This window comes from Calonectris borealis, chromosome 6 (assembly GCF_964195595.1).
Source record: "Calonectris borealis chromosome 6, bCalBor7.hap1.2, whole genome shotgun sequence".
Taxonomy (NCBI): Eukaryota; Metazoa; Chordata; class Aves; order Procellariiformes; family Procellariidae; genus Calonectris; species Calonectris borealis.
The window spans coordinates 27129373-27201461 of NC_134317.1; the positions used below are offsets into that span (position 1 = coordinate 27129373).

Here is a 72089-nt window from a genome sequence, read left to right on the forward strand (position 1 = left end):
TAACTATTCACCAGTATATTAATCTCTAAACATAAAAATTCTGCCAAGCATTGCAACCAGAGATGTTGGTTTGAAGACAGTCGAAAGACAGTTTATTTTGGTTTTCTTATTTTATGCCCAATAATAGAAAGTTAACTAAATGCCTGAATTCTTCTAATATTTCCAGTATGGAGACCTCTGCCTGCAGAGGACATCTTTGCTGGCATTCTGAAGACAGGGAGGATGCGCTGTCTGCCGAGGCTGCAGAGCGTTGCTTCTGGGCGAGTTTCTTTATTGCTGGGCTGGTTTTGTCCTTTGCCGGTTGACATCAGGACAGCTGGCGGCAGTCCAGGAGGCAGCGGGAAGCACTGTTTGTTTGTTTGTGTGTGGATAAGCAGAGAAGAAAGATGGCATGAAGTGAAGAAGAACAAAGAGAGAGTAAACAAGGAACAGCTTTAGCTACAGCAGAGTCATAACAATACAAATAAAAAGCCTATTAGGCATTTTCCCTAAAATACATGAAATACACATGAAAATAATCATGACTAGCCTCTAAATCTCATAGAGGCAGATTTTTATAATCACCTGAAGCAATATAATTTTTTAGCATTTTTTAAATGTGAAGAGTCACCACTACTTTTTCCGAGTAATACATAACTGTTGATTGACAGCATCATGACTTTTGAAAAACTGAGGAATCATCATCACAGCATCTAGTAAATTCATCATCCTCAAAGGAGGAATTTTTTAAAGCAAAACTTGGAAACGAAAAAATGACCGTTTATCTGTCGATAAGCCTTTACATTCAGAGAGAGCACGAGGGAAAGGAGAAGGATAAGAGAAAAAGAGGGCTTGAAAACAGGAAAGGATTCCACTTGGGAAAAAAATCCCCTCATTAACCTTTGCATTCAGTGTAGAATTGAATTTAATGTACTATTAGCACCATAGAGTACAAGAAGAGTTGTAAGCAAAAAGGAAAGAAAAGGGTGGGATTTGTGGAAAATTAATCAGTGGCTTCAGTCTGCAAACTAGTTTTGTAAGTGTATTTAATTATAATCCAAAGCTGTCTGCAGATTACCTACCGTATACAGACAGGACAATTTGGACCGTGGATCTTCCTGGAAAAGATGATACTCAGTCTAATCTGACTGCTTGATAGTGTATTAATGTAGTTATCTATGGAAAAGTAGCAATTTTTATGGTTAAGTAAAAGGGTGTACAGCAGAGTGATGCTACAAGTTTGTGCATGGGCATTAAAGATTTAGCTCTGATTAGCTCATTGCTGGGAGCAGCAAAGGAAGAGAAAGGGAGAGAAAGGGACTGGGGATGGTGGCTGGCAGGCTGAGGTTGGGTTTGCGAGAGGAACAGCCAGGAGAAGCGGGCATGGCCCTTCATTTCTCCGTAATGGTCGGTCTTTTCCTGAGGTAACAGACCTTACTGGAAAGGAAAGCAAGAAAAAGATTCCTATCAATGAGCTCCACACCAATGAAAACTATTTCAAAATAATTTAAAATGAAAGGTAAGAGCATCCGCCTTACACAGCAGTTACCCTATACAGCAGTGACAAATTAAAATTCATGAAATGGAAAGGAAGAACTCCCTGTCCTGGCAGACAGAGTCTCTCCATCAGTCCCATATACCACAGTCACTGACAGATGAGCTTTGCAGCATGCTGTGGTGTTTAGCAATCCAGGCTATTTCACACCAAAACTGAGGAGCTGGGAGCGTGTAAGTGCAAGGCTATCAAAGTCACACATTCACACACTTCAGCTGATTTTCCACTGCCCAGCTGAGGCACCTTCTGCCTTCAGCAGGGCCCTCGGCCACCCGCTGCGCTGGTGACCCCCCGGCTTTGCTCCCTCGCTCTTACTGCTGGTTCAAGACAGCTGCCTCCTCCACAAACAAAATTTGTTCCCCTCCAATATTTCTTACACCACCCTGGTGCCCTAATGTTGTCTAACCCTGAAAACATCTACCACAAACAGTGTTTTGGGTAGTTCTATGTCTTTCTCTCCATCCCATTGCATGGGTTGGCTGTAAGTTGAAATTTATAAATGAAATTAAAAAACATACATATGCAAATAATTGCTTTAAATAATTTTCAATAACCTGTCGCAGGAACAGCTCAGGACTTCATCTACCAAAGAAGTAGGAAATTTAAAGAGTAGGCATGGTCTCTCAAAATAGCCTGCGAATAGCTCTCTCTAGCAGAGTGATCCAGTTCTCTTAGGTATATCTCAATTTAAACAACAGACGATTTCCAGCCAGGTCCTAGGCCACTGAGAGCTTTAGAGGTCGAAGCCAGCACTTTGAACTCTACCTGGACACTATATAGAGCCTTTCAGACTGATAAATAAGTGTAAAAGGCTTTTGATGTGACAAGATCCGTGCCAGAGCAGTAAAGCAGTAAACTAGATGATGTTGTTCAGATCAAGGGTGCAGCTGGCCAGATGTGGTTATTTCTGAGTTGTACAGATCTGCGTGAATGAAGATAAGTATGAGAAAGTACTATAAAACACACATACAAGAAATAAATCACAGCATTCCTAGATATTCCCAAGTTCCAAAGAATAAAACTATGCTCTCGGTCGTGGGAGCAGCACCAGAATTAGGCTTAACTCTGTGACACGTAGCTTTGTTGTCTGCATAGGAGATGTCTAGATTCTGCAGCTTCCCTCAGCTTCATTACACATTCACCGAATATTTTTACATGGAAATTATAAACTCATTTTGGGTCGCAGAGTATGTCCATTCTTTATCTCACTGAGTTTAAAAACTTAATTATTCCTTGCTGTATTAGAATTATAACTAAATAGATTCCCTAATAATAATAAAAGAAATGCGCTGTAATTTATCTGTCAAATGCATCTATGTAAACAATCTTTTAAAGTTTATACTGGCTTCTCAAATAAATGTAAATAAAGATCTACTCTCTCAATCGCTATTTTATGGATCTTCATAGCTTTGACACCACACATCTAGTTTTTCCAGTCTGTTTGCATCACAGCACGTACCTTAGGGGTGAAAGAATGAACTCTACTCTGAGAAAATTAAACAAGTACTCTTATAATTTTTTGGGTGCCTTGTAATAGTTACAGACACTTTGGGGCTTGTGTTTTGTACTTGGTATAAGCACAGGAAAGTTGTGGTACAGCTAATTAGCATGCCTTTTCACGAGGCGTTCAGTGTGTTATTTGCAACTCAGTGGATTTATTTTGTTCTGATTAATAATCCGACAAATTTCTGAGCTTTAGGAAATATTTCAGTGTCTAACATTCATAGATATAAAAATAACTTGATGAATTTATTTTCTAGCATTCAAAAGTCAGCATTTGCCTTTATCTGGAAGTTTGTTCTTTTTAGCATTGACCCAGACAAATACGAAACTTGAACGGTTGTATTAATGACATTTCGTTTCCCACTACAGCAAATAGTTTTGCTGCTCTTGAAATTTCTTGCCCTTGACAATTGTAGTCAACACTTGCCAACCGGAGGTGGCAATACCCAAGTGTGATCCCACACAGCAAGTCACTTGCTGGTAGAGCAATGATCTGCAGGCGCGTGTGTAGTGTTACTCCTGCTTGAAACAATAGTATTCCAGCTTTGCACTGGGAGAGGAAGTCTGCTTTTTTTTTTTTTTAGGAATATTTGTAACTAATTTCCCCGTCTGTAGAAGTAATTTCTACTTCAAATTAGAAGTAATTTCAATTGCAAAAGCAGGCTCTAATTTTTCCCTTTCTTGATTTGATTTCTATGTGACAGTAAACTCACCAAAGACAAAATGTTGTGGAAGAAAAGGAGATAATGGATGGTTTCATAACTGGGGTGGAGTGAATTTTACAAAATATGGGAGAAAGGCGACCTCTGTTCAGAAGCCTCCCTGCTCATTAGCAGATGGCTGTGGTTTAATGATTCCACTGTGGTGCAAAGAAGGAATCAAATTAGATGTTGTGTGAAGCTGTCATTACTCTGTGTGTTTCTCTGCATAGTTCCAGCTTAAAGCACGTCATTCCTTTCATCGCAGCCCCTCAGATTACTATATCTTATCCTTTCCACATCAAAGTGCTCTCAGCACTTTCACAGTATAAAAAGGATGCAGAGATAATTTTACAATACATTCTCTTCAAACAGCATTGACTTGTACACTTGCAACATTTCTTTTTATTCTGGGATTTGCAAAAGAAGATGCACTAAAATGAGTAGCATCTTAAAACTGAACAAAACCAGGAACAGAAATATCTCTTTAAAATTGGACCAAAGTACCTCTGCAGGGATGGTGGGGATTTTAGAAAGTCAATTCTTCTCAAGTGCTGTCTGAATTATATTTCAGTCAGCAAGTAAGGACCATTGCGAGTGTGGAAAACATGTCCATTCTTTGAAAAGCATGGATCGTCTCCTTTTACTTGCTAGCTGAAAAAATATGGTACCTTAAAAAGTCTTCACTGAAACATATAGTAAGTCAGATCCCACTCCCAACATCAAAGGCATAGCCTCAGCTAGTAACCAGTGCGTAGAGAGCTGGGCTTGCTGTGTTGACGTTACTGCTTTATGACAAAGTAAAAAAAAAAAAAAAAAAAAAAAAAAAAAAATTACAGGAAGGAAAAGAGTGAAAGGCAGCAGAAAGACAGAACTTTGTAGGATTGGCTTTGACTTTTTAGGACTTTCTTTAAATCCACTCTGCCAAGAAATGTGCTTTCTTCTTAGATACTCATTATGCAGCTATGCATATATAATCTGTAAGTGTTTCACATTGTATTTCCTAGCCATGTTTGTCATTTGCCAGCATCTATATGAGAGGTTGTCGCAGAACTGAGTAATGATAGGATGGGGAACAGAAATGTGAAAAGCTGATAGATGAACTTCAGAAGGGAAGGCAGCCTGTGTGTTGGCAAGCAGACAAGCAATGTGATGTGGTTCATCTGCCCATCTCCCGCTTCAGGTGTTCTCACCAGCTGGGACTGGAGTGATACGATGTAGGACCTTGCCTCTCTCCCCTGGTGGCAGGATGAAGGTGTTGGATCTTACTGTGACATTGGTGCTGAACTGTGCTTGCTACAGTCAGTCTTTCCAAAACGAGTAACATGCTCAGGTTTTCCGATATTCTTCCTGCTGTTTTCCACATAGGCAAGTAGTAACGTAACGAGCCCTGGAGCTTCAGGTGGACGTGGTGTACCATTCTCAGGCAGACCTGGGGATCTCTGCCATGCGATGGCAGTTGAAGGTAACGCAACACAGAGGAAGAATTCTGGACAGGACAGACCTACCTACTGCCACAGAAAGGATAAGGCTCGGTCAGCAGGCAGGAACGGCATGTTTCCTTCACAGAGAAATTCTAGAATTTTTTTTTTATCTCAAATTTCAAAGAATTCAGATTTTTTTTTTACAACAGGAAATAGAACTACAAATCAATATATAATTACCAAAGCGTTGCATTTCATTTTCAAGGTTATAACACAATATTCAAAGAATTTTTTTCAAAATAAAAAAGGAAAGCATTACTGTGAAGTAAGGTGAGCATGTTCACATGAAAGCATAAAGTTCAATGAGAGAAAGAGAAAAGTGAATATTTGGGTAACTCATTTTTTTGAACTGGATGCAAAAAGCATTTTGAAATCATGGGAATGAAAGTTTAGATCTATATATAGTATGTTTGTCAGATCCATCTCTATCTAAATACTGTTCACCTTTGTCTCGGAATTATAAAAGATTTGCACCAAAACTATTTCTTCCTTCCTCAGTCGTCTTTTGCTCCCTTGTCTTATTAGCATATGACTGTCAGTAGTGTGTCCTTGGCTCTTCATGAATGCAAAAGGACAAATGCTTAATAATAATGTTTCATCTTACACAGAGGTCACAAACTGATCTCGGTTACGTCAGTGTAAATCTGGAGAAACTCAGCTGAGCTCAATGGACTTACTCAGGCCTGAAATCAATTATTACTCTGGTGTAAGCGAGAGGGAGCCCAGCTCATCGGCCCAGTTCTGGCATTGAGATGCAAATGGGAACCGCGGGGAACGGCAGAGCATTGCCCAGGCATCTCGGAGGCAGCCCCGGCCGCGCAGTGCTCCTTGGCCCTACTCGTGCAGAACAGGCGAGCAACAATGCCGGGGCGTGCCTGGATGCTGCATCCCATGTAGCTACACGGCCAAGGAGCAAACAGGGAGAGATTCAATAGAGGTCGGTAATTGTTATGCAGCCATGCAAGAATAGAAACAAAATGCAGCTTAAACACTCCTCCCCCAGCTCGGCCCCCGTGATTATGCTTCCAATAACCACAGCAGTAGCTGTGGTGCCCATTTTTCCATTTCAGTCTCTGGCATCTGTGGGCACTGGCGCTGAGGCAGACCCCAGTGGGATGCCTGGAAGGCAGCGCTGTGCCAGGTTAGTGATGGGCTACATCAGTTTAGATAAACTGATGCTTCCTGACACCCACCCTGGGAGAGCCACCTTGTAAGAACAGGCTGCAAACACACACCACAAAGTCCCTTTCCATCTCCTTCCTGTGTCTTACCTCCTACCGCCAACCAACAAGAACATGAAGTAATATATTGTACCAGTTTAAAAATTACACTTCCCGGCCCGTGTGTGTCATTACATCACTTTTTACACGGAGAATTTAACCCGAAGTTGCACATATCTTCTATTAGTGGCTGAGTCTGAATTGTTCTCGCAGAGGTACCCCAGTAGCGCAACGGGATACGCCGGGGGGTAGGGATCTGCAGAGGCTCTTGAAACCCCTTCCCCAGGGAGCCTGCTCTCCAGCTTGCATTAGCTTTAATAAAAGGCAGAGGCGCTTAAGAGTTTTATTTCTTTAGCCATATCAGTATTTTCCCATCTAGTGACTATTACTCTATATAAGACAAAATAACACTGAAATAGATTTTTTTATCCTTAGTGATATTTATCCACTAGTGATTTTTACCCTCTGGTAGCTGATGTAAGTAAATGGGAAGAGAAGAAATATTGATTAGGCAGCTAATTCTGAAAGCAGACTGACATCAAATTTAACAAGCAAACTAATCCTCCATTTCTTTTTGTTCAGTTTTTATTACAATTATTTAGTGTTGTTTACCTTTCTCCATTTGTTATGCTATAATTGGCAAATCTGGGAAAAAATAGTAAATAAATACATAAAACCTTGGTAAACCCCTTGATCTATGATGAGCAGAGGATAAAGCCTCATTTGGAAGGGATCAACAACAAATATTAAGGAATTGCTTGATTTTTCTGAAGGTTACTTTTTTTTTTTTAAATTCAAGTGTACAAAATATGAACTCAATTTTGCAGTAAGTTTGAACTAGCTTAGCTTATTCTTTGAAAATGGGGGAATTCCATTGTGGACAATATTTTCTTCACTGGATTTGCCACTTTATTTTGAAAAATCTCTCTAATAGGGAAACGTTATTGTTCCCTATTAGAGAGATTGCAAACTCCACGTGACTTTACAAGCTGTTGTCTTACCTACCATATCAATATGCTGCTACTAAAACTGAGGGTGGTCATTTTCTTCATCCATAGCGCTTCTAGACAACCTGGAACATATATCTATGTTCTGCCCACTACTTACGTAAAAAATATTCATTGTAAATGCAGAAGAGAAAGCTGCCAATGCCTTTATTATCACCTCTTCATTAAGCTCTTGCAGTTAAAAGATTTAATATGGAGTATAAAGATACCAAATTAAAGCCAGTGTTTCAGGCACATCCTGTTTTGGTGAGAATTACGTGAGAATCCTTACTGAATACAGGCCTCGGAGCTGACAAGAATCAGGATAACAGATGATTGCCTCTGCTCCAGCCCAAAGTCCCTGAAACATCCAGAGGGGTCCCTGGCCAAAGGCTGAGGAGGGCAGGGATTTGCCACTCTACTTGGCTAAAGCCCCAGAGGTAAGAAGGGAGATCATTACTAGAGCCTCTAGAACTGAAAGGTGGTTGGGGTTAATAGGTCAAAACACAGGAATTTTCTTCACATCAGTATTACAGAATGAAATTACATGGATTAGTAAAAAAAACATACTGAGGGCACTGAAGATAGATAGAAAGTGTTACGTTTCTAGTTATGGGGTGCAAAAGGCTGCGTCACAGCCATGCCTGCAGTAGATGTTGTCACGCTGTGGGCCATATGCTTTTACGTTTCTCGGGCATTAATAAAGTCAGGACTCTGCTTCCCCCAGCCTCCCCCACAGGTCGGCTGCCCTGGCATGCTCTCTCACAGTGGCGATGCTTTGAAAATCAAGTCTAAATACATCTTCTCACAGGGAACGCATAATAATTCTACTGACAAGTATCAAGACAGACTTTGCACAGCAACTTTGAGATGCAAATATCCTAGCTGTGACTAGTGAGCTAATTGGCCTGCGTAGGAGGCATACAAGCGGAATTCCAGTTTTATATAAGTGCACACACTAAACAATTTTTAGGTATTGTGACCTAGCTAACTTCCTTTCTGCAGAGCTTTAATCCATTAGTCACCTACCAGACCTATAGCATTTATTTTCTCCTTCTAGCCACAAATCTGAGATGGTCCTGATACATGTCAGTCAAACTGCTAGAAATATTGTTCATCGTCTTTGCCACTGAGTGTATTGACCATACACAGAATTAAGTGATAGGCTGATTAGTTATTTATCCGAGGGCTCTTGTAGTGGCCAGAAGTAAGAAATAAGGACCGCCTTTAGGGCCTTATCCTTCCTAAGCTGCCGAGTCACCTCATTTTCTGTAGACTTCCGTGAGGAATGGGGGACAAAAGCCCCTCATGGAATGGTGTCTTTGGGGAGGAGCATTGTCTCATGACAGCCAGCAAAGCTATGCTGGCAGTGGGGACAGCTACTGTGCTCACTATATATTACTAAGTGACATTACTCAAAATGTTACATAGTGCTGGTATGTTGGAGTAGAAGGGCATTGCTGTCACCAAATTCTGCACTTGTACTTACTGAAATAAAAGCCATAATAGAATATATAAATATCTATAAAAATTCCTTTCTTCTGTTACTATGGTGATTAGTCTTAAAAGGTACTATAATAAACACAATGAGTAATAATTATTCCATGTAAAAACAAACAAACCAACCCCTTGCTTTAGTTCCCTTGAAATGTCAAGCAATTCTGACTGGAACGGGAACTATCTGCTAAGAACAGTGGATTGTTATGATGAAGCTGGAGGGTGTCTGCTTTATAGAAATAAAACTAATGAATTAAGAAAAAAGCCAACACTTATATGATAAGCTTGCTTTACTTCAATTAGTTGCTAAGAGAAATGAAAACAGAGGCTTTTACCAGTTTTTTTTTAAACTGGAGTATGTGCATGGTGTTAAAAGGGTGAATGTATAAAAGCAGTGAATTGTAGAATCTTTAACGTTGACCTTCTTTTGATAACTTAGCTTTGGCATAGCCTCTGCTTTTAAATGAGAGCACTCAGTTTGTAGTGCTGGCTTAAATTCACTGTAAGGCTAGTGAGCTTCAGCAGGTTTAGTGCTTCTCTACTTTAAACACTAGCATTTGTATGTTTTTTTCCACCCCAAAGAAGTAAATTATTTATACAGCACCAACCTTTTTTAACCTAGCTTCTGACAGGCTGGGATTTTTCCAATCTCAGTTGAAACTGCCTAAATAATTTATCAAGTATTCTTTCAAAGTACAATGAATTCTGAAACCTAAGAAATGTTAAATGAGATTCTTTGCCCTTCCAGTGTGAGTGGGTTACTGAGGTTAAGCTAGTATTTCTTTGAACTTTTCTCAGTCCCTGTTTTCTCCCATTGTACAGATTCCTCTTTTTCTCTCCTACTGTCTACCTATTCATTTTCATGACATTTTCTATTTATCAGACTTTTCCTTTGTGTTTCTGTATCTCTTGCTAACTCTTCCCTTGCTGATGTCTTCCTATACCTTTTATTCTTAGTTACAGTAAGACAGCTTTCCCTTTAGATTGTCCGCCAGATAGAGGAACCATTGATTTCTGCGTCCCAACCTGTACAGGCAGTATCAGTCCAGTCAACGTCCGCAGTGCCGGATTTTTCAGTCCAGCCTCAAATTTAACTGAACCTTCTCCCATCTCCATAAAGACAACAGTGATGAACAGTCTTAAGATCTTTGGTAAAGGTGAGCACAAAGAAGTTTGCATAGAATTTGGATCTGCAAACAACATGTAAGCTTGCAAGGACATATTTCCAGGTCAGGTATCTGACACCCCTGCCCCCCCCATTTCTGTCTGGTTAAAATTTCCTCGAAGATAGACTTTTCTACAAAACTTGGATAATTATGTCTCAAAGTACCAGTATAAGAAGCTTATAAAAACACAAAAAAAACACCAAAACAAAACCAAAATGACTGGGACTACAGACAGAAGAAAACAAAAACAAACCCTCCCAAGATGACTTGGGCTATTCCAAATTTTCCAGCAGGTATTTTAATCCTTTTAAAATTTTGTCAAATGTTTCAGGTAGCTTCCTTACCTGAATCAATTCATCCAGTTCTACTCACAAAAGAAGTGCCAGTTTTCTTTTCAGAAGGAAAAAAAATAATGAAGTAGCACCCCATACAGATTTTTATTTAGACTCAATTCAGTATTGTATCCTTTATAAATTAATGCTATCAAGAACTGTGCTTCAAGACATCTGACGTAGTATCACAGTTGAAAACAGCATCAGAAACATAGACTAGCAACTGAGTTTCTGTTAACTCTGCTGTATCGTAACTGTTTAAACTGAGCATTGCTCCTTTCAGGAAGCTATTTAATTTTAAGGTTTTAAAGCAAGCCACAAGTTGCTAAAAGGAACAACAACCACAGCTATTGAGAGACAGCAAGATCTAGTAGATAACTATTACTGAGCCACAAAAGCTGATTTTAGAGAAGTTGACCTGCATGAGTCCCCATGTCAGACAGGAAACAGTGCCCAGGCATGGTCTCGTAGGAAACAGTAAGAAAAGGCAATAGGTATTCGGGTAACCCAGTAACTATAAAATGGAATAACCCCTAGTTTCTTTGTCTCCTTCATTTCGCTGTGATGTCATACAGCATTTTTCAGAGGTCTTGCAAGGCAACTTCTTCCCCCCTCTCCCTCTTCATCTTAACTTTTTGTTTCTGCCACAGTCACAATAAATTCCTTACACAAACTGAGCATAAACTGACCAATGCTCGCTACGATCAATCTCCTGCCACCTTCTGCTGTCCTAAGCCCACAAACCGCGGGCTCCGCTCTTTGGCCCCATTTTTCCTTGAACAAGAATGGTAGGATAGGAATCAGAAATGGAAAAAAAAACCACAACAAAAAAAGGGGATGCAGACAGCAAACTAACGTAGCAGGTAAGCTCCTTATAATTATTCTTTGAGAATTACAGGTATATTGCAAAGTTTTTATTTTATGCTTGCTGAATGTTGCCAGTTTCTAACTTACATTGAATTCCTTCTCTGAAGATTTCCTTACACAAAACTACATTCTAGCTCTGAGTCTTAAGAGATTTGTTACATCGTAAACTTGGGTTATTATTTCACCATATATAGTAAAAAGATCAGTCAAGAATAAAGCTTTGATCTCAATTCGGGAAGTAACAGTTTTTCCAATGTATGGCTACCACGATATTACTAAAAATATAAAACTGTATGTGTAAAGATTTGTTATGAGATATGCAAGTTTGCATTATTTAATGATATCTATTTGTGGATAATAATTTTTTTAAAGTCTACAAAATTTTAATTTCACTCCAATACTCTAGTTTCCCCTTTATATTTGATAACAGTGTAAAATTCAATTATGAAGAAAGTTTTGTTTATCACTTAATAGCTATCCCCGCTACAGTATTTTTCTTTTTACAAAATGGTATAGTTTGATCCCAAGAAACAGTAGAGCTATGTTCATTAATTCTGACTTCCCAGTAGATGGTGCTCCAAGTACAAAAAAACACACTTCAACATGTTCATAAATTTATGCGTGAATTGCTTAAACACATTACGTGTTCATTAATTTACAGCTCTTGTGTGTTCATAAAGATTGATAATATGGAGGCACAGTGGTCTATGAAAAATTCGAAAAACAGTGGTTCTTCTATTCAAAAGTTTTGGAACCTGTTTGGTAGATATTTCCCCTAATATGCCTATGGCTATAGCACATCGTTTAACTTCAGTATTAATGGTTTTGTTCACTTGTGGTACAACTGACATGTTAACAGCATTATTTTTTTTTTTTTGCTTGCTTGGAGCTTATGCATAATGTCATTAAATGCCAAAATTTATTGTGCTCCATTCTAGTAAGGTGTAATAATTTGAATAGCTAACTAGATATTAAAATACACCATGTATTATATACAAACATGCACACTCACCCAAATTCACAGCCCGGAATACACAGATACACGCTATTAGATAACTATGCATTCACCTGACGCCTCACTCACAGGTATCTTTACATAAAATATAGTAAAGTACCATAAAGGAATTACTGTCATGACAATGCTTTCCTTGTAAAGTGTCCTTTCTTTATAAAACATTTCTTTATAAAAGATGTAAGACAAAGTTATGAATACAGAACTGCATTGGAGAACTTGATCTGTTTGCAGTGCCAATTGTGTATAATTACTTCAGTGCTGTAATTGTTTATATTTCATATCATCTATTTTAAAAAATTACTATTTTAAAAAATGACATTTCAATCTTTCCTCATTTAAAATGGCTGAAATGCTTATTGCCAAAACACAATATGCAAAAAGAAAAAAATCTGTAGCAAAATTTCAACCAGAAAGGTTAATATTCTAAGCAAACAAAGCTGGGCTTAAAAATGTTTTATGTACTAACATATAGTTGCCTCTGAGTGCCTTGTCAGCATCATAGCATGTTGTTCAATCTGTGTGGAAAAACTTAGAGTGAAGTGGGCACACAACACAGTAACAGCGTTAACTTGTTTGAAGGCACCTTGTCTTTGCATCAGTGGCAAACCTAACAGATACAAATCCTTTCAAATCCATGAAGAGTAAGTTTGAAATGTGTACTAAATTAGAAGACTGATGTTTGCAGCAGAACACTGATGTGCAAGATTATTAATTGCTACTTTTATTTTCATTGGTTGATAATGTTAAAATATTTCATGTATACATTTACCTCAGTCTCTAAGTGTAGGTATTTTAGGTAACATGGCAATGACAGCTTTAATGGGAGCAGACTTGGTCACCCTGCTGTGACAGACTAGTGAATAATGCTATTTTAATCTTTCATGTATTGCCTAACTCTTTAAAATACATTCAGCTACAGACACAAAAGATATTGAAGCTCTGTTTAATAAACAATTTATCAGGATTCTGATCTTCATTAATAAATTAAAGAATATATTTACTTACATGATTGCCTGACCTGAATGTCTAAATTTCTTCTTTGCTTCTATATTTACTTGCTAAAAAATCCATTAATCTTCTGACTTGAGATAACTTTTATTAAGATTGTCGCTAGTGATACATCTTGTGGATTTACACAAAGATTTTTTTTTCCTGTGTTTTTCTGCCAATGACATGCTAACTATTTTCTATACCATCGATTTTTAATTAAAAAAAAATCCTTGTTGCTTGATAAAACAATACTAAGAGTACTTAAGAAATGAGGTACCAATACTCTCTTATTTCCTGAAAAGTACCAGGAAGAAAGAAAAGGGAAGAAAAAAAAAGATGTTTGAGCCTTTAAGCAATCATTATAGGCTGTTTACGCCCTGCTTCTGCCCAAAGAATGGAGACTTCTGTCAACACATGACTACACTGACTGCAATGGTTTCAGGGCACAAGGGAAGGGCTCACACGAATCAAATAGCAATGTTTCCAGTTGCAAGAAAACATAAATCACAACCTGTGCTTTCCCATTACTGCAAATAATGAGATTTTTTTAATTATAATATTTGATTTTTTCATTTGTTTTATAGTTCTAGAGCCTTTTGGCTTCAGATTCGCAAGATTTCTTGAACAATCATGATAGATAATTATTTTTTTAATTTAAAAATAAATCCACACTTCTAGTTCTCTTAGCTATGCTGGCAGACCTCTTCTATGTGCTCAGCTACGTCAGCAGAAAAATGCTGTCTTTGCTTATATGAGTCAGGAATGTGGTGCAGCTATACCAGCCAAAAAATTCCTTCTGTCAGCATGTCTTGAATCTGTACTAGGGCCTCTGCCAGCCAGGCTAGTCTAGCATAGCTGCAGAGGCAATAAAGAGGAGCCTTCAGAGCCATGCGAACTGAGGACCTACCTTGCCAGAGCCCAATTTAACCTTTAAACACCCTAAGTGGTAAACAATGATCAGCAACTCCAACATATGTTTAAACCTGAACTATGCTAAGGATAAAACCTAAGAGTTTTGCCCTGAGGTGTGTTACAGCTTCCCTGCAATAGTAGCTGTGCGCAAGTGACACTGGCATTGCAGAACCTGCCTGGTACCATCCATGCCAAAGTCCAGCCGTTTTCGCAGCGCGAAGGCATGGATTTACAGCTGGCTGTCTTACAACTTTCAATGGCTCTCCGACTTCCCACTCGCAGGAAAGCTTTTTTTCTTAACTTCTATTTCTGTCTTGCCCAACATGGGAACAATGCATTTTGTTAACAACTGCTGGTCTTCTGCCAACCTGTATCTATCAGGTATCATGCCATCTTAAGTGCAGGGGGGAGGAGGTAGGTCTCAGAGTCCGTTCCTGTTTGAACGGTGAGAAAGTGCAGCAAAATTACAGCAGAGAGGATGAAAAATAGAGTGAAAGAAGAAAGAAATTAGGAGGAGTATGGCCCAGGTGGAACTGTGAATGCCAAAATTAACATCTCCCATGCTCATTCAGAATACATTTTGAGAAAAGCCCATTTCAAACTCTGGTTGAGGCAAAACTGGGATTAAGCCTATCCCTCATTCTGTCTCACTTGTTTGAATGTAAAGCATTCTCAAGCTGATGTATGATTTTTTTTTTTCCACATGTGAAAAAAGGAGAGTGAAAAGCATCACCTAAGCTATGACATTGAGTGAAGTCTACAGCGGAGGCATGCTCCTAGGCACTTTGGGTGGGAGAGGGTGCAGAGAAGAGGGTTAGCAAAGAGCACAATGTCTTTTGGTTTGGTCAGTAACCCTGAGATCCGTGTTCTGAAGAGAACAGAGAGCAGAGAAAGGAGAGCAAACAGGGCATTATCCCAGCTGTAAAAAAAGCTTTACTCAGGGCACCTTCTGAATTAAGGTGAGCAGTAATTTTCTACATGTCTGCACAGCTCTTACCCATCCTGTTTATACGGTATTTTAGAATGAAGGATCGGAATAAAATATTTGAAGTTTAATTGAATTGAGCAAACAGACATTATTTTAAACTGAAATACAACTACTATCAAGAATATGGTCTCTGCATAACATTAAAGAAAATACGCAGAACTGAGATTCTAACTAAAAAATTTTTTTAATTCTGTTTGAATGAGTCCCCCCCATCCTTCAGCAGGAAAAGGCAGAGAAAGGGAAAAGTGTTTGAAAGTCAAAATACTACTTTGCACATCTCTAATGTTTTCCATTCTAAGATCTCTAGTGCTTTACAAGCTTAATGTGATTAACTTTATGCTCAGTAAGCAGTTCTACCCATAAAAATAGGTAGGTCTTTACAGGATTAGGGCCTCAATTTGTCCTTAAAGTGGTGAGCACAGTGAATATCACTTACTGCTTTAACAGACAGAGCTGTATAAATAACAGATACTGTGATTTGCCTGAAGATCTGTCAAAATGAAAATTGTGTTAGATTAACCTGAAACAAAACAAAAAAGTGCTCACATTTGCAGCAAGCTGCAAGTAAAGGAAAGTAAAAAAAAAAAAAAAAAACTAACATAATGAAACATTTCCTTTGATTCAAAAATGAAACATTTCTTTCTTAAAGCTCTTGAAACGTCATTCTTTAGAATAAAATGGAAATTATTTAAAATTACCGGTTAGAATTGAAATAATAATTCTTAGTATGTCAAACTGAAATGTCTACTTTTCTTTTTACACAGCATGACAATTTTCACATCATAAAAAATATCCTTTGGTAGCGTTTTCTCATTTCTATGTTATGAAAGGTTAAGCGGCGCTTTTGGCACATGGCTGTTTATGGCAAAGCATCCTCTCTGAAAGGTTTCTGGGGATTTTCTGAGGGCAGCTGAACCCGGCGGTGCTGCGTCCTGTGGCCCTCGGCGTGAAGGCCTGCCTCATGGTCTTTGGGCAAAGAAGGCGACTTTGGGCAAAGGAATACTGCATGCGGCCTTGACGCACGTGCCTCCTATGACCAATATACACACAGTCGTGGCCATGAGAGACATTTGCACCATCGTCATTTCCCCGCATCGCCTCATCAACAGCGCAGAGGGGCTTGGCGCGTTTGCTCTGACGAAGGCCATGACCTGCACTGGGCCCAGCTGTCCGTCCTGGCGAAGCCCCTGGCTGTGTGTGAGCGCAGGGAGAGGAGGGGACGGGGCGCCCCGGCAGAAACCCCGCTGTAACACCTCAGGGGCACTGAGGTGCCGCCTCAGGGGCACACGCTGCAGGGCTGCTCCCAGCCGCCCTCTCCCTCCGCCGGGCGGGCAGCGCGGGCCCCTCCCCACAAGATGGCAGCAGGCGGCGCGGGAAGGCACCGCAGCACCGCGCGGGGGCAGAGCCCCCTCCGCGGGTGTCGCTCCTCCGCTTGGGCCCTCTCCTCCCGCCCTCCTCCCGCCCACCCGGGCCGCGAGGTCCCCGCCCCGGCCCGCTGCAGGGCAGGGGCGGCGCGGCGGCCCAGGCCGGCTCTGACAGGAGCGTGGGTTGGGGCTCGCCTGCCCCGGCCGTGACGTAGCGAGGTGTGGGGCAAACGGGGCAGCGGTACGGCTTCTTCTACCCAAAGAAGTCATTAATTACGGCATAGGTGTCTTGCTCGTGCGCCCTCAGCAGCACTGCCATTGGGCCTCACCGAGGAGGGTGGTTAAGAGTCAGGCCTCACACAACGTTGCCCAAACACTGGAGGACAAGAAAAGGCAAGCCAGCCCAGGGGCGGCCCGCTCAGGGCACGGCCCCTCAGAGGCACGCGTCAGTTTTGCACCACTAAGACCACCTGCCCGCCGGGTCAGCAGCCACAGAGGCCTGAAGCGGCCTGGCTTCTGGGAACCGTAGGCCCGTCTCCCCCTCGTGCCCAGGCCGGCCCCGTCCCTTCTCCCCCAGGCATCGCTTTCCCATTTCTGGTTCTTCTCACATCTCTTGCTACACTTTCTGCACGCAGATCCCACAGAAAATTACTCTTTTTTTCGGCTGTTGTGTCAGCTGGGGAAAGATCCAGGACTCCGAAAAACTTGTTCATCGCTTTCTAATAAGAGGCTGCTTAGAGAATGATAAGCAACAGCAGAACCACCCGCAGGGAAAAGGGCTGAGGAGTCAAACAGCGAGAGCGCTGCTGTCAGGGACTTCGAGAGGGTTTTGGCAACTGTGTACAGAAACCAGGGTTCAGGGCTGAGCAAGTTTGAAAAGTTTCATGAGGTCTGCTGCTAGCTCGACGGAAGAATAGATGACAAAAATAGTTTTTCAAAGAAGTAATACAAAATATATTAAACAGAAAGATTATTTTTCATCTTAAAACTATTTAAAATTTAATGTGAAATTATGTGCAGAGCAAGCGTGTGCTGAGACTTACACTTAGTATAATTTAATTTACTGCTAAACAAAACCATGTTTAATTAGCAAGTACCTTACCCATTCTAATGAGTTAAAGAATGTTACTTCTTAAATTATATACAGAATCACTGAAACATTTTTAGATTTTTACATTATCTCAACCATTTCATTAACAACATATATAATGTGCTACTGACTAAATGTATTTTCTATATCTATCTTTAAAACAGAGCAGATGATAGATTCTGTTTACTTTTGAAGCTGTAAGTATTTTCAGGACTGCAGAAAAGCTTTTGGCCGAATGACTTTGTGCTGCAGTTCAGCAGGAATAGAGAGAAAACGTACTTCTTTTCCAAATAAGTCATTCACAGTAATGAGATCAATTTTGAGTTGAAAAGAACAGCCTATTTTGGTATGTCAAAATTCATGAATAGACACAGCAAGTGAGGACGAACTCAATTAATTTCAGAAATTTGAAGGTCCCCAGCACAGGTTTTTGAGAACATTTGCAAACAGACGTCTCTGGGGATTTTCAAGACTACCTACAGGTCACCTTCTATCCATTGATTTCTTTGGAAGCAGGCACCTGATTGCCAGTGCAGTTTTGAAAATCTCATTACACCTCTACTGCAGATTTGGAGTGCTAAAATCTGGCTTATAGTGACAAGAAACAAGCTTCCAATTCACTAAGTGTAGTTAATACTAGTATAGTGCTAATATATGTTTTAATAAACGATGCTATTAGATACATAATTAAAAAAAGGGTTTACTAATAACATTTTTTAAATCTCAATTTGTACATCTTTTGCACTGTAACTGTACATTCAGCTTGATACAAATTAAAAAAAATTGAAAATGTAGTGAACTATTTTCTAATGCAAGTTAAGGTTTCTACCATAGAATTTGAATAAATATATGTTAAACTTTCTGCTTAAACAAACATGAATATGAACAGTATGTAGTAAGAAATATCCAGCTGGAGTAAAGGCTATGTGCAGTTGCAATTTTGAATGATTATGCACACCAGTAAGAGCAAACATTTTTAGAATAACAATTAAAAGTGCAAATGCAAACCAAGATTAAAAGCGGTTATTCAAATCAAGGTTCCATGATTCAGATCTGTGATTTATATCACTTTGATTTACATGTCAATCCATCGTCCTTACAGTATTTTCCTCCAATGCAATTAAGCTCACGCATTGGAGACCATATAGTTGTATTGAGCTGCAAAGATACCTTTCTAATCTCTCTGATTCCATTTTACTTATCTGTTAAGAGAGAATAAAAACTTTTGTCTTTTATGGGTGAAGGTACCATGCAAATGCAAATGATATTATACAAAATGGTAATTGAAATGGTTAAAGGAGCAAAGGGTTTTAATAAAATGACAATTCAAGACACATGCAAGTGTCCCTGTGTGAATGTTGATTGAAATGAGGAAAGTTAAGAATGAATTTTAAGTGCCCATAGAAAAACACATTGAATGTTAAGAGTAAATTAAGAAGTGCACAGGCTAAGGGACAGAGCTGGCTCAGAAATGGATAAAGAAAGAACTGAAATATTCCTTTGAGGATTTAGGACAAAGGATCTCTCAGTCCTCGATAACAGTGCAAAGCAGGTTGAGGAATAGGCCGTGGGGAACACAGGCGTAGTGACACTTCAAAAGACCCAAGAACTTGAAAAAGTTGAAAATGCAGTTAGCGACAGATTTGGATCTGAAGAGGGAAAAAAGCAATAGTGAGCACAGCTAGATATGAACTTTGATGTTGAATTACACAAGGTTTAAGAAGAATTAGAGCCTTCAGAAGAAACTGTCATTGGAAATTCTGCGGGGTGACTCCGGGGCAGAGCAAGGGCCAAGTTCTCCTCTATGCTCCCCAGCCCAAAGCTGCTGCTGGCAGCTGTCTCTGCTAGGGGCTGGTCCAGGTGAGCTTGACACACGTCACTGCGCAGATGCTCACAGCTTCTGGGATGCACCCATTCTGAGGTGTCTAAATGAAGGGAACAACAAAGATAAAGGAACTGGCGATGGCCTCTCAGGTGCACAACCAGCTTTGAGATACTACTGCTGACCCTTTCGCAAAGTTTGCTTGCCAGGCAGAGGTTTTCAGAGGCTAGTTTAAGGGTAAACGGTATGGGAAGGATGTACGGATACTGATTGATACACAGAATGATAGGTGAGCTGCCAACCCTCTGGGTAGGCTATGAAAACTATCCTTTCCCGTTTTCAGGACCGCTAGAGTTGTGGCAGTAGTCTTTCAAATTTAACTCAAAATTGCAGAAAAGTGGTACGTTGTTAGGCGGAGAAGAAAGAACTATGGCAAGATGACTGAAAAAAAGAATGCTGTAGTCTGGCCCTTCTCATACTGACATGGGCAGTATGTCCATACATCCACACTAGCAACATAAGGTTTATCACTGCACAAAAGGTACTGCTAAAAAATTATGTGCGAATTCTACTTTTTAAGGAAATCTTTTTTTTCAAAACGTGCATGGGAGTACGTGAGTGTGGCAAAAGAACACAATAGGGAGAGTCTGGGACTCGCTAATGGACACTCTCGCAAAAATGGCAGAAAATAAATGATTTCCAGCATTACCTTGCTAACGTGAGAGCTGAGGAGGAAGGCAGGAGAATCTCACCTTCTTTTGGGAGAAGGAATTCTTTGGCTGAGACTATTTACTCCTGCCAGGGTATGGAAAGCTTACTGAATGTGAGAAGAATGGTGTCTCTGTGAGAAGATAGACCTTTGAAATGAGTAGGAATCCATGTCAAGCAGCCACATACTGTTGCTGGCATCTAAATTCTCCCAGTTGGTCTGCTCCAGCATTTGCACCCCGAAGTGGAACAACAACCAGTGCAAGAGAAAGGACCATCCTTGTAACTCCTACCGTCTCTCCAGAGACCGCCTCAGACAGTCAAGTCAACAGTAACCAAGGGTTTCAGTGTCAAAGGATGTTTTCTCTGATAGCCCAATCAATCAAGTCAATTCCCTCCTCTCCTCCATGCCTTTTTTCCCCCCCCTCTTTTGAATTCTCACAATTGCCACTGCTAATGGAGCATCACTGGTGAAGACAACAGCTGAGAAGACACTAGTACTGAAGTTTTTACAGTGCCTAGTTTGAAAAAGGTCAGCTCATTTGAATTGGGAGGGGAAAAAAAAAATCAATCATTTTAAGGGGTTCCAACTGAGGGAACTATAGGACACTGAGATATACTCTGCCTAAGATAAGGCTGTCTTCTCACTTTTCATCATTTTACTGTCTGCTCAACTGGTTGGCAGTTATGACGCTGACAGTTTAATCCTAATTTCTAAATCAGTGTCAACAACTATTTCTTTCTCTGGAAATGATACAGAAAGACCATAAACGACGTAGAGCATGATGCCAAACAAGTCCTTTCTTTTTGGCACACCAGGAAAAGAAAAAATGACAACAAAAAAACCCAAGAAAAGATATCCACAGCCATTCCTTCTTCCTAGGAAGCCACAAACCAAACACAGTGTAAGAAATATTTTCCCAGCTAGCGTGGGCAGCTGTGATTGTCAGAAGGTGTGACCAAATTACATTTGATCCCTTTGCTTGTTTAAGTTACAGATAGCCGTGCTTCTAAAAATTAAACTGACAAACTAAAGAAATCCTACTGGATCAATGATTCTGTGCTTTTCCCGAATCAAAATAGATCATCACTGCAGGAGAGACAAGGGGTACTAACTCTAATCTGAAATCAAATTAAATTTACCTTTACCAGGGAAAGAGGGTTAATACAGAGCACATCACAATTTTTTACATATAAATGGAGTAGGTTCAGTGCACTTTTATTTTAAAAGCAGTTGTTAGTGTTTCTATGATTTTAACAGCTCCTAGGGATGTATGAATTCACTAACTTAAGCAATGATGTCTGGATCAAATGTATACATAGAATGACTTGCTATATGTCCTTTGGGTACGAGGTTTTGGTTGTATAGGGCTATACTGTGACCTTGGCATGAGCCCAGATATGTGAATGAGGTAGCTCACTTTATGCTGCTGCATAAAATGCAGCTTGGGAAGTAAAACTGCACCTTGTCACTTCTTATTGCAGGTACCATACCTTGTACCAACCTGCTCCAGTGGAATGGATCCCTTTCAGCTCCTGTCTTTTTAATCTTGTATTGCTGTCTGATAACATTAAAAAACTTCTTAATTTGAGTATGGATCCTGTGAAGCTTATTAAAAATAGATGCTCATCAACAAAGGCTTGCTTCTGAATGTTTCTGAAAAGAAATGCTGCCCATTATTTACCCAGGAAGTCTTATTGTGAAACCCCCATCAACAACCTGTTCCCAAGTTAGCTTGTGCTACCCTGTCCTGAAGCCTGGTACTAGAAAGTTCACGAGATCTTCAGCTCCCACTGGAATCAGGGCAGTCCTGTTGCCTTCAACGTATAGCATGTTCTCAACATCTCACAGGACGTGGTCTTCAGGCTCCAGTTCACAAACACATGTGCTTAACTTAAGCATGCGAGTAGTCCCATTAATGCTGAAGTACTTAAGGTTAACCATGTATGTAATTGCTTGCAGGGCTGGTTCCTTAATTAGCTACACTAATCCTTTAATCCTCCCTATCTTTTAACCTCTGTACTGTTACATGCCTCAATTTCTTTAATCAGATAATGAACATTAGGGAAGTTGTTATTTACTGCTTCTGCTTCAAGACTTGAACTAAAAAAAGATGGACCATGTGTGGAGGCTTATTATTAAACATGGTAAAAATAAAACACAATGGCATAAAAAGGTGTTTGCCAGTTTTGAAGAACATCTTAATTTTCCTTTTGTTAAATACGTGACTTTTTCACACTTGCTGAAGTCATGCATGCATTTCTTGAGATTTTTCCCTAAGTTTAAAAATTGCACGTTCTTTGTATGATAAACTTCCAAAAACCAACACCAACAAAAAGCCAGCAAAAAAATACGATTAAGTTCTAGAATCACAAAATAGTACAGGGGGAAAAAAAAAAAGCAAAGCTCTGGCAAAAGTAGTTTTGAAGAGGCCATTTTCCAATTAATGTTTTTCATTAAAAGCGTCTGCTAGTTGCACTTGGATATGCCGGTTGCACTGCCTGCTTTCTGCCAATCTCCCCTTATCAAGTGTAAGGCTGCCAGGAGAGCAGAAAAGCACATTTGCAGTCGTCAGGTTTCATTGCCTTTTCTACTCCCTTGACCTATTTTTTTTCCTAATCTTTAAATTTTTTTCTTTTTCTTAGTTCAGCACTTAGCATTCCTCCAAATTTTTAATTATTCTCCTTGGCAATTCCCTGGAGCCCTCTGCTTGAACTTTCTTTCTCCACTTACTTTACTTCTAAGTAATGAGCACCTATACTAGGCTTTACCGGAGTCTAACCCCCTGTAGTTTTCTTTACTTCATCTGTATGCTGCAAGCTGTCCCTTTTGGAGAGTTGCCTTGCAGTTTGACAATATTGGGAGTCTATTCTTTCGCAGATGATTTCCCCGTCAGGTTCACTGCTACTGAAAACAGGACTACTGACAGCATACGTTTTGAATCCAGCCATGAAAATCGCTTCATGATAATCTTTACCAAATGCTGCATTACATGGCACTACATTTGCTACTGGGCTGGGGATTCTTCTTGCTGTTTGTAAATCTGCTTTTATGACCATATTATTTTGAACGTTTCATTTCATGCTTAGTACTGAGAAAGGAATAAAGTATCACAGTAAAGCATTAGATGCTTACCTAAAAAGGGGATGCTAGCCTATCCAATTTTCTTACAGTATTGCTCACTTAATATAGTGAATAAGCCCGAGGTCCAATATGATTCCTTCATAATGTACACTGAACTGTATCACTTTCTTCCTCAAGCCAGTTTGCCATTGAGCCATCTTCTCATTACTATGATCAATCTTCTCTCTGCTGATCAGAATTTAATCCTATTAAATCACTAGGCTTGCAGTAAACGCGTATCATACACACACATGCTTGCCACAGCAGATTATTATAACTGCCTTTATTTTTGGAACATGCTCTCAAGGCTCCCCCAGGCTAATCCGTACAACCCTGCTGCATGGCTTCAGGAAGCTGGGAGCGGCATAGCCCTCCACCGGAGGGGAAACGGGGCGCAGGGACTGTATGGAGGGCACAGCCCCCCAGTCTTGCTCCAGGAGCGCAAAGTTCAAGAACGGGTGGCAGGGAGGACAGAGGAAACAGCATGGACATTGTGGGCCTGCTTTCCACCTTATACAGCTGCTCACGGCTGGGCTGGCAGCTGGGAGAAGTCAACACCTATGGCCTGTGGAGGCTTCTATATATCCCAATACAGTCCAGTTTTCTCAATTTTATTGAGATTTTTGATTATTTGCCCTGAAGCAGTAATAGAGCGATAAAGGTCTTGACTAGGGGAGAAGCATTCCAAGTCATTTAGTAATTTGTAGCTGCCAATGTTTCAACTAGTTTGGGTCACTAGAGGGTGCAGATTAGCCTCTTCAGTCTCAGTGTGGACATTTGTTTTGTGACATATAGACCCAGACAGCCTCCTGATTTATGGTATTAAGTGCTTCAGAGAGGAGGCGTGAATTACTCATTTTGAGTCTGTTTGCACGTTTCTGGTTTTCCTTTTACAAGGACAGTTTTCCTTTAACAAGCACACACTACCAGGGTGCTATGTTATGTAGAGTAAGGCATTTCATGGCTGTTCCTGCCATATAAAAGGAAAGATTTTGTCAATATAACTATTAAACAGAATAGCAACATGAAAATTTAGGTATGGCTTAGTCTTTTAATAGTCTGAAAACAGCACATTCAAATTACGTCACTTATTTTAAAAATAGAGAATACAGCCTGAAGAAGTTTTTAGCCTGTAATTGAGCTTTTTTCAGATAAGATGTACAGAGTTTTCAGCAGATTCTTATTCTTTTCTCTGTGTGGCTTGCCAAACCATTTCCCCTATTTTACTGCTTCTGATAACTGAGTTTTATAATTTAATGGTCTCTAAACTTTTTAGGATTAACAAAGTGGCAAAGACATAACAGATTACATCTGAATTGAAGTGTTAGTAACTTCTGTATTTGGGTACATAAATACCTGCCACCTAAAGGGTATCTTCTAAGCTATAAATACACAATTGCTAATGTTTTTTACATTTTATGTAAAAACATGACCATTATGTCCGAATCTGTTTTTTGGTTTATGTGGCAATAGTTTTAGATCACATTTTCATCTAGCTGTTGTAATGAACAACTTGGATTTACAAATATACTTGCCAGGGAACTAGTGGTTTGGAAAATAATGAGGATGAGAAAACCTTCCTTGTTCTCTGTGCAGGCTAGACTCTTAATGAGAGAGAATGGTGATGAGCTGTAAAGCAGAATGGTCCAGCAACATTCTCCTGAAAGATAATCATCTAATCGTCCCAGGAGCTGCACATGAGAGCATCCTGAAACCCCTTGCTGAATAAAAGCATCTGTCCAGAGCTTAATTAACAAAAAGTTATGCATTTAATACTGCTTAAGAAAGTTAAGATCAGTCAATCAAGAGCGTACCTCTGAGTTCACGTGGTCATTAGTGGTTCTATTGTAGATGTAAGCTATTGCAACAAAGAAGCAGAGAGAGCGTTTATAAACTTTGGCAAAAGGAAGCAGACATGATTTTATGTTATATATAGCTGGATTCACTTGCTGGACCGCAGGTAGATCAATAAATACTATTTAAATGAAAATCTTTGACTCTGCCCACACTCATCATTTTGCTGTCTAACTTGTTAAAGAGAAATTTCTTTTATTAAATAGTCAGGAGTTACGGTGTGAATTTAATTCTTGACAGTACTCAAATCTACCATGCTGCACAGGAGTCAAAATGTCATAAGACGTTATTAACAACATGAAAAACAATGCCCTATGCAGGTTATCCAATGGCCAGAAGTACATATAACAGCATAATTGTGGTGGTGTAGACAGCGTCTGGATGCCAATTTGTCTATTATTATTTTTATGTCTACAGTCTCCACTATGGATCACAAGGTCTGTGCATAGCAGAAGTGGATTGGCAACTAAGAAACAGGTCCAACAACCTGTTAGGAAATGGGGCTGCAGATAAGTAAAGCCACTGACTCTTAGTCACTCTCTCTCAGAAACAGCGAGGTCTGAGTAGGAAAAGAGGCAGAATAATTAAAATAAAAACATCATCTTTTTCTACTGTGAAAAATAATACCCTTACTGTCATAGGGAGCTGCTAGCACAAAAGGGGAAAGTAGGAGCAGCAAAAGTTTTCAGTTTTTCCCAAAGACACTCCCAAAACTTGACGTCTTTGATGGAATTATTTTCAGGGTCTAAATTCATAGCCTTCATTAATTATAAAAATTTCACATGCTATCCAACAGCAAACTACACGTTTAAGAAATTCTAGTTCAAAGTTTGTTCTTTACCTGACCTGTTACATGACCTCAAATAATTTAACCATAAAAAAATGAGTGCAGCACTAGAGAAAGGACCTCTGACGAGTGGGTGACATGAAGGGGAGACTCAGTGTAGACACAGGGCCTCAGCAGGTGGGAGATGTCCCTGGCTCCAGGCAGAGCTGGCACAAGTTGTGTGCTCTGCAGAAGCGATACCCACATGGGAGCTCTGCTTTTGGCCCACTGCGGGCAGGGCAAAGTGGATAAGCTCTGCTGAATCAGTGCTTGGCTCTGCACAACCACGTAAGTTGTCCCTGCAAAGGTGACTGTGATAAAAACACTGTGAGGTGGCTCTGAATGGAGTCTGATGAACACGGTAGGGCTTTCCAAGTGCAACCAGGGCAAGGGCAGTGCTAGTAAGAGGCTGAATCAAATAACAAGCAAAACATTATTAATTTTCTCAGACAGTTCTCATCTCAAAAAATGAGGAACCCCCTACTCTAGAGTTGCAGACAGGATTGTGACTGGCCTCAGTTCTCTGCTGAGAGTTGGAAGAATGTAAAACCCACTGACAGCAAAACAGTGACTATCCAGCAGGGAGATGCCATGGGAGCTGCAACAGTAGCCTATAAGTAGATATATTTCAAGGACTGATACTGTATGGATTATTTACATGAGGATGCTGTGCAGAGAAATTTATGATGGAAATTTAAAGCACACAAATCCCCATGTGGACATCTCTTCATAGTCAATATTTGAAAGTGGAGCACTATACGAGGCAGGAGGAAATAAGACTCTACTTTTCTTTAGCTGTGGAATTCTGCACAGAGCAATTGCACTAGAATTGATTCTATTCTGAGTCAAACAGAGCTTAGGAGGGAGGCGGTTTAATCAAATCTTAGTTAGTTCTAGTTCAGTAGTCCATGCCCAGGGGAAAAAAAAAAAACAAAACAAAACAAAAAAACCCAACATCATGTACAAAAATAACATCATTAGATGAAAAGACTTGAATCAAAATTCCTAGTCCAAGATAGATGTTAAAATCACATTCTTTTACTCATGAGTTCGGGACATACATTGCAATATCATGCTATTTTTTAATCTATTCATATACTATATATTCTCTGAAAGGTAAATACAATACATTTCTTTCAAAGGTACCTTTATAAGCAAAGACAATTCATTTCCTTAAGGAAGACTTTTTTCGGTATCTTGCCTGTATTCCTTGCTATGGTGTAAAAGAAAAAAAAAAGATTACTGCATTTTTCTCTCTTTTTTGTTCTTCTTTTGTCTTTCTTTTTTTTCTTGTATTGTTCTTGCCGTTTCCTGAACATAAATGTCTAAATCAGTGAAGAGATCCTTGATCCTCTACTAATCATTAGCATTTTGAGACAGATTCAAGTCAATGATCTATGGATTAAAAGCACTATAGCCTGTTACCTGTCTACCAAGATAGTTTGCCCTAGTGTTGTGTCATTTAGCAAAGAAGTCCTCTAGTTTGCGATCTTCTACATTTATTGTTTAAAAAGGAATTAATCCTAAAATAATTAATGCCAGTTTATATTGTTATCATGTATCTGTAGGCTTCTGTTCACTCTAGCTATAAATATAATGGGATTCACTCTTTTCTATCCTTCATGGTTCAATCCCTGTAATTGTAATTTACGGTCAAGATATCTGTCAACACGTTGCTCCTTTTGCTGGTTGATAGTTCATACAACAATGGAAGCTATCTGCCAAGCAGCACCTATCTTTTTAATAATTCAAGATATTAAATAAATAAAATGGAGTATGTACCCACTGCCTTATTTTCTTTAAACTTGCTCATCCCTCTCATACACATTTCATGATAAAAGCTGTAGGTTAAGAGACACTGATTTGTCATCACCACAGAAAGTGAAGTTGCAACCAGGGAAAACTTTGCTTTTCTAACTTACTGTTTCCCTACAAGAGGAAAGACAACTTCAAGCCACTGTCGCTATGTGTGTGACAGTTGCTTAGGTTAGCCAAGATGCATGCATAAAGTCAATGTATTTATACTGTCTGTACTTTTAAACAATCATAACAAAATTCAAACCCCTTCATATGGAATTAAGTTCAACACAGTATTTTTTTGAATATCAATTATTTTGAGTTTTTATTTAATAAAAATCTCTACTTCCTGTATGTTATTTCTATTGTTTTATTTTCTTTAACTTTTTCACTGAGATAGCTTACCATATAAAGTTCAGACCTAGGTGTTGAGCACAGCAAAGTTAGAAATTCGACTGTTACATCCATGACGATGTTGTAACTGTTCCGCTATGGTCTCCGTCTCAGAAGTGTTGTGATTACTCACAATGTACCTACAAAGTGTAGTTTGAAACAGAAAACTACTTTTTGCTGTTTTAAAGGTGGGGAACTGACCCACAGGGACCAAATCCAGATCCTCAAGAGCTGATTAAAGATCTTCATACCACCGAATTGATTGCAATGTTGTGTGGCCACTTGGAGCCTCTGTCCTGGCAGAGCTGTCCCGTGCCATAGATGGAGTCTTCAGTACAGAAATGATCATGAATATGAACCTTTCACGCTCTAGGCCGTAAGCATGAAGACATCTTTCCATTTCATTCTTTAATATCTACTTTGAATTTTGTTTTTCAATCAGCATATATTTGAATAATCAAACATTTTATTTTTATCAAGAGGGAGTGTGAAATATGAGAATTCACTGTTCTGTACTTTTCCCCCAAGCAATCTGTGGAAAGGCAATAGCTGTATTTCACAGATAACATGGCCATTAGCAGCTCAGTCTGCTCCTTCTGACCAGTGGTATTATGTCACACATGGTTTTGATATCAGAATTGAAAGCAGCAGGTATCCACTTTAATTCATTTTTCCCTTACTATTTCAGACATGTTATATCTGGTTAGATAATAAACGTTGCAACTTATCAAAAAGCAACAATGATTTTGATAACTGAAGAATGGTTATAAAAAAAACCCCAAACAAACAATTAATAATGCAGTTAAGAGCCAGACCTGGTGTGTATGGGGGGATGGGGAGGGGTTTGCAGAAATTCAGATGACAATCTTCCTTGTGTACAGCCTCTTCCAGCCTGAGGGTTTTCAGAGCGCGCCCAGTTACAGCAGAAGCATTACTCAATTACTACACTGCGATGTGGGTGATTTCAGTGGCATAAATGGGTTCAGATGGTCAAAATGCTAGCATGGCCTTGTCATCCTATGATAGGAGGCAGTTAAATGAGGTCTGAGGTTCTGAATAAAGAGAGATCAGTCTGCCAATTTCCATGGCAAACCACCGTTAGCGATCGTTTTAGCCTGTTACGTAAGATCACGCTAGCTGTTTTTCGGATGGCATTGAAGATAACAGCTCTTTTGGAGAGATGACAAAATGAAACGCCCACAAAGAGAGAGGAGCAACACAGCACCGGCAGAAGCAGCAGCTCATGTCTCCGAGGGCGTCTCTGACTTGCGGACCGTAGGCCAGAGAAGGAAGGCACTTCCCATTGCCCTATCGGTCCCACTAGATGCAGCAAACGCCTTTTGGTCTTAAACCGAAGTGGCCTCTTTTGATGACAGGTTCACAGCATCGTGGGCAAGAGTCACAGGTGACAGTAAAAAGGGTGATGTTGTGTGGTTCCTTTTGATACACATCTCCTGGCGCCAGCAAGGCCCCGGTGGCACCGAGGAGGCCGCTGGATGGGACATCCCTGGTGATGCAAGAATGTTTCTTTTGCTCCATCTGCACTTTTAGCACTGATACCAAATTATATATTCCTCAGGGCAATGGCTGAATAAATCTCACCTTTTTGTTGACTGATTCAGTCTCCAGGCTCCTGTCTCTGCCCTCTTCGAGGGGCCTTGTTCTGTCTAGCCGTTCGCGTAGTGTGCACACCAGGCGCCCAGCTCCCGCCTGAGGACTTGGCGACTGCTTTGGGGAGGCTGGAGAGACCTTGTGCTTCCCCTTTCTGCAGCTGCTTGTACTCAGATCTCCAAATGAGCCCGCACAGGCTTACTGCTGAATCAGGCCCTAAACCGCCTTCATCTTAACGAGCTACCTTTTGTGATCAGCAAAATAAGCTAGTGAAGCTGCTACTTTGAAAGCTTAAGGGTTTTGCTGAAGACTAGGGACTTTGGACTCATTAGGAAGGATTTAGGAAGCAGCGAAGCACCCACACGCAAACCCATCCACTCCTCTGCAACCTCATGCCGGAAGCACGGAAACTCAGAGTGCCTGGAATTTTGCTTCCGTGTCCTAACTCGCTGCCGTCTGAGCAGCCGTGGGCCCCAGCACCCCTCAGCGGAGGGGGCTGCGGAAGCCAGGCAGAGGTAGGCCGCCAGGGCCCTGGGCCTGCCGCCGGGCTCTGCTCAGAACGTGCCCGTGCAGCGGGAGAGCGGGCTCCTCACCGCGCGGCAGTGCCGCCGGCCACTGGAGAGGGGAGGGGGGGCAGCGCCGGTGTTCTCTCCCCTCTTTCACGGAAGGTTAGTGGTCATCCAGGAGGCTTGTGTTCAGCGCCCTCGCTACCTAGTTCTGCCTTCTGGTAGGGGGTTTTCAGCATTGGCCTAAGGTTATTTGAGGTGAGGACAAAGATTCTTTTCCTCTCCTGTTGAATTGCTTTTGAGCTAGTCAAGATCAAAAATAATGGGAAAGGGAAAGGGGAAAAGAAAGAAGGGAGGGGAAAGAAAGAAAGAAGAGGGGGGGAAAGAAAGAAGGGAGGAAAGAAAGAAGAGGGGGGGAAAGAAAGAAGGGAGGAAAGAAAGAAGGGGGGAAGAAAGAAGGGAGGAAAGGAAGGGAGGAAAGAAAGAAGGGGGAAAGAAAGAAGGGGAAGAAAAAAGGGGGGAAGAAACAAGGGGGAAGAAAGAAGGGGGGAAGAAAAAAGGGGGGGAAAGAAAGAAGGAGGGGGAAAGAAGAGGAAGAAGAAGAAAAAAAAAATTGTCTTTGGATCTCAGAGAGGGACTGTGAGGCGAAACAAGGTAATATACCATTATAGCTTATATCCCTAGGGTATTCCTCTGAGCAGCATTCTTAGTGAACTCTGTTTCAAGGACTAGTCTAAGACATGCCTGTAGTCTTTGAAGTAAGGACCAAACCTCTGTGCTCCTTCTTGAACCCCCGTGCAAGGGCCCTTCCCCCAGCAGAAAGGGGAGTTATGCTGCTGCTTCTGTAACTTACGTGCTCACATGCATTCTCACTCTCACTCAGCAAATTTTCCTTCTGGGCTGCTTTACAGCCCACACAAAATTCGTGGGGATGCAAAGATGAAGCCTGCAAAACCACTGCACGGGTATTGCCAGCAGCATGCCCGTGATTCCGTGGATTTGCACCACGCAGCATCATTATCACTTAGACTGCAAGTTGGTTGGGCTAAAGACCCTGTCAGTGACTAGTTTTGTCAATTAGTGTGTGCAGCTATGGCATTTGAATGAATCATAAGGCAGTATCAGACTGCCATGTGGCATCACCAGGCTACCATGTCAGGCAAAACATTTTATATCACAAAACAAATCAAATGGAAGTGAAAAAAGGCCTTGGCATATTTAAGGAAAAGAATGGTTTTACTCCTGCTAGGAGTAAAAGGAGAAAAAAGAAAAAAAGAAAAAAGAGATTGGTTGCCTAAGCGTGCACATATTATAAAGCTGTCATTTACAGGAATGAAGCAAAAATAAACTCCCTTGCTACTACTGACATAGTCTAATAACCTGCATTGCTTGATGTAGAATCTGCACAGAGCTAATGACTTCAGGTCTTGCTGACCCTGTATGGCTCAGTTCCCAGAGTCCTACTGAGCATATGGGGAAAATAGCCAGGTTTTGTACAAACACAAATGTTTGCTTGAGCTGAGCCCAGGACCAATACAGTCTAACCATCATCTTGGGAAAGGAAGTTTTGTTGCCAAGTAAAAATTTAATCTGGAAGCTGAGAGTCAGTAAGAAATAGAGTTGTTTCCTTAGACAGTCCTTCTCTGCTATGAAAATGAAATCCATGGTAAGAGGAGCAGATTGTAAAAAATTGTACTATGATGATATCTAAATACCTCCTAAAAAAAGATTTATGATTTTAGTCTAGTCCTGAAGGGAATTTGCAGAACTGCAGGACCACTGGCACTGATGTGGGGATTGCAGACAGCACAAATCAGGCTCTAAATAATGGATCAAAAAGAGGAGCCTCAAAAGCTACTTTTTATTGCTCTTTGGGGAATAGCGCAGACTATTATAAAATACTGCAGGTGGTGAAGCTCCAATAGCATCGCGTAGTTTAAAGGAAAAAAAGCCTGAAGGAAGAGGGGGAAAGCTGAGTGGCAGCGACCTGGGTAGAGCTACACCTCTGTACAGTAGGAGACAGGTACCTGGGGCAGGGATGGCAGGACGCCCCGGAGATGGCCACGTCCCAGCCTTGCGCGGTATTCAGCACCCTGCCCCTCAACCTTGTACAACGTAATGTAAACTTGCAATGCCTGGGTGATTCAGCTGGTCCCTTGGAATCCTACATTCTTCTCAAAATAAAGCAAGGTTAACTATATAACCTGGTTAAATAAGAGCAATCATGGAATCATGATATTCAGGTGTATTCAGTTGGTTGCTCATGTTTTATCTGAGAATGGTCACACCAGGAACCATCTCTGTTCCTTGTGTCAAAAGGGGCAGGCATCATCACCATAAAACAGCCTTTGTTAATTCAAACTGTATGATAAAATGCAAGACAGACCTATCCCCAGTCAAAACTCTACAGCATGCTTATTTATAGTGTCTGCGGTCTTTTCCCAATTGATTTTTGGTTGGAAAAAAGCAACAAAAATACAAGATTAAATATGACCAAATATAAATTAAATAAAAATTAAATTAGATCAAATATAAATTAAAGTACAGCAGAGAACAGTAATTTATTTTCACCTGAAACTTAAACAGGCCAATAGCAGTGAATGCTTGGCTATCTCCAAGCAAACCAAGAGCTTGCTTGCCAGACTCAATCTCTGGTGACCAGCTCTTTACAGCTACATGCAAGATTCAGTAAGAAAACAGATGGTACACTGGAGCTTTGCTTCATGAAGAATAATAGATGAGTAGATAGAGCCTCTCAATCTCAGAGTGGCACACAGGGTGATCAGAATCCTAATCACAACCACACTGTGATAAAAGACTCGGGATGAAGAATGAATTAAAGTGGTTTGGTCTGTTTTATCAATAAAAGTAATAGTAACATATATATCTTACAATTCTTTAAGCAGAAGACGACTCACAGGAGTGATGCATACTGCTTATAAAGTAGTGTGAAGTGGGATAAATCACACTGTCCATTTAATAGTTGTGCATTTGCTGCCTCTGTATTATCAGCAAGATTATTCCCTGCATTCTGGCAAAATGGATAAGAATATATAAAAAATATACAGACCGAAATTCTCCTTCTGGCGTCTGTTGTCCCCTTACTGTGAAGGCTGGCACAGGTTAGAAAACAAATCATTTGCTTTATGTTGCACCATTTTGTTATTATGATACATTATAGACTAATGCAGGATTCTGTCATCTAGAAATATCTGAGCAAGATTTCCATATTTGAAAAACAATTTCATGTCAAGAAGGTAATAACAAGTGAAATAACATCAATATAACTAGAATATTAGGACAGCCTAAAAGTAATGATATTGCAGCCTAAGGTATTAGAAGGAAATAGCTTAAATTATTCAGCAAGCGAACTGATGTCATGTGGTCAATGCACTACATGTTTCACATGTCCCAATTAGAATTAATGTAATAATAAAGATTGATTATTAAGTAATAAACACTGGCCAAACAAATTACTGTAAACATAAGTCAAATCTACTAGGACAGCATATCTCTCCCTGTGGTTTGCAGAACAGACCTTGATGCAAAGCAGAACCGAACAAGCAATTCTTCACAAATATTTTCTGACTTCTTTGTCCATCTTGCAAATGTAAATCAAGCTATCTCGGCAGAAGCCACTGAAAAATTTTCTCAGTGTGTTACTGTCCAAGATGTAATAAATAATAGAAAAAATATTTCTTTGGGCTTACCTATATGAGACTGCACCACAATTCCCTATATCGTTTATCACATTTCATTATAACCAGCATAGGCAAGTCACGCATTTTTCTTTGTATTGCAGCATCAGATTCATTTGGTAAAAGCAGACTCATTTATGGACTTCTAGGATTTTTACTGAAAGTAAATAATGATTTATGCTACAGAGATTTTAATACTGAATTGAGTCCCTTCACAAATGGTGATTCCACCAGCGTGACAAACTGCAAGGCCTTGCAGCTTTCATGAAATGCCATTCCCGCCTTGTTGTCTCTCAGATGGTGTCAACTGGTACGAGGTTGAGCCACAATACAGTTAGTGGCAGAGAATCTGTCCTAACAGCTTCTTTCTAATTCATTGGAAATAGTGCATTTTCATCCTCAAATACAAGCTCATCTTGCCCACAGATATAAAAATGAAGCTGAATCTTGGATCAATGGGCTAATACCAAAAGGATTTATTAGCTAAAGAGACCCTTCATCCTACGGCCTTCAGACTATAGGATAGGATTCAACCTTGTTTCATACACAAGCACTGACAGAAAACCTATGAACCACCTGTGTAAGCCCCTTCAAGTCCTTCGTATTTGTTTTCACCTCTTTTGAGTGAGTAATTCCCATTAAACAGAGCTTCTGGCATGGCGCTATTGCTGACCTGCTCTCAGATGTTGTTCTTTCATTGCTTCGTGTTGTGCAAACTCTCAGGCTGCATAAAGTTGTAAGTCCATCGTTCTAAAGGGGTTTATCACTAAGAAACCACCAAGGAAATGGAAACAGAAGAATGTCCATCTCATGGTGGACAGCACTGCTATGAAAAGGCAGGTCCATGTTGCTGGTGTGGATCAAAAGACAGTGAAATACAGCTTATATGGACAAAACTTCTTTTTTTTTGGCATTAATATTTGGCATTAGACCACACAGCAAATTCAATTTGAAGTATGCAAGACCTATTACAAAATTAACAATGGAATACATAATTGATTAGAAGGTAAATATATGCATGCAAGACTTAAAGTAGCATGGAGAATACATTCCCCACTTCAGGATGTTAAAGATGAAAAAATGGAAGTCTTTGTTCCAGATTTACCTTATTACAAATGCCTGTCCACATTGTATATTGCTCTGGTCAGCACATGTAAGAAATACTTGATGAGATGGGAATCCATTCGGCCTTTTCAAATAAAGCTTACCTCCAAAGTTAGAGTAAACCAGTACTCTCAGAAGTCATTGGTAGAGGTGACAAGCCTGAAAGACACTACCTGCTGTTTCTAAATGTTCAAATAGCGAATAAAGAAATACAAGACCACTGCTTGATGCCCTAGATGCTTTACAATTCATGCCCACTTAGTAGAGAACTTAACTGAGATATGGTGCTTTTGAGACACTTGTTCAAACACACGTTGCTCTCGCCAAACCTCTCCCCTCTCTGTCTCTCGGCATACTGTGCAGTTCTACCCTCCATCAGATTTATATGCAGTATACTCCTAGATCTTGAGATAAACTAACAGGCGTCTGAAAGAGACCCCAAATGAAATATTCATGAACTGTCATAACATTCATTACCATTTTATGATTCTCTTTACTTGGTCGAACAACAACGCTTTCTAGCACTCTATTAAATCAGCTAGCAAACTTTATAAATCATCAGCTAAACTACATGAATCTGTCACTTCTTAATGTACTGTCTGGGCTCCAAAAATACTTGAGCACATGGCAAACTCTCTTTGCTGTCATTCTTCAACATTGATTTTTCTGGGTAAACTCTTACCATATTAGGAATTTACCATCTTTTTACGGTCAAGTTTGAGTTTAGTAGATTAATAAGCCAAAGAAACAGGTAAAATCTAACAGATATTTATTTTTGCAATGATGAAAATATACTTAGCTTATCTAGGGAAAAAAAAAACAAATGTGAATGGACTCGCCAACTAAAATAAAATTTTTTTGCTGAGCTATGTGAATAGAACAGGGACGTTCAGATGCAGCTAAAGCTTTGCAAGGCTGCTAATGCTGGACTGAAAGCTAACCCAGGCTGCTGGAAGATGATGCTAAATCCTACTGAAGGAAAGTGGAAGTGACTGGAATTGCTGAGGACGCAGATGACCTAAAGAAGAATCAGACCTGTCCATTTCCATTAACATTGTCACCTCTCATTTCAGGGCCTTCTTGGCAGAGATCTTCCCAGCTGTCTGTAGTACACTTTTTCCACCTATCTCTGCTGGCTAACAATAGCTCTCATACCAACTTTTATCAATGACTTGCTGCCCAGGATCAACATGGTTCTTTTATCTGTTGTATTCGCTGGAGTCAACACTGCACACCTCATCGTCTTCCTGGTTTCTTCCCTGATTACATTGGGTTTTGCTTAGCCTGTCTCTCCATGTTGCTTGCTAAAATCCAGAATCTACATAGTTCTCAGTCATGACAAATTTTAAGCAATTCTGTCATGGCTGACTTTGGCCACATCAGCCTAGTCAAATAATGTAACTGAGAAAAAAACCTGTAAATTATTGAATAAAAAAAAAAAAAATCTGCATCTAAACTGAAATAAAACTATCAATTATCTCCTGAATTTATTGGCTGTAATTGCACATGATACTTGCAATATTTTCAACAGTATCTGTTCTGTTGATAACGTTCTACAAGGTCACAGTTACAATAAATACTGTGTTCTGAAACTGAAACTTTCTGTGTCTGAGCCTTTGGCCTCTTTTCTACTATGTACCGGGTCTTACTGATTTGTGTGACTTTTGCCCCTGAAGCTATGGAAGCCTAAGCATATTTTGAAGCTAATTCCTTTCCTCTAAGCAGCTGGTAGATAAGCAAGAAATTATTTACACACAAGGTTAGTCTTTTGATGCCAGTCGTCTATTCCTGTGCTTGAAGTTAAGTGCTAGTTTAAGTGCTTTGCCAGGTTAAAGAAACAGAGCCAGGTTCAGGGCCCCTGACATCAGCAGGAGACATTTACAGAGGCAAAATAATCTTTGGATTAGGCCAAGAGTATTTATAACCATTACAAGAACATTCAAGATGTCTATATGTATCCATTTCAAAATTTATGCCAAAGGCAGAAAATTTCAGAGTAGATTGTAAAATTTTGGTAGATTTATTTAAAGTTATAAGAGCTTTTAGTTGTTAGTACAGAAACATTGTGCCAAGTGATATGAAGTACAATTTTGAATTTCAAATTCAGAGAAGAAAAAGCACCACAGAGAAAGTGTTTATTCTGGACCTGTTGACATACTAGCCTTTTCTTTAAAAAAGATGAAATTGAATCTTTTCATTCGTGCTTCAAGTTTTGTACTCGTTTCTCGTCAGTAACATGTAGCAGACCAGAGATTTGGCTTTAGAGTTGATTCTGAACAACCTGCAAGAAACTCCAGACTTCATTTAATAAAAAACAGCTAAGTCCAGTCTAGCATTCTAGTTCTGGCTTCATTGAGAGCAATGGCAATACTCTCATTATCTTAAATGGGGGCATATTTTATTTTTGGTGATTAAATGCTATCACAAAAAGTTCTAACACCCTTCTTATTTTTTTATAAACACTCCTCTGTAGAGCATCTTTCCAAAAGATGAGCGTACAAGGGTGAAAGACCTTTCCCTGGGTCAGGTCTGAGCTTCTTTTGAAGAAGCCTGTAGTTTATATTAGAGATGTAGTAAGTAACGAGAAACATGTATCTACTGCCAACTGAACTCTAGATGTTCGACTTATTAACTTGGGAGGGACATTTGTTTTGCAGATACCTTTCCAAACATGATTTATTATACCTTATGGCAACAGAACTGAGTGTTGCTGAAGTTAGCAGAGCAATATGGCAAAGACACTAAACCAACAAAGCATCATAAGATGGAAATGATTGCAAATTTTCCATTGGAATTTTTTTCCAGAGGAGAATTGTTTTTGATTAATCAAACATTTCTACAGAGGATAAGCTTTTTCCTCAAAAGATTTCAGGTTATGAGATTTTTATTTTTAAAAAGTTTATTTAAAAAAAAACCCTTTTCTTTCATGAAACCTCACTTTCCTGCCCCTACGCCTATTGTATTGCACTAACTTCAAACTTGGTAGCACATTACGCAAGTAACATCCTCTGCAGGTCTTTGACAGAAGACAGCAATTTTGTTGGACTTTATGTGTAAGGGAGAATAAAACCCAACATGAGAATTAACGGCTGAAGTTTATTGTTTTAACTAAAATTGAAGACCACTGCTTTTCAGTTCAAGATATTTTGTGTGAACATTCTAATTTATTATTGAAGTTATGGATGTGACAGCTTTATAAGCTGTCAAACATTCCAATGGAGATAATTCATTACAGATCAAAAGTTGATTTGGTGTAAATTGTCACATTCCATAGGCTCCAGCTGAAATTTAATGCAATGATATCAAAATTCTCTGATGCACAATACAACACGTCATAATGGTACCAAGATTATCCTGGTTTCCAAATAACTGCTGTTTTGCTTTAGGCGTTTAATTGTTTTGTAACAATATTATTACTTTGCTTCCTGAAACGATGACCAAATTTGCTAAGGACTCGCTTTTTCAATTACGAGTCGCAAAAAAAAACCCAAACCGAACAACAACAATTTAGAAGATTTGCTTATAGGTTTCCATCAGACACAACAATGGCTTGGAAGTTACTTTTGTTAAGGATGGAACATCTCAGTGACAGTATCTCACACCAATTTTTATTGTTAAAATGAAATATTTATATTCTTAAAATGAAATATTTATATTCTAGATGGAGAAGGTGAGATTCAGGTGCTCAAATGTGTTTGTCTAGTGACATTTGAGACATCCTAGGGTATCGGTGACATACATGCAGGACTGGCAATGGGATGCAGTACATCGGAGAGATCCAAGTTGCTTTGAGGCAGCAAGCGAAGGCTAGACAGAATACCCCAGCCATCTAAAATGGCATTGGGTGCCTGTTTTTTGGGTATCTGAATTGCTTCTATAGAGCGTATAACATTACATCATTAATCCTCCCAGTCACTGGGTAGCTGGACAAACACTTTCTACTGAATTATACGAGAAGGAGCTACGAAGTCCATGTTTTACTTCTGATAGACATCTCTTGATGTAGGCAGGTTAGTTATGGACCTTGTCCAGATACCTAATAATATAAGATAGTGTCATGCACACTAACAAGTCAAAACATAGAGTGCCTTACTTGGGTAAATCACAGGCGAGTGAAGCATATGAAAGTCGCAGAATTGTGTACCATGCCTGAAGTAACTATTTTTCCTTAATCCTGCGAAGCTCTATCTAGGGAAATTTGTCTCTCTGCTTGAACCCTTAGGAGAAGAGGAGCAATTATTCCCATCTGAATTTAGTTATCTAATTTTACCAGGAAATCTAGTTAGCAAGCCCCCTGAGACCCTTTTCCTGTCAGCGGACGCAGGTGCTCCAAATTCCCTCTGAAGGAGCCCAAGTTCAAGCTTTACTCAATTGCTTTCTGGAAGGCTTACATTTAGGGATGAGATCTCAAGGTCAGGTAATCCAATACCATTCTTGATGATCAAGCCACAAAAACTTTAGGGTTTTTTTGTGACTACAGCAAGGATTTTCAAGTCTGCTTTGGTGCCCTAGCTTATTACCCACTGCGTCTTTCATCTCCTATAAGAAAACCTGTTTTATAAAAGTGCACATTCTTTCCCATGACATTAGGGAGACTGCCTTACCTCAGACTCCCACAGTAGTAGAACAAAATATAATGGTCTAGACTCTGCTTTATCAGCTTGGATTTTGAGTTACCAGTGAATATAATGAAATTTTACAACATATGTATTATGATAATTGGCCATAATTATAGTGCTTAGAGATAATCAGATGAAGAATTACTTGAAATATAGTAGTATAATCAATAGACAGTAAGTAGGAAAACAATTAGATAACCTTTTAGGAAAAGCTTTTTTTTTAAAAAAAAAAAACAACAACAACAATGGAATTTATTTAAGGAGTTTTGATTTATGGAATCCTGGCTTAAGAATATGATCAGCATTTTTTAAATAGACACACTAGGATTCAGAAACATGACAGATTTGTACCACAATTATGCCTAGATGGAAAGGTGGGAGAGAGAGAACTTTGCAAGAAGAAAATAATGCATAATTCTTTGACCAGTCTAACAAAAAAAATTTTCACTTAATGAAATTAATTGTAAACAAATTGAGAGCACAAGAGAATCTCCAACATCAGGCTTTGTTTGCTAAGAACTTCGATATACGTGGGCAAGATGGACAGCATAAGGCCAGCTGAACCTCACAAGACCTTTATACTGCTCTACTTGGACATGGTCACACATAAGCCTTTGCAATTTATACTTGCAACACTGGTTCCTGATGTTCATTTTGCAGGCTAGATTTTGCTGGTGCACATAGGGATGTTCTCCTGGCTCAAGGCCCATCCTCTCTGACTTCTAGCCATGATCAATTATCCAGATAAAAGGAAACTTGGGAGAAGAGAGAAAGGAAGATTCTGGCCCACAGTTTGATCCGCTTTGCTTAGCAAATCTCTCTGTTCAGATTTTCAGCACAGCAGATGTCTCCAGCTTCAGACGTCTGAATGCCTTCTAAACCAGCAACATCAGAGAACAACTTCCCTCAAAGTTCCAAAATAAAAGCTACAACAATGGGGATCAGATCGCCACTAATACTGGGCTGGTGATTGAAAGGGGTGCCATTCTTTGATCACCATATGGCATTACATTAATTGATACTTTTCAGGATCAATCAGGTTTGTACCAAAATCACTACGTAATAGCAATATTTTCATAATATTATTCAATTAATACTGGTATTTTAAACATTGTTATTTAACATACCTCCAGATACCTCAGACTATCGAATCAATATGTAACTTACGGGCTTCAGCTTCCACCTACAAATGTTCATGAAGTGACAACACGCTATAACACCATTCGGGTGTCGCTTCTCCAGATCAAATAACTACAAAAATTCTTGCAATCCTAAAAATCATTTTGGTCTTTGATGAGACACATGGTGAGAGGGCACTCGATTCATAACACAATCTTTATTAGTTGGCAATGCTCCATGGAGAAGAGGAGCAGTTGTTAACAATAGCCATCCTTCCCTGACAACTGAACCACCTCCACTGCTAATTCAAGGCTGCATTGCCCAGGCTGCAGCTGCCTGTGTTCACTTCGCCGTCCTCCCCTGCCATCCTCATGTCCTTGCCCTCAGAATTTCCAGTGCCTATTCACTGCTTTAGCTAACGTATTTTTCCATCTATATTTCATCCCTTTTTTTTCAAATTAAAAAACAACTTTTATGAGCATTTCAGTTTTTGTCCACTTTTTGTATCAAATATTTTAGATTGCTAAAATAGCTGTTAGACAAATCTTCTTCAAGTTAAACATTCTGTAAATAACAGAGTTAATTTTAAGACATTAACTTAGACTCAGATCTCATATTGGAAGACAGCCCTTCAGTTAGTGCAGCAGAGCAAAGGAAACCTAGGAGTGTCCCATATGTGAAAGACAGAATCATAGAATCATTAAGGTTGGAAAAGACCCCTAAGATCATTGAGTCCAACCATCAACCCAACACCACCATGCCCACTACACCATGTCCCTAAGCGCCTCATCTACACGTCTTTTAAATACCTCCAGGGATGGTGACTCCACCACTTCCCTGGGCAGCCTGTTCCAAGGCCTGACCACTCTTTCAGTAAAGAAATTTTTCCTAATGTCCAATCTAAACCTCCCTTGGCGCAACTTGAGGCCATTTCCTCTCGTCCTATCGCTTGTTACTTGGCAGAAGAGACCAACACCCACCTCACTACAACCTCCTTTCAGGTAGGTGTAGAGCACGATGAGGTCTCCTCTCAGCCTCCTCTTCTCCAGGCTAAACAACCCCAGTTCCCTCAGCCGCTCCTCATAAGACTTGTTCTCCAGACCCTTCACCAGCTTCGTTGCCCTTCTCTGGACACGCTCCAGCAGCTCCATGTCCTTCTTGTAGTGAGGGGCCCAAAACTGAACACAGTATTCGAGGTGCGGCCTCACCAGTGCCGAGTACAGGGGCACGATCACCTCCCTGCTCCTGCTGGCCACATTATTTCTGATACAGGCCAGGATGCTGTTGGCCTTCTTGGCCACGATGCTACAATTATGTTTCTAAATATCATTTGATCTGTTTCCCAGAGTTACAATATTCATTTTTCTCCTCTTACTTCCTAGTTTTCCTTTATATGCTAGAGATTTAGCTGAAGGCAAGAGGCATAAATTACAAATAATATTTTCAGATGTTAAAACAAATAGCTGAGTAGGTAGGTAAACAAGTTTGCAGCACACTTTTGATTCTTTGTATTTGTTTTCTTCCTCCCCATACAATTCAGAAGCTCTATTAATCTTAAAGTATGCTGATTTTTTATTTCCTAAAAAACCCCTATGTAGTCCATTTACAAATACATAAACCTCAAATGTGCATAAATTGGTGACCATAACAACTTGCAATAGCTGAGATTTAACATCTGAAAATTAAATAGACTGAACTTGGACTAAGTCCCGCAGGTTGTATATATCACAAAGTGATGCAACATTATTTGCCATAATCTGTAGAACAGTAAATATCAAGGGAATGGAAACATGACTCTCATTTTACTCCACATGACTGGACTTAACTTCTTAGTGTGGTGATTTTGGTCATTTCAAGAATTTGGGCAGTAATAAGGTTCTCGTACATTAACTAGCTAGAACTAGTCTCCAGACACATGCAGCAAAGGAGTTATTTGTCGGGAGTTGAGTCCCAAGAGGTGTTGAACACTCTGGATCCAATTCAACAGAGTATTTAAGCACATATTATTTCACTTTAAGAATGGGAGCAAATCCTTTATTTAAGCTATAGTTCTCAGTGCCTCAAAGAACTACATTCTGTTTTCCTAAATTCACAAGCAATATAATCAGTGAACAAAATAACTCAAACAGTCAGATGATGCAAGTCAAGCCATAAAGAATGAATAGCAACAATAAAGACTACTTGTTCCAGCAAGCCTGTTTCCTTTTAGCTTACAACCTCTCTGCTTTGCAACTGTCATCTTGTATCCATGTTTTCTCCATCACAGCTAGTTAATTCCTAAAATACAGTACACAGCAATATCAATTTCCTGAACAGCTCTCCTCCTTGAATGAGGCAGATGTGCTTCAGTTCCATATTGGCTGTCAGCTTCAATTATTCTGGAGCCAGCTGAATTCTCACTACAATCACGGTTGTCGTGCTAGTTGACTTGGAGAAAGCAGGCTTGGTCTGTGAGATGACATACATATCCCTGCATTCTCCTCCCTTTCCTAAGGATTTGAAACAAATTCTCCTGTAAAAAAGCATTTAAACCAAAACTTGAAGAAATGTTGCGGAGCCAGTTATTTTTGTTGGGCACGGTTTTGGGGTAAATAGTGACCTCAGCACTTCTTTATTTTGAAGATTTCAATATATAGAGGTCCTAATGAAAAGAATAGGCTTAACTGCTACCCCTCATCAGAAGAGCCCTAGGATTTACTAGCCTAGGAACAGCAACATTTTAATGCAAATAGCATCTGAATTGAAGCAGATTTTAATTCTGGTGGCTGAAATTAAATTGATGCATCACCACTTGTATCATTCCTGAGTAGGGTACCACTAAGTAAACTTGAAAAAGGTGACTTAGATATTTGTACTGCTGTGTTCAGTTTTTCAGATCAGTAAGACAATTCCTGTTTTGCAGAACTGTTAGTGTCCATCCTGTTCTTGATGTCAAAAATTTTATTGAGCAATTAAAAAAAAAAAAAAAAGAAAAAAAAACATGCCAAAATGAAAGTTTTGCTTCTCAAGCCCAGAAATATCTGGCACATGACTGATACACTGGAATTTGGAGTGCTTCAGTCCCCCTGTGAACACAATGTCTATTTGATGGCCAACAGGGGAAAGAAAAGTACAGTATTCATTGGCATATTTTAGTCTTTTCATAACCTAATGAATGTACATGAGCCTGCTAAAGAAGGTTTGGTTGTTTTATTTTTTTTCATAAAATGCTTTCTAGAATATGTGTTGGGTATTTATGCTTTTGCCTCCCAGTTGTTGAACGCTGTCCTGTGACTTCGGTTAAAAAATTAAAAGAGATAGACTGCAATAAACTGAATGTAAAGAGTAACTGAATTAGGTATTTTCTCAAAACTACGCATTCCAGCAATAGTTTTTTCATTGCTTCCAGCCTATACAAGCACAACTTTGTTGAGTTAGCTTCTGGCTATGATCCACTCGATGGTTAAATGCTTGAATGAACTCAGAGAAATATTTTTACAGTGTGAAGAATTTGTGCTTAATCACTTGGGGAAAAAATATTCCATTTTGATTCTTAGCTACAGTACTTATCATAAATTGCTTAGTCACGTGAAAGTATAATTTCACTAGCTAGCAGATATCCCTTTGAAATTTCACTTGCAACATGCTTTAGCTCACCAGCTTTGACCCTTACGTAAGGTCATCTACACAGCTGTTTAAATAAAAATATACACCATGATAAATCACAGTATACTCCAATCATGCAGAAATGTGAGTGAACAGCTTATTGATTGTAGTGTCTGACATGACCTGCTTGTAATTAAGAAATCAATAACCTGGATTCTTCGTCTCTTCTCCACCACCCGCCTTTCCCCCAAATTCCAAAAATATCTCTGCATTCAAATAATGCTGATGTTGGATTCCCATCCCGATTTTGCAACACAAACATTTCTCTAATACTTAAATAATTTCACACATTCTACTTTGGTCCCAAGGTCTGGATAGTGGTTGTGGAAGGAATGTATTAAATAGTACAGGAATAATGTTTAAGAGAGACCTTAAAGCAAGACAAGGATATAGCAGAATTTGGCTGATACCAAAATCATAACTGGCATAAGAAGAAAATACTCAGCTGACAACACTGGTCAAACTATTGACGCCTCATCGTTTCACCCAGTTGACAAAACAGCTACAGAGCATGATCTCCTCCCATCCTGCCTAATCCCTTCCTGCTACATTACCACACAGCGGGGAAGTCTTAGCTCTTTTCAAGATGCTATTTTTGAACTTTAGCACCATTATATCTAATTGACATTTCCCAGTTAGCTTCTTGCTAGGTACTACTGGTCTCTTTCAATAGATTTACAGAATGTTACGGGGCTTGAAAACATTTGAGGTTATTGCTGAAGAGAGAAACAGGGCATGCAGACAAACTAATGGAAGAAATCAAATATTTAAATAACACATGTAAAAGACTTCAGGTATCTTACATGGCAACTCAGAAAAGAGTCAATTATGGGGCACAGAAAGAATCTAATAATAACCAAAGTAGGCCAAATGCAAACACTGTCATCCTGGCAAAAATTTGAAAGAAGCTATACAAATAGCAGTGAAGGAAGACAAATATGCACACTCCAAGCATGCATACCCCAGAGTACCCTTACTGAATCACGTTATGAGAATATGATCTACCAAGCTTGGGGAATTCTGAATTCAGATACAGCTACATTTCACCTGAAAAGCCTGCCAAACCCAAGCTACTTTACACTCCAAAACTGCCACAAACAAACTCAGAAAAAAACACGGCAAGTACTTTTGTATTTAACTGATTTTTTATACTGGCTAAAAAAGGAACAATGCACAATGTTGCATCGTTTCCACTAGGCTTAAAATGCAGAGGCGGCAGCTAAAAGCAGCGGGAACAGTAATCAGAAGAGAATAATGCTACAGGAAGCACAAAGCAAGGATCCGAATTTCAGCAAGTATTCAAAAATACACAATTTGCTTCCTTGCAGCTTCATGTACTGGGGGTTTTGCATGCATATTAAGGTACTGACAAAATAGCAATGTATTCCAAGACAAAACACAAGCATAAGAACTCTCAGTGAGACACAGTGAATGTTGAAAAACAGGGTTGTCAAAAGGATTTTCTTTTAGCATGAGCTTTTTTACAATAAACATACATTTTAAAAAACAGCATTTTCGGTAAGAAATGTACTAGTTCTAGTACAACAAGTGTAAAAGTTCATCCTTCATTTAAAGTACTATTCCCTATTCCATTGACTCAGTTGTTTTCAGTGTAAGACTTCCCAAAAATCTATCTTTCGGGATAAAAGTTTGTTTAAACCTTGACTGGCTTTCACTATCACACTCTCACTTTCAGGCCTGCGGTGCCTGAGCTGGGTTTTGGAGAGCTCTGGCACATGCCTCGGCAGCGACGTTCTCCCTCGCTCTCCGGGGACATTGCAGGGCTTAAACCATTTCCCAGAACTCTAAGGTTTATGGGCTGAGGGTTTGTAATTTAACGCATAGGACGCACACATTGCTCTTCGCAAAGGTTTCCATGCTTTTTCTGAGAAGTAAAGAGAACTTAAATATTCTCGTGGAGTCAGTGTCGTACATTGGATCAATTCAGTGATATGATTTATGATACGATACTACCCACAGCATTTTTGAAGCACAGCTAAGGGGGAAACTTGGGAGTGGAAATGAGATGCCATTTTGGGAGCAGGAAAGGGGTGTGAGAATATGAAGTGGGAAAAACGCATACAGTCGTGGCGGCCCTCCTCGCAACCCAGACAAACCCAGGAAAATATTTCCCCCTGTTTCCTCCTTACTTTGCACTAATCTTCAGAGTCTGAATGCTTCTCTTGCAGTGCCTGGGTTTTTACCAGGGAGTCCCTTTACTTGCCCCAGATTTATTTCCTCTGATCAGCAATAGTGTGGCTAACCTTCATAGTCCTGCTGCAAAGTATCCCTTCCTTTCTCCTCCCCACATTTTCATATAGTTAAGAGAATTAACTTGGCCCATCAGGAATCATTAGCAAACCTTCTATGGGTTTATCAGTTACTCTAATCTGCTCAGCAAAGTAGTAGAAACATTCAGCTCCCTCTGCTTCTGCCTCTCAACTCTTTTCCACAATGACTGAAAATACAAAGTTTACTTCTCCTAGACTGTAAAATATAGGTCTGCGCCACAGCCTTACTATGAACTGAGGTATTGAATGCTACAGCAATCTGATTAAATTGTATTGTAGAGACCTCAAACCATGCTATATTCTAATCCCAGGACTAGGTTTGCTTTTTCTCTTTTTTAAAATAAACTTCGATAATACTCAGTTTCTCACTTCTGTACAGTAAGCCAAACTTTGCAATAGTCAAAATAAGTCCCAATCTGATTGCTGTAAACATTTCAAAGTACAGCATTCCACCATCCCTCCCTCCTGTCCCACCACCTTCTCACCCTTACATTTGGCTGATGCTTTCCAACATATGGAAACATTCTCTTTCAAACACACTTCTCATCTTTCAGTGAAAACCTTGCCTAGGTTAAATAAATTGCATTTATTTAATTGGTTGTCATTTAACATGAAATAGTTAACACAAGATAGCAAACGCAAATCTACCCCCTTTGCAATAATTTCTTTCAAGACACAAATGCTTGCGCCTCATCCTGGCTTGCCTTAGAACACTAAAAACAACTGTTTGTTTCCTGGAATAAATTTTTAGGGAAGGTGTAAATTTGCATTAATTAGATCAAGCTAATTGACAATTAACTCCATTTAAAAAGGAAACAAATGCTTAGTCTAAGCAAATCCTGGTCTGTGTATGTGTGTGCTTAAGAAACTGGAGTTAACTTTTACGAGTGTATTTCATCAGGTAGAAGGAGAGTGAAGCATCACCTAGAGAACTAAACTGGGACAGAACAAAAAGGCATATCAGAAGCACCAGTTGCTGTATTTGTCCTTTTGAGGGTGTATATGGCTGTTTTTCCACTGTTTTAACACCCTTCATAACAAAGGAGGGCTGGCACTTGAGGCCCTACAGAAGTAATGAGTTCTGAAGCAATGCTTTTAAGGAGGAAAGCATCAGCAAAGCTGAGGTAAATGAGTATTTCTCTCAGCAGTAAGGCCGACTTATTTCTGATAGAAGCCAGGATGCTATTGGCCTTCTTGGCCACCTGGGCACACTGCCAGCTCATGTTCAGCCGGCTGTCGACCAACACCCCAGGTTCTTTTCCACCGGGCCACTCTTCCCCAAGCCTGTAGCGTTGCCTGGGGTTGTTGTGGCCGAAGTGCAGGACCCGGCACTTGGCCTTGTTGAACCTCATACAGTTGGCCTCGGCCCATCGATCCAGCCTGTCCAGGTCCCTCTGCAGAGCCTTCCTACCCTCGAGCAGATCAACACTCCTGCCCAACTTGGTGTCATCTGCAAACTTACTGAGGGTGCACTTGATCCCTTCGTCCAGATCATTGATAAAGATATTAAATAGAACTGACCCCAATACTGAGCCCTGGGGAACACCATTTGTGACCAGCCACCAGCTAGATTTAACTCCATTCACCAAACTCTTTGGGCCCGGCCATCCAGCCAGTTTTTTATCCAGTGAAGAGTGCACCTGTCCAAGCCATGAGCAGCCAATTTCTCCAGGAGAATACTGTGGGAAATGTGTCAAAGGCTTTACTAAAATCTAGGTAGACAACACCCACAGCCTTTCCCTCATCCACTAAGCGGGTCACCTTCTCATAGAAGGAGATTAGGTTAGTCAAGCAGGACCTGCCTTTCATAAATCCATGCTGACTGGGCCAGGTCACCTGGTTGTCCTGCATGTGCCATGTGATGGCACTCAAGATGATTTGCTCCACAACCTTCCTCGGCGCCAAGGTCAGACTGACAGGCCTGTAGTTCCCCGGATCCTCCTTCTGGCCCTTCTTGTAGACGGGCATCACATTTGCTAACTTCCAGTCAACTGGGACCTCCCCGGTTAGCCAGGACTGCTGATAAATGATTGAAAGTGGCTTGGTGAGCACTTCTGCCAGCTCCCTCAGCACCCTTGGGTGGATCCCATCTGGGCCCATAGACTTGTGTGTGTCTAAGTGGTGTAGCAGGTTGCTAACCATTTCCCCTTGGATTATGGGGGGTTCATTCTGCTCCCCATCCCCGTCTTCCAGCTCAGGGATCTGGTTACCTGGAGAACAACTGGTCTTACTCTTAAAGGCTGAGGCAAAGAAGGCTTTAAGTACCTCACCCTTTTCCTCATCCTTTGTCACTATGTTTCCGCCCACATCCAATAAAGGGTGGAGATTCTCCTTAGCCCTCCTTTTGTTGCTAACATATTCATAGAAACATTTTTTATTGCCTTTTATGGTGGTAGCCACATTAAGTTCTAGTCAGGCTTTAGCTCTTCTAATTTTCTCCCTGCATAACCTTGTAGTCCTTGTAGTTCTCCTGAGTTGCCTGCCCCTTCTTCCAAAGGTCATAAACTCTCCTTTTTTTCCAGCCAAAGCTCTCTGTTCAGCCAGGCTGGCCTTCTTCCCCACGAGCTCCTCTTTCAGCACATGGGGACAGCCTGCTCCTGTGCCTTTAAGATTTCCTTCTTGAAGAATGTCCAGCCTTCCTGGACTCCTTTGCCCTTCAGGACCGTCCCCCAAGGGACTCTCTCAACCAGTCTCCTAAACAGGCCAAAGTCTGCCCTCTGGACGTCCAAGGTAGCAGTTCTGCTCACCCCCCTCCTTACTTCTCCAAGAATCAAAATCTCTATCATTTTGTGATCGCTATGCCCAAGACGGCCTCCAACCGTCAATCACCCACAAGTCCTTCTCTGTTCACAAACAAGAGGTCTAGTGGGGCGCCTTCCTTAGTTGGCTCACTCACCACCTGTGTCAGGAAGTTATCTTCCACACACTCCAGAAACCCCCTAGACTGTTTCCTCTCTGCTGTATTGCATTTCCAGCAGACATCTGGCAAGTTGAAGTCCCCCACAAGAACAAGGGCTAGCCATTGTGAGGCTTCTCCCAGCTGCTTACAGATTATTTCGTCTGCCTCTTCATCCTGGTTGGGTGGTCTGTAACAAATTCCCACCATGATATCTGCCTTGTTGGCCTTCCCCCTGATTCTTGCCCATAAACACTCAACCCTATCGTCACCATCATTAAGCTCTAGACAATCAAAACACTCCCTAACGTACAGGGCTACCCCACCTCCTCGCCTATCCCTTCTGAAGAGTTTATAGCCATCCATTGCAGCACGCCAGTTGTGCGAGTCATCCCACCATGTTTCCATGATGGCAACTATATCGTAGTTTTCCTGTTGCACAATGGCTTCCAGCTCCTCCTGTTTGTTGCCCATGCTGCATGCACTGGTGTAGATGCACTTCAGTTGGGCTATTGATCCTGCCACGTTTTTGGAGGAAGAAACCCTAATTCCTACGTGACCATTGTCAGGCACTTCCATGGTTTCTAACACATCCATAACCCTTACATTTTTGCTGCTGCATGGATCTCCATCTCCATCTCCTGTCTCCACTGAGACGGCAGACCGAAGGACCTCGCTAGCACACCATCCCTCAAAGATTGGCGTGCTGCCTCCAGGCTTAAGTCTAGCAAGCCTGGTTTTATCCCTTTCCCCCTTCAAATCTAGTTTAAAGCTCTTTCCATGAGCCCTGCTAACTCCTGTGCAAAGATCATTTTCCCCCTTTGAGACAGGTATACCCCATCTGTTGCCAGCAGGGATCCCATTTAGGAACGTTGCTTGAAAACAACAATAACCCTTACAGGTACCATTGTAAAAGAAGGACTTAGATGGAGAGAGTAGAATACATTATAAATGATCTTTTCTCCCTAAAGATAGACCTTGGAAAGTCTTACCATGAGGGAGGCTTCAGTCTGTGCTGTGGCTTTGCAGACCCACAGGCAGGACTCACCTCGGGGAGCTGGCGAGGGGCCCTGGCGTGCAGCTGTACGAAGCGCAGCAGCAGCAGCGGTCAGAGAGCCGTCCGGGAGCCGCGAGGAGAAGCGAGCTGTGCTTCAGCATCCCCCGTTTCTGCCTTTCCCAGCTGAACTGCAGTGACAGAGCACCGGGCTGTCTATCAACAGAAAGAGAGATTTTTTTTTTTCCCAGTTGCATAAAGGAAGCAGTCAGACCTTGCTGTTCTCATAATTTTTCTCCAGCTCAGCTGACTAAGACGTACAAGTCAGGAACTAACATCTTTGTTATCAATTTTCTGATCATTTTTTATAGGTGCTGTAAACTACATTGAAGCTATCCCTTCTCAGTTCACTGCGGTGGGCTGTGAGTCTGCAACAGAGCTCAGTCCATCTTATGCAGTCAATTTCAAATATTTGCTACATAAAATTATTAAATTATTAAATTATAAAAATAATATTTATTTAATGCCTTCATGTAGCAACATGTAGATTATACCATCCTACTACCGTAACTATTAACAGTCCAGAGGATCCTTTAGTCATTAATGACACAGAATGTTTGGATACTGCAGCAGTGCTGCTTGAATGACTCTTTCTTTAAAAGCTGTATTGTATCAGAGATCTGTTTCGATTTATATTACCACCGATGGTCTCTCTTCAGCCTTTACACAGAATTCCAATTAATGTCAAAGAAGAGTAATCACACATGAAATGAATGGAGAAGATAACCCTTAAAATTTAATGTGTACATGAGATATTCTTATTAACTATGGTCTTACTTAATTTTTATACTAGAACATTAACTATAATTTGCAGAATGAGGAGTTTCTGAGTTCCCCCACCAAAGAAAATGAGATGCTGCTGTTCATGCTAGTGTAGCCTTGCTGAGCTCAGAAATGGTGATAGAGGCTGTAGAGAAAATGATGCACCCCAAACAACTTTAAAAAAACTCTCAGAGCATCTCACACTAAACCCACACATGAGATTGAACCTCTGAATTGAGATTAGTTGCCATGAAAGCTGGTAGGATATCCAACAAAATACTACACCTAGATAATGAACTAGTTAATCGGAAATTGAGGTGGAGGATTCACTGTCTGTGAAGGAAGAGACGGGCCAAGCAGAATAGAAGCAAGAATATTGACAGGCCAATAGAAAAGCTTCAAAAAGGTACATTTTTTTGGCTGTAATGGGATGAGCAGGAAAAAAGAAACAACAGCATAAGTAATATATGAAAGTATGATGGCGATACGTCTTCCAAGCAGTAAAACGTGGTGTAATTTGACTGAGACAATTTACATTACCATTTTTTCAGTTGATGGAAAAAAAAACCCGAACGACCCACTGCACCCAAAAATGCACCACTTCCTTGGAGCATTACTGAACTAAGGCTAAGTTTAAGGTTAAAACCCTCCGAAGTTTCACCTTCATATAGCTGCTTATTGCACCAACTTAACTGTTTTGCTCTCTTTTGAAGGTTTTGGCACTTTTCTTACAGACACAGTGAAGGACTATGTGCAAAAATCAGAGCACTGAAGAATGCAGCACCCAAGGCCATGCTCTCAACACCTGCTCTCAGCAGCGTGAGCTGAATCAAAGCCTCAGTAAGCTGATGCAAGTACAAAAGTGGCTGGGGACAAGATGTTACAGGAAGAGGATAGCGTTGAAAGGCAAAAATCTGTCAAGGATCATTGATTTATACCGGGGAGAAACAAAAGCAAAACAGAAAACCTGCCATAGCCCTTGCCTGGCTTGTTCTCTTATCTGCATTCGGCCTTCAAACAAAATTTGTGCACCCCTCAAGAGTACTTCTAGTACAGAATCAGTGATAGTGGGATGAAGCGCAGCATCCAAGAGTTATTTTTAAGCACTCACTTGAACTCATCTAAATCTAGTGCGCACTACTTGAGCATTTCATTTTTTCCTATGTGGTTTCCAAGTTAAAAAGTTGTAAAAGCATAGGCAGTAGCCTACGTAGGCTGCATAAGTAGGGAGAAAATACAGTTTGGAGAGGACTGTGCTGGTTTCTAGAAACCTAATTCTTTAAAAAACAGGTAACAAACCTTACTAGTGTTGCTTTTAGAAGCTTCAGCTTTTCAGTGAGCAGACTGGAGTGTTTAATGAAATCCAGTCCTTGTAGGAAGGACTCACTGGCCACTTCAGTTTTGTTAGATTCAACATCAGCAAGCAGTGACTCTGTCATGGACTACTGTAGCTAGGAAAAAAAAAAAAAAGGGTGTTTGCTAAAGTTAAAAGAGATGCATTAGGCTTGGTATATGAACAGTCAGTATTTCATGACTATAGGTGTAACTTAAAAGCAAAAAACCCCACAGAAAATACTTCGAAAAGGACTTGGGAAAAGAAGCATCAGGGAAACAATGCAGAAACATGAAGCGATTCCTGTGTAGCAGACCTGGCCTTACTCAATACCAGTAAGGCACCATTTCTACAGCACGTGCTCCTCCTCCATCCCTCGGTCAGTCTGATATGAACAAGCAGTAGACCTGCATGTGTCATAAAAAGAGCTTCATGTCATTATCTACACCCATGGGAAAAATCTGAAGATGGATGGTGCAAGAGGGCTATTGGCACACACAGCAACAGCAACCATTAGTAATAGAGGAAAAGGAAAACGTCAACATATCCCCATCCATAAATTCCAACTATAAAAGGGAGCTTTCAGTAATATCAAGAATACTCTTGAAGGTTACACAAATCATGCTTCTCAAAATGAGGAGAAAGAAAGTATTGGCAGGGATTCCCAAATGCATTGTGGGCTGATCAAATTAAATAGAAGAGCAGTATGATTAATGACACAGAAGAAATGGATACTAAAGTAGGGAATTTGTCAGAAGCATAAGGATTCCCAGAGCAAGGTGCCAATCGTATCATCTCAACTAGTCACAAGTGGCATTGGCCAGAGTGAAAACAGACAGCTTTTGGTTGAGGAAATTGTGAGCATATGACTTACAGTGGACTGCGTCACCAGTCTTCCAGCAGGCATTGTGCCCACGGCCGTGCCATGGAAATGCGTGATGAGCACCAGCTCAGGAACAGCAAATGCCTGCAGTGTGCTTGCATCAGTGACTTTCATCCTGAGACCTCTAGCCAGCTTTCTTCTAGTTGGCGAGTTTAATGAATAAACAGAGAGTATATAGGAAAGAATTTATGTTAAAATGGAAGGACGCAAACCAAGTTTCCACAGAAGTGCCATACGTTGCACCATGCAGCAACTGCGATAGGCACAGCAAGCCCCGCTCAGCTGACAGCTACAGTAGGAGAGAGAATGGTTAGGGAGATAGATAGGGAGCAAGAGACCATGGAAGAAGAAACAGCCATAATACTGCAAATGAAAACAATCCCAAATATAGTATGTTGATATAGCAAAAATGTGGCTACAGGAGCCAAAACAGTCAAGGCTTAGTAATCATCTTCTACATACTCTGGTCGCATATGAAGGCAAAAGTAACCTGAAAAACACAGGCATCCTCCCAAAATATCCCATAACACAAATGCACACACACAGAAGATTACTTGCAAACTCGTCACGTTATTGACTAAGACTGAACAACCTCACTCTTAATGCCTTAGACGCTTGCCTACAAAAAACCACATTGGGAAGAGTTGCAGACACCACCCAGTTCTCGTTGGGCCATGGTAAAGCTTGTGTTTGAAGTAGCATGAGTGGTTCAGACAGTTATTATGTTTGTTCAAGTTTTGAGCTAAATTTAATGGTGTTTCATTTTAGGCCTAGTTAGACGCAGATCTGAAGAAGGGAAATTATGCAGCAGAACAAGTGCTGTCAGTCCACGCTGCCCATACACTTGGCATATGGGCAGTGAGAATATCCTTTGATGCCCTGAGTGCTGGTAAGGATGTCTGGAAGTTTGTTCCTTATTTCTACATGTACTTTTTGTTCTTTAAAGGTTTATTTTGAAATAGTCTTGCTCATTTAGAATGCATTCAATGGCCGCATCTATGTGAAACACTTGCTAGCTGTTGGCATGCCACTGATACATTATGTATCCTCGTAAAACCTGTCAAAAAAGGTGCAAGGAGAGGAGTCTAAAGCATTTGCTTGGCTGGAGAGCATTGAGCGATGGTACTACGTGCTTTGAAAGTACAGTGGCTGCACAGTGCTCACTGCTTCACATAGGTGCAACTTTAGTAGCAGAGATTCATCGTTTGACGTGGATATAAGAATGCTTGTTTTGTATTTAAGGAATAGGCACAAAAACCTATATAGCATATTGAGAGCTTTCTGGAGCAGCCAGTCCTGGAAGACCACAGGCAGCTCGTGCTGGTGAAATGCGCCTCTTGGGACTGAATCTCACTTCACCATGCACTGGGTTTAAAGGATGCGGGCCCAGTTCTTTCCTGGCTGGATGTGAGCATCATCCACTGAGATCAATGCCATTACATGCATCTTGCAGAGCAAGAGTTGGTCTGTTTGTATGCAATTTGAGAACACTTGCAAAAAACACTAACAGCATACGAGAGCTCTCAGTTATCCTCTAAAGACTGGGCTGTCTGCCAAGAGAACAGCACATTAGACAGACACATCAATAATTCCCATCATCTATCCATCAAAAAAAGAGATTCCATTTACCTTAAAATGCATCATATGTGGATTTTACCATGCTGAAAAGGGCAACACTTGTAGGTCTCTGAACTATCATAATATAACAGGATTGGTTCCCCTTAGCGCTGCTCAGACTCAGCTACTGCCTCAAGAATTTATATTAATTCAGTGAATTTCATCCCTTCCTTGACAGGAGTGGGCTATTTAGCCATAAATTGGCTAAACTCTATGGCTATAACTGATCAAATGAGGTGTGCCCATACATAATGTTTAACCAGAAAATTTAACTAAAGAAATAAAATTTGAACATCAGCCAATAAAAGCGGATGGAGAAGTGGCAGCGATGGTCTCAGCAGCAAAGCTATTCCCAGCACTGGGTGCAGGACAAGCGTTTCAGAATGTAAAATTAGGTGAGTCGAATTCTAAGCTGGTGATTTCAATATACCATTTAGAAGGTTAAATTTAAACTGAAAGCCGTTCAACATGCTATTTGAATGTCATTTGCTGCTAAGTATTTCAAAGTTCTTACACAGCTATCTCAACTGAGAAACAGGCCAGCTATGTTCTGTGTCGCATTTTGCCTCTTGCTGGGTCATTTTGGCTAACACTGTGATTTCAGCTGACTGCCTGCGCTTCTCTCTCTGAAGAAAGGCAAACAATTCTTGCCTACATCTGAAAAACATTTTGATTGATACAGAAAAAAAAGCATTTTAGTTCAGTGTGCTGTTGTTTGCCTAGGATTGGAGTTAAAAAAGTTGAAAAATAAATCCCCCCTCCAACCCTCACTATGAAACTTCTGAGCATTTTTACATCTAAATACTGACTTAGATCATCTGGAAATTGGCAACGTGTAAGGAGGATAAATAACTTAAGAGTGAAGATCTGTCTGGACATACGTTGCTGTAAAGAAAGACTAATTGAAGTGTTTCTAGATAGCCCATCTGACTGTAACTCAGTTATTGAACTTGAACTAGATGCAGATATTGCCAGATCAAACCCTAGTCTTGGCAAAAGAAAAAAGACTGATCTACATTTCTGAATAGTGTGGTTAAATCTGGGCTGACCAGTTTTGTTGTCAGTGATTATTTGCCACAGTACTGATATTTTAACGGGAGGAAGTCGCTCATCTGTGCGTGCATGGATCCATTTGGGCCTGAGCAGTACCGAACTTGGAGGAGACACACCTGTAACAGCTCCAACCCCGCCAGGAGCTGGGGTCCTCGAGCCATCAGAGATACTCCGTGTATTCAACATATTCTGTGCTACGTACAGTCATCATTTTATTTTTAACCCTTTGAGAAACATATCTTGAAAATTCCCAGTAGTTTGGTATAAGTGCAAGTGATTAAAAAATTATACGTGCAATATCCTTATGGGAATAGAGATTAGGGAAAAGAGAAGATGGGAAGGGGGATGAGGGGCTCGGAACTTGGGCAAGTAAGGATGGGCAGGGGAGAATAATTAGATGTGTCAGTACTAGGGGTTTGCATCACCCGGTCTGGTCATGCCTTGCAAAAGCTGGAGCCTGGGAGGATCACGCCTCTCTGAACGGGGAGCAGAGAGCAGATGTTCCTACCCCAAGTTGCTATTCCTCTTCCTTCAGCCACCACCCACCTTCCCAAGTAACACGCTATATAGGTCATCATACCCCCATTACTCGTCTTTAAAGAACACGCAGCCCTGACAGGTAACTCGCCTGTAAGGCAGGAGAGCACACAGGCACGGTAACACTGCCTACAGCCACACAGGCCTTCGCTGCCCTACAGCTCCTCCTCCTCTCACTGGGCTCTCTCCTTCCCAAGCTTTTGAGGGCTGTCCTTAAATACTCCTCTGGCAGACCACTGGCTGTACCTCCCTCCGACTGGGATTCCCAGGGAGGTTGGGCAATTAGCATTTGTCCCTCAGGTTAATTATCTGCTCAGACCTCCTGGCCAAGTCTCAAAATAACCCCAAATCCCTGCACGATACTTGGGTAACAAAGGCTGCAGCCACTCGAGGAACAAAACCAAAAGGGAAGAGACAGAACAAGTCATAGCAACAGTAAGGAGAATTTCTGGAAGCTTGTCCCATCACACCCACTGTAAGTTGCTGGTTTTTAATGTCCTGTGGGAAGCAGTGCAGTTACTAGAGCCAGCAGCACAGCAAGTGTTTTCTCTCTGGGATATTTTGAGTCATTAAATGTTACTAAAGACATATTTGTCCTTGGAAGGTTTAAAAGCAAACCTTTTCAAAAACTGGTATGTGAGGCTCAGTGAGGTAATGAGTGATGTGAAAGAGCCAAATACTAGATTCCAAGTGCTGTAGTATGATTGAAATTTCACGTTACCTAGAGGATAAAGTAAAATTCAGTTACTTGTTTTGAAACAGTATAAGCAAAAAAGATTTCCTGATTTTATCAGTTCTGTTCAAGATTTGTTTGAAGCTGGCATGCAGCAGAGGATCGTTTCCTAATATCATATTCTCTTTGGATGGTTTAAATGTTTACCATAAGCAAAATGAAATAGGATTTCAAAATAAGCTGCTTCTTCCTTGACTTTACCCTGGCAAGGTCCAACACAGGAACAGAGGTGGATGATTTTCTATTTAATCAATAGCCAAAACTTCACTTGTCTTCCCCAGGAGGCTATGCTGTCCTCTACAGCTTGTGAGACCGATAGTGGTACTAGAGCAGGCAGCAGCTGTCTGTCAAGACGACAAGGGCTTGGGTGATCGAGATGAGAGAAAGGCTAAGGAGGCAGAGAATTATTTTCTCCGTTCTTGCTCTTGGCAAAGGATGAAACCAAACCATGTTCTTCTGGGCTAAATGAGATGTAGAGGTAACAGAAAATGTTGTCTACAAAAATCACCAACCAAGACACAGTATTTCTCTTGGTTTCAGAAGAGATAGGACAAGTAAAAACATTTGCTATCACCTAGCAATCTCTCTCTTGCAGAAAAGACATAACTGAGGCCAGGCTTATGGCATTTGGGTGTACTGCCCCATGGGAAACCCCTGCTCGGGCACACCGAGGGCTTTTTAGAGCATCCACTGCGCAGTGCAGATCTCTGGGTGAAGGGCAATTATTCCTTCTGGAGAAGAACACATCATGTTCTTGCATTAGAATTAACATTCAATTTATTGCAGATGGATCGTAACAGAGTCCTGATGCCATCTCTAACCTGGGCATACTGCCATGCCGCAAGTTCATTCCAGCGATGTACTGAGATGGCTTTGCTCCTCTTAATCTCAAGTCTCTTTGGAGACAGTCCAGGCAGGCTTTCCCTACTTTGTGACAGCTCTTGGCTAGCTTCTTCTGGACTCAGCAGTTCATTTCCAAATTTCCCATACTCCTGACATCGCTCCTCTTTGATTCAATTCTGCCTGAACCATGCGAAAAAGCCGAGGAATCCAGGCCCTTCTTCAAGCCTGGAGTCTGATCTACAGGTGGTGAGCATCCACACCTTGCTTCATTTTTTCCCAGCCCCTCAGATGCCCTCTCAGTAGGAAGACTGAGGTGTTATTACACTCCCTCCTTTGCCTCCCGGTGGCAATGGTGCAGGGAGGGCCCCTGCTGAGCATCACATGCAGCTCCTCAAAAGCAGATTTAGAGCACAATTCCACCCCACAACAGGAGTAATCAGAGGAAAGCCCAGACAGTATCTCCTAAATATGTAACACTCTCCCTCCTAAGGAGCAGGTCTTCACACCCTCTCTGACTGAAGACAGGGGCATATGTTGTGTTACACAGATGGACCAAAAGTTGTGCAAATCCAGATGATTATTTCTGATGCTTTTAGATGCTGGCTAACAGTTCTAAATATTTGCCTGCTGTTGGTAATCATCCAGGTTTGTGAATTACTCTGAAAATATTCAATTAGCAAGAAATTAATTGCATTTTTAATTGCCCACTCTTCTGTGATGATATATAGTATAAGCATAGCTCGGATGAACATAAATGCAGAAGATTATGCATGCAGAGTTGGAAGCCTTCCCTGAAAAGCTTTTTTCCAAGTCCTGACTGAAGCTAACAAAATAAAATGAAAGATAATTATGGCAACTGGGGAGAAAACAACTGCACTTTTAAAGTCACGTATGGGGCTGGATTCAAACTCGGGTCTGACACAGGATGTGCACCAGCTATAATCATCCAGCCAGTCCCTCAGCACCAGGTTCGGCATGTTCAACCCAAACCATCCCTTTCTCCAGCATTTCCTGTCAGGCAGGAGTTTCTGAAGCCTCAAGTCAGCTGACAGAAAATGCTTGACATGAGGATAAAGGATGGACGCAGGTCATCTGAACACAACACTTGATATCTTCAGGACACTTTGGCATTAGACATAAATTAGCTTGCTGTGGTTTGGGACAAGGGAACGAAGAGATGCAGATCAGGAGCTAAAGCACTTGGCCAAGTCAGTGTCCAGCTGAGGTGCCGAGCTGCCCTTCTGCACCACAGACGTGCCAGCTTGGCTCCTCGGGCTGTTTTGCTGATACACTCTTGGCTAGGTGTTTCCAACAGCTTTGAGACTATCTCACCTCCTAGGTGTGTCAGAAACTCAATTTCTCAGCCTTTGAGGCAAAGGATACCTCCTGTGATGTTTCATGGACACTTGAAGTGGAGGTGGTTGAAAAGACAGGTACATTGTCCTGGAGAACTATGGAGAAGCTTATGCTGCGTTCAGTAAGGGTCCATTAAGGATTGGTCACTTCTGGATTTTGCACAGAACAGTGTGTGCTTTTAAAATAATAGCAACTGTCTGTAGCCTGCCTATGACTGGAGTCAACCTAAAAATAGACGGAGCAGAGAGCATGCTGGCAATACATGCCATGGGCAGAGGTTTAAGGCCCAGGTCTGCAATGCACGTGATGTCAATAGGGCTCCCAGTATTGAACCTTGCATTTTGTTGGGGCACCGTTATTTTTGTTCATCAAACCCTTACCAATAGACACCCTCACCGTTGATAGATGTATCTAGTAAATGCACACTCAATACATTCAATGATATATCAGTGTAAAACAACGTGCCTATCATGGGAAGTTCTACACGGGGTTTGAACAAGCGGTAGATTTGCCACTGAGCGCAGATTTAAAGTTGCCAGACTGGTTCAGTATAATGGAGGTAGCTGCCTGCTCCGTTTCAGAAATCAATGACACGCTGTCATCCAGTGCAAGATAAACTGAGAACTCTGAACTAAGGTCTTGACAGGTAAAATGCCTTTGATTTTGCCTTTAATTCAGCAAGCTCACAACGTTACTGGATTCTCTGTATTAATAATAAATACATACTGAAGCTCATATCAGTGGCAGAGTTTCAGTTCTAACCTGGTAACAACATACCTCTGTGAACAGCACGTCTGGGAAAAGCAAGACACTATTCACAGTGTAGCCAAACACAGAGTCAGGAAACGTGACAGCTGTTTAACAACACATGGAACTAAAATGATGGTAATAAAATTCATAATTAGATTTATAAACACCTTTCTTATTTTCAGCACTATTTGTTCAGACAAAGAAATCCAGTTAAATTATTTTCTTCAATTTCTCTCCCAGTAAAAGATCTGAAAAAATAAAGTCCTGAAGAACTGGTTTGGACCTCAGAGCTCTTTAGGGCAGGAACTCTTGCATATATTTAAATGATATATCCTGGGCATATATGTGATTGCTCCAAATGACAAGCAGACCACGTTCTGCTTGCCCACGTTGCCACCCTGCAGAGGCCAAGTACACATGCCCTCCCTCCAGCACAGGCTCAGGGCTGTGACCTGAGGTCTGGGTTTCGGATCTGCTGGGGGAGTGAGCTGGCGCCTGCCCCGGCACACAGCGCTGGTGTGTAGGTTTGCACAGTGATGGTCACAACGCAGCCCGAGACCTCCGCTGGAAGTGTTAGGAATTACCATGAGAAAAACAGAACAATAAACAAAATGTGATGTGGATGTCATCTCACATCTTAAATGACAGTCCGAGGTTAACCTTGCCCTCCTCCGGGAGGGGGGGGAAGCTTGCCTTTAAGATTGTTTGATGAAAGGCAGCTTAACTTCTGTATTTTAAAGAGAAACAAAGTTGTCTTTCACTAACAGCCCAAGTTGAAGACCCATAAATACTGTGGTGTTTTTCAGACCAGATCCATTTATTTCAACAGATCTTTAGAAAGTGGAAAATTTCCTTGTAGCTTTTTTTAACTGGTATAAGCGGGTACACACCACCACCTGCAGCCGTGGAGTAAATAAGCCATAGCCATGATTAAGATGTTATATATTATGCAATTACTGTGACTTGTTTTGCTGTTTGTATCCACTCAGAGTGAACTGAATTGGATCAAATAGATTTAAACCTATATATGACAGCCCAAGTTGGCCCTGTTTTGTTAATATAAATTTGAACTGCAAGACCTCAATTGATTTTCCTAGAGGAAAACTTAAGAACGGTATTTGAAGGCTGTTGAAAACATACACTGGACTTTTACATAAAAAGAATGCATTTGAATCTATATTTAACAAATCACTGGATATTAGTTGCATTGAATTCAGTCTCTTGGCCACAGTAACATTAATTTATTCCTCATCTCTTATCTCAGTTGCAATTCTGTATTTACTGTGCTGTATTTAGTCTGAGAGATCATTAACTCCATTAATAGCAACAATCTGGAGATTTTTCTAATTTACAGTTTCTCCATTGATCATTATTTTCTCAGTGCCGTGAATGATTATGAACCTGAGTGGTGCCAAACCACTGCAGCCTTCATTGACTTCAGCAAGAGTTGCAGCTGGTCTGCAAATTACGGCCTTTTAGTGTTATGTTTGCAGCCATGAGGTGAGGGCTGGTGGTGTGGTATTATGCTGATTTTGAATTCAGGAGAATATTTTCTTGGAAATCTCAGAAAATAATTTGATCTCTCTTCCACATCTTAACAAATTTTTTCTCTGAACCTACCCGTCTCCTAAACAAGGACTGTAAATTACTCTAGTTATAGGCAATAGTGCAAGTATATTGCATGTTGCCACGCAGGATTCTCTAAGCATTGTAATACTAAATAGATCTATACACTGATGTCAACAGACCAAGTTATGATAGTCGGACATGGTATATTGACATTCCTGGGTATAGCTGGTTTACCTGGTAAATCTATGTCTTGATTTTATTTTAGTATTTTTATTGCTATTCAGTTTTGCAAGTATTCAGTGGCACCTAGCCTTTTTCTCAACAGTTTCAGTCATATAAATTGAGGTACTGATTTCTTCAAATAACCTAATGGTCTTGTTGAATTACTGGCAGACTATGCTGCACTTGTCTTGTTCTGGTTATCAGCACCCATTTAATCAAATCTTTAAGAAACTTAACATAAGGAACATAAGGATGGTTACCAATCTTCTTTGAAAGACCTAATGCCACCACCATCACCAGCATCAAATGAGCAGTCCAATGTATACGTGTTTCATATCAAAAATGAATTTGATGGTGGAAGCTTGGTGGACACAGCTCAATATGAGTCTATTTTAAAAAAGATTATTTAAAACCCAATATATAACAAGAGCCAAAGAGAAAACTGACATAAAAATCAGACACTGCTAGTGCATAAATAATAATTGGAAGTAATATAGAGTCTAATCTTGTTCAGGTCAATAATACCTTGCAAAAATAAATGTCTGTGACTGAAGCACAAATATCAAGGGTGCGACTTCTCTCTCCATTAGGAAAATGCCACTAAGAACATGGCAAGAAATTTTGGGTTGATCTCACATACTATAGCTAGACCTATAGAAAGGAAACAGCTAATCTGATGTCATCAATGTTCTCATCCATATCCCTAAGACAAAGATAGAAGCTGTTCAATTACCATTACTAAACGCTAAGCCAATAATCAACTACTACATCCCCAACACGAATGTGAAAGATTTGTTATAAGTGACATGACACCACGAGTCTCCATGTACATCTTCATCGCAGTATGAGCTTAGGGGCAGCCCTAAGAGCGTACAGGCACTCGTGAGTCCTAGTACCAAATCCATGAAGCACTGATATGGGTACAGTTATTTGATTATCACTCTGGTACAGCTTTACAGCATGAGTGCTTCTATTCAAGTGAAACCTATCCTTGTGCATATGTGCTCAGACGCTCAAGAATGCTAACAATGACATAGATATTTAACAAAAAAAGGATTATATTTAATTTGTCATATTTTTTCCTAACAGGTTCAGCTCTTTTTTTGGTATCCTAAGTAAGCTGCACATAAAAAAGAGCCTCACTGCACAATGAAGCCCATCTTTTTTTCCCAAAATTCAGCCATCTTATTTTTCTTAATAGACGTCATGAAAGTTTTTCATTAATATGTTATGAAGTACTGTATTTACACTAAATTACACCAAGTACATAAAAAAACATTGAACACTTCAGAGTGTTTCTGTCAGCTCTAAGACTGGTATTATTCACGACAGTAATTTTGCTAACCACACCAGCCAAATAATGACTAAGATAGTTATTGTCTCTAAACACAACTTCTGTTTGAATGGCTTTCTAAAGATGCTAAGTACTTGGAAACATAGAGAAGGAGTGGCTTTAAATCATGGTGGGAAACCTGATGCAGTATTCTCATTAAATGATACATGAAAATAAAAACTGCAAGAATGCAAGTTGACAGTTCCTAAGTCCAGAAGTGAACACCAACTGCATTTATTTAAAAGATCCATTCAAGGCAAGTACGTGCAAAATACAAAGGGTGTCCAGTTTGATAGAACAAATAGCTAATATTTTTTTCCACTTTTCACTAACAGAGAAGACAGATGACATTTTAATGGTGTAATCAAGACCCTGATTGCCATTGGTGACAGAATATGCCATGAGATCTGAATAGATATGATGGATAGGAGCACTTGTATTGAATTTGTGCATTGTATGTTTCTGCTTGAAGTAGCTCATGGGGGGGGGGGGTTGTTGGTTTGTTTTTTTTTTTTCTGCTGACAATAGTCCTTTCAATTCTGCATCTTTTTAATAAAGCAGCAAAGGGTGTGATGGAAGCCTGTGAAGATAGGAGAACTGTGCTCAAAGTTTAGTGTAACTACTGTTTTCATTTTGGTCTTAAAAGTTAGTTTCACTAGCAGGGAATATGCAAGTGTTTAACTATTTGCAAGAATAATTTGGAGATAATCACTCCGTGCTAAGAATCACAACCAAATGCTGAATCACTCCAACATATTTCTTACAATTTTAACGCTTGGTCTCTCTCACTATCAGCAGAGAAGTTTCCAGGATTGCATTCTCAGATTTGTGATTTCAGAGGTCTTTTTGTAGCAATTTCTGCATTGGCATATGGTCATGTTTCCTCTTAAGCATTTTCCCTGTGGTTTGGGGTTTTTTTTTTGTAAAGTATAGAGTTGCAGCACCCCAGACCATTTCTTCTCCTTACTGGATCATTTACCCTTGGCGTATTTGGAAGGAAGGTCTTCAATATATACAGCCTTGTCCTGTATTCTTGATGTGCTCACGTCTCATAATTAGGAGAAGGAGAAATTTGGATGCATAATGAACATGTAGTGGGGCTCTCAGTCCTAACTATTTAGCCAAGCAATTACAGAATCACAGAAGTTCAAAAGGCACACAAGGAAGTGTCATAATCAGAAATGTAAAGGTACTACAATACTTGTAAGAAATTAATTAATGGCCTAATAAATCCCTGTAGCAATGGATTAATTCCATTAGAACTCTGGAAAAGAAGGAAAGGCAATTTTTTCATTTACATGGAAAAAATTGCTTTCAAGGATACCTTGTGAGTCAGACCAGTGCTCAAATTTAGAAAATTATCTGACACCCCCCTCCTGAAGTACAAATTGTAACCTAAAAATAACTTTGAGGATTACTGAAGGATAAGCTGGTGGAAGAAGAGTCCTTCAGGAACAAAGAATAAGCATTACCTCTCATTTTCAGGAGTCCACATCTTTTTCCATATGTAGTCATGCCTGACTTTATGCTTTTCAGCTAGCTACATAAGAGCTCTTCTGGATTTCCTTCTGACTTAGGACGAAAGGAAATGGCCTCAAGTTGCGCCAAGGGAGGTTTAGACTGGACATTAGGAAAAATTTCTTTACTGAAAGAGTGGTCAGGCCTTGGAACAGGCTGCCCAGGGAAGTGGTTGAGTCACCATCCCTGGAAGCATTTAAAAGACGGGTAGATGTGGCGCTTGGGGACATGGTGTAGTGGGCATGGTGGTGGTGGGTTGACGGTTGGAGTCGATGATCTTAGAGGTCTTTTCCAACCTTAATGATTCTATGATTCTATGACTCAGAGCCATCTTTTCTAAGCTGATTATAAGGAGGTCTACTTGCTATCAAGTCCGCATCGCCTGTGAAGACCCACTTGGTGAGCCAAGTGCCGTTCCCTGCGGGTGGCAGCAGTACCTGCCCGCCACGCTGGCGCTGGGGATGAGTCAGGCCTCCGTTGACTCAACTAGAATATAACATGCCATTTTATCATAGCACAGCTGCCAATATCGCATTGTGCAACACTACTACAATTTAAAAGTAATCAATACCTGCGATTCCATTATTTATAGAAACTCATTTAACTACAAGGTACTTAAGGGAAGAGTGAGAGGCTAGTAAATGCCTGTTAAAAGAGACAAATTGTTCTATACTAGAAAAAGAAAGGACAGGATGATCCAACACCCCTTTCTTACTTTTTTAGTTTTAGATGTAACTGAGTAATGTGGTAAAAACAGTTGGTTTGGTCTGCACCCCTCTGTACCAGCTGTGCAGGGTGAGACGAGACTCCTGCATCATCCTGGTCACCCTGCAGAGTCTTTGAGGGCTGGTGGAAGTTTTGGATCAGCAGTCTCTCTCCTTAGCTGTATTTGCTCAGAAGTGGCTGTTAACAATATATTTCACCACCTCAACAATTTATGCCAAGATAGCTTATTGGCAGTATTGGCTGGTTCCCTGACTGGCTGTTTCCACACCAACCATTTTGTAATCAGATCAAATCGCTTTTCTGTGAGCCAAATTTATACAGCATAATTCTTTCTACAACTTCAAAATAAAACCTTTAAACTCAATTACTCATTTTTTACTTACCATCTTCACTGAACAATAATTGTATGAGCTCAAGAGTCTTTTTTGTAACAATTTTATATTAATATTTTGCATATAAAAACATTACTACAGCCAGATACCAGAGAAAAAGAAATAGTCTAAATTATTTTCTTCTTTCATAATTAAGAAGCGGAAACCCTTAAAAATTGTAAGCAGACCTTTATCCAAAGGTAACATTCTTTGCAAAGGAGCTTATGGGGCAGGGAAGAGGGAGTGATTTTCTCACTTAGATGTAACTGCTTTTGAAACTGAGGGTGTCAACTGATATTTCCATAAAACTAAATAGAACCCCTCATTGGGCAAACTGATTAGACAAAGATTTCTCATCCTTTATTCTATTATTTGCACTGGAATAAAATTTAAAGCCTTCCAAGAAGCAGCCAAGGTGCAGGGAGAGATGTGTGGAGATGGAGGACAAATAAATCAACCTAATGACATTAATTAGGACTTCAGTCCTTCACTAGCAACGTGCATGTTTTAAGCTCTTCCCCTGAAGTGCCTTAAAACCAAGATGTACAGTGGGTATCTTACAAGCGCTAGCTGGTCATGAGCTACAATGTCATTCACTTGCAAGTCATAGTTTTAAATGCCGATATTACCACTGACCAACAGATGAAAACATTGTGCCCAGGCTCAAGTGCTGGAGAATGGTCCAGCACAGCACAGGGTTAGGGCAGAGCCGTCGGCACCGGTGTGAAGCCGAGGGGCCCGTGACCCCAGGGTCCGGGGAACGGGGACAGCATCCTTCACGGGCAGCGTCCTCGCCAGCCACAGTGACCTGACCTGCTGCAACCCGCACTGTACCCGTTCCAGAGAAGGTTATAGGGCTGCAATTACCGGTACGATGCCCAGGTCTTTTCTCCACAGCTGACTTGGCCATATTGGGTTCGGTTGTTTATTTTTTAATTAACATAGTCCTTAGAGTTCACCAGGTGGCTTCATTTTTATTAAGATCTGAAGATGTGCTGCTTTCATCACCAAAGCAATTGTCTTTATCAGAGACCTTTGCTTCCTGCTAGAACTGATTTTAAAGTAGGGAGGAACAGGACTTAGCAGGTGTGGAGGGTGCAATACAGGTGCAATGAATAAACAAAGAGTTAGAAGGCTTTTGTCAGCCTAAAATACTGCCTAGGATTAGGCTTGGTAAAATAATAATAATAGTTGTAGCGATGGCTGAGGCTTGCCATTGAAAACCTACAATTTTAAACAGCTGTGGCTCCCAACCTATGACAGATACCAGCCTGTATACCTCCACATTTACCCCCTTCAGTTTGTGTTTCTCTTTGTCTGTAAAAACAGTGGATCAAATCTGCCCTTTGGGTAATTCCCCTGATTTAAACATCCCTTATTTCCTCTGAGCAGCAGCGTGTAGAAGCAGGGTTGACTACCTAGTCTGTGACATGCTCGCAGTGTGCTCAGTTCTGATTAAAATTAGTAGTTGCAAAGCTATTAAGGTATCTGAATCTGATCGGTTATAATTAGAACAAAACTGTCACAGTAACAAAGCAACATGAAAATGTGCTGTTCCTTTAGAGAGGAAGCAACTGCAGAAGAGCCACTTTGCAGATATAGCATTTTGCATAGCTAATAAATCTGATTAACTTTCCAGGTCATTCTGCGTATGCAGGATGGCTTGAGTTAGAGATAAACAAGCTGTGGAATTTCCTTTTTGTGACAAGTCCCACTTGCAAAAAGTATTTCCAAGCAGAACTGCAAGAAGAATAGCACATTTTGAGCTCACCAAAACGTTGTAGCATTATTATTTTCATTTTTTTAGTAATACATTTCAGCACTCCTGAAACCTTGATGATATATTGTCGTGACCTGAAACAGGCTACTCTGAGCCAGCTTAAATTTAAGGAGTGTTTTTTCACAGTAAAGCACTACTTTCAGGGAGTTGTAATTTGTTAGAACATCTTTCCCTGGTTCTGTTCTCTTTGATGAGCCAAGGACTCCTGTCAGAATATGCATCCCACTGAAGGTACTGTTAATAATTGATTACAGCTTATTGGCCAAACAAAATCAGTCAGAAATATTGTTATTTATTAAAGCTTTGAAAGCACTGTTATTATAAATATTTTGGTAAGAAATGTTAAAATAGCCTGACTTTTAAGAACATTTGTCTGGACCAATAATCAATGGTGTTCACGTAGTTTATCAAGAGAATCTGTCACCCTCAAACCGCGTGTTTTTAAAAAAGCGGTGCATTAAAATACAATGAAACAGTCTCTTATCCTATGCTAAACTCGATTACGTATGGATGAGGAATTGCATAGAACATTTTCAAAAGGAAACCTAAATCTGTGTTTGTGCAATCAGAGATGTAGCTCTCCATGGCCTTTGCTTTATTAGGTGAATGGGAGCACTGGTTATAGCAATGGAGATACAAAAATAGAGCTTAATATTTCGAGTCAGTTTTAACATAGTTTTGTTTGGGAAAATTTGATTTTTTTTATCATGAGTATATTTTCGTGTGTTTCTAATGACATTTGTGGCATCTTTGCATATTCAGAGATTTAAAAAAATGGAAAACCAGGTATATCAGCATCATCCCACAGGGGACAATCCCACTCCGCTCTTTCCTATTCAAGGATTTTTACTCATGCTTTACTCATTGTTGTTCTTCTGAGGGATCTGAGGCAAAACTATGTACGTCTGAAAGCGTGAGACACCTGAAAGTGCAGCTGTGACCTTACTGATGAGTGCGGCAACTTGTCATCAGTAGGTCTTCTCTTCACTGTCTAGTGAACAAACCACTTGCAAGTGGAGAAGAGCCAAGAAAGGGTAACTCTTCCTTGCCCGTGATTGATTTCATTGCAGAACAAGAGGTTTTGTTTCCCAGGAGCTCCCTACAGCGACAGATAGACCGGCTGATAGACCGAGTCAAAAAAGAAATGGGGGAAGCATTAAAATTACACCTTTGGTTTCAGCAGTACAACACCAAAACCTTGCCCTGCCTGGTAATGATGTAGCAGGGGCCAATTTCTACCCCAGCCCTGCCTCCTAGCTCGACACAGCACTAACCTACGGGCTTGCAGCGGGGCAGCTGCTCCCCGTGCCAGCTGAAGTGTTCCGCTGCCTGTGCCAAGAGCTCTTGCAAACCTTCCCAGTGTGTCTGGTAATACGAGCATTAAAATGAAAGCCAGGAAAGCTCAAATCTTAATTCCAGACCTAGCATTCACTTGCCATGTCTAATTATATGTTGCATTAAGTATTCATAAAGAAAAAAAATCCATAAATGATTGACTATAATAAAAGGGATTTAACAGTCTGTCCACGGTTCAAGCTGCACGTCAAATATGCAGAGCTTGCACTGTGGTTGTGACTCTCGTCACCACGATGTGCCCTGCTGTCCCAGTTACCCTCTTCTTACCTTGGGTGAGAGCTGGTATGAAACGTGTTCTTTTTTCCTTATGTACGATGCTATACTCTGTATGGTGGGTTTTAGAAATCCATTATGCTGTACATAGGTTTCCCAGGCAACACTTGCAATACAGGCTTCAGTATCTGAGTTATTTGTGTTGACAAACCACATACAATCTCCCATTACTACAGTTGTTCACTCCAGCACTCTACGGTTTTCAAACTTTTATAAGAGTGAAGGTTATGTATCATTTAATAGGGGGAGAAACTAAGGCAGCTGGTGATAGGTCTGCTCTGGTACACGGCTATTGCACAAGCTACCATGCCATGCTGTCTCCTTGTGGGGTTTTTTGTCTGTTTGTTAATGGAAAATGCAAGAGTGATTTGGAAAAGTTTCATCAACTGCATTTGCATATTCATAACTTGAAAGAGAATTAACACGTAAGTAAAAAAAATACAAGTATTAAAATAAAAGCATTAAAAAAGAAAATAATACTTGGTCATACATTCTTACGCATTTTTAAGCAAAAGAAAGGAAATAAACCACTTTATTTTAAACTAGCCTTCTTTATGACATCTCTAGTATTGAAATAAAGAGGGAAAGAGAGCCTGAAATCTGGCATGCAAATAAGAGTTCAGTGAGGAGAAAGATCTTCTAATTCTGTAGCACGTACACGAAAACCTGCAAGCAGTACCCTGCCCGCGCTCATCATCCGTGCGTGCTCCGCCTCCTTGCTAAATCGGCGCTAGACACGAGGTCCCACCAGGAGGACAGGGCACAGCCTGACCGTGAGCCGTGGCTCTGCCCCAGGCGCCAGGTCCCCTTGCAGGCGGCTGGCTCTGCCCCAGCCCTCCCCAGCAGAGCAGCCGCCTTGCCGCCTCTCTCAGAGAAGGAGGTTGGGCTCCGTACACCTCAGGAGACACGGAAGTGACTTCTCCAACTCTTTTTCCCCTCCCTCTCTTTTGGAATAGTCCTAGTCCTAGAGCAAGATTGATTTTATCCATTTAGAAAAGTGCAAACATCGAAGAAACAGCAGCTTTTATAAAGGACCAAAACAAAGCTAATTTAAACTTTTTTTAAACAGCAGTCCTGAAGGACCCAGGACAGGAAAATTAATAGAAGAAGATGCAGTTTAAGTTACCAAAAGCATTGGCAGGCAGCCACTTAATCCCAGAATTGTCATGTCAACTTAAACCCTTCCCCTGGCAGGGATTCAATTCTTTTCATCTCTCCTGGGAGCTTGAAAAGGTCAGAGAGAGAACATTACCCTGTGTTCACATGCAGGCTTGATCGCCTATTCTAGGAAGCCATCTACGCTGGAGGCTTCGGCTAGCAATTCAGGAACGGAAAGGGCCGGGTAACCTAACTGGGACGCACACTGCTCTGTTGTTGCTAACACTGCCCGCCCATGACAGGCAGCCGTCGCCCTCGGCGGGTCCTCCGCTGGTGCCAGGCACCCACGGGACCCCATGGAGCTGCCTCGGCTGACAAGGCCACCTCTAATCGTTTTAAGTCTTTCTGATTGTGTTCAGTTCACATCCCCGCGTAGTGGGGTCTGGAGCATGTTTCACCCTGCTGATACCCTGGAGATGCTTTCCCTGGCATGGGGAAAGAGGGAATTTTGCTCTTGGATCCTGTGGTTTGTGTTTGGTTTCCCTGTTTCTGTATCTGGTGAAATAGGCCTATTTCCACCTCGAAGATTAGAAGAGAACAGAAGAGATATCTGATGCATGTCTGTTCACCTGCATATCCTACAAAGCGTACAAATAACCTACGCCTTTCCCAGATGAGATGCGTTGCAGAACACTACTATCACCATGCAGCAAAACTACACTCGGAGCCACAGCAGAAAAAAACCCCCTCTCCTCTACATGTAACGGTGATCTATGCATTTACAACCTCAAGGCCTTATTATTAAAACTCCTTATATTTAGGAATGGAGCCATGGCCATGGAAAACATCCAGCTGGGATGAAACACGAGAGCCATCTGCTCGGCAGCAAGGGCTGCGGCAGGCTCATCGCGGGGGGCTTCCTTCTCCCCACTGCTCCCTCCGCGCCCAGCTCAGGTTTCTGCCCAGCTCTCCGCAGGGATGGGGACCGTATCTGCAAATACGACACCCGTCAGACCATGGAAATTGTGGATCAACAGAAGAAGGTTTAGTTCTCACCCAGTAATTTTAGCATACGTGAGTCCGTATTCAGAGAAAGAACTTGTAGCATAACCCAGAACAAAAAACCTGCCAGTCACGCTGCTGAACTGTGCCTCCCTGAGATGCCAGGGAATGGAGGACGAAGTAACATGCACTTGAAGCCAGGCTGCAGCCCACAGAGAGGGGCTGAGGAGAGGCTGAGCATGGCCAGGCCCTGGGGAAGGT

The 72089-nt window shown here is 40.7% G+C and overlaps 1 long non-coding RNA gene across 2 annotated transcripts; it reads right to left on the reverse strand.

Moving 5' to 3' along the window:
* Positions 1-264: 264 nt before the first annotated feature.
* LOC142083638 (uncharacterized) lies at positions 265-29273 on the reverse strand. Of its 2 annotated transcripts, none has more exons than XR_012674125.1 (3): positions 28986-29273; positions 27127-27193; positions 265-347 (listed from the first exon to the last, which is right to left on the reverse strand). It is a non-coding gene; the product is annotated as an uncharacterized LOC142083638 (long non-coding RNA). The 2 variants fall into 2 exon arrangements; XR_012674124.1 differs by lacking the exon at positions 28986-29273 and adding an exon at positions 28183-28310.
* Positions 29274-72089: the final 42816 nt, after the last annotated feature.